Below are 62,126 nucleotides of genomic sequence, written 5' to 3'. Positions count from 1 at the left end.
ATCTTGAAACTCGGACAGCACAGAACTAGCAAATACTTCTTCACAATCTTCTACTACTATATATATGATTCTAATATTGTGTTTTATGTAGTAAGTGACTGAAAATCGGAAGATACCAAAAATGTGATTATGCGTTGTTTTTCTCTACCGAAAAAATCCTGACCAAGCTCCATGGAATCAGTCAGAGATCAAAACATGTCAAGAAATTTAAGTTTTGCCTTATGTTGTCAATGCTCAGAGTTTTAGAATCTTGAATAAACTACCATTGGTCAATTAATAACAACGGTGAGCTACTAATATGAGTTTCTTTCATAAATTTTGTTCTTTTTGTGGTTAGATAATTAGTTGGTGAGATTATAAGATTCATCTACCCAAGCATAAAATTGTAATTTGAAGTAAGGATAAAAAGCTAAAAATACCAAACATAAATTTCATGCCATCATCCATTCATATATGATGATACAAATTTACCTTCCCACCCACATATTACAACGATAATGAACATTTTCAACAAAATAAAAGCTGTACCTTATACCGGAATCAAAATAAAAAAAAACGAAACCAAATGGTTAACCAAGATATAGACAAGTCGGCAAATCCCAAGTGCATGGCTCATTCACACTCACCAACTACCATAGTGTGATTGATATCTCTTTCTCCTACCCACCAACCACCCCACTCCACTTCTGATTTTGACATTTGTCTTTTCTTTGTTGAACTTTCGCCATTTGTATTAATTAATCCTTCTGTAATAATATCAATCAACATGATAATGGGGGCATATTATGATATTAATCATCTGTCTGCTATAACTCATAACGAAGGATATATACACGATCAAGTTGGATTCGAAAGTATATATGACTGCGACATGATAATTGAAGTTTACACATAGAGAACCATAACTAGCTCCAAGCCTAAAATTAATACTAAGAACAAAAACAACACACCATTCTAATGATCTGATCTGATCTATCACAAAAATAAAAGCATGATCCTTATACGGTAAACAGTTTTCGGTCGGTATGTTGAGTTTCGCTTTCCCACCAAACCCTTTTACGTACGGTGAAATGACATAATTATCTTATATCATCGCCATCATATTGGTCCCACAAAAAATATTATTCAATTAACATATAATATGAGTGTTTATGGGTATTATAACATGGGTGTTTATGGAGTATAATCGGCCGCCATGACATGATTCGCATCATCTATATAGCTATCATGGACCCATTAAATGTTCAACTCAGTTCGTGGTCGTCGTCTGACGTTAGCGGGGATGGAATCGTCCGGATCGCTTGGAATCACCAGGCAAATGCGATTCCAAAAAAAGTAGCAAATGGAATCGCAAGGAGAGCGGACGATTCTGTGTTGGAACCGTGATTTTCGTACGTTGGAGGCGATGGAACAAGGGTGCCTTGGTTACTTTTATTTGGGTTTTTATTTCTTGTTCTATTTGTTCGCCAAGAACAACCACAACCTCTCATATATATATATATATATATATATATAATTTATAGAAATGAGTGTTAGAAATTTAGAATATTAAATTATAAGAAGCTCATGCAGATAAAAAAAGCAATCGAAGTTCATATTCTTACGTATATGTTTTAGTGATGACAAAAAAATGAAGTATACAATATAGCCAGCTAACTGACATCTACCTGCAATATAAAATATAGCCAGCTAAGTAGTAATGATTTGTAAATAGTATAGATACATACCCATACCCTCAATTGTAATATCGACCTAATTAGTGACGTAGTGTTATATCATTCAAACAATATTAACACTAATATATACTCCCTCGGTACCGTTTTAATTGGTGTTTAAGCATTTTTATTTTGTTTCATAATAAACGATGTTTTCACATTTCTAAATAAAATTTAATGTCAATTAAAATTTGCAACCAATTACAAAATACTACATGTTTTTCTTATTGGTTAGAGTGATTTTATTTAATGCAATTTTATGTAACCAAGATAAATCGCATAGAAATTTATATTTTCTTAATTTTTGTGTAAAAATCTTAAACACCACTTAAAATGGTACGGATGGAATATATATATACGCCCGACTTCTTGGCAACACTAAGGGAAATTCCTGAAGATAGTTGAGAACTTTATTTTATAGTCAATGAAAATTCATGGAAATTTTTAACTTACAATTTTTTAATGGAAGTTGGTACACTACAAGAAAACAGCGATATTCTGACGGACATTCCGACGGAAAATGAAATCTTCGGAATATACCGAGGAATTTCCGAGGAAATTCCGAGGAAACACAAAATTGGGTTTCCTCGGAATTTCCTTGGAATATACCGACGGAATTCCGAGGAAACTACAGTCCGTCGGAATATTCCGAGGAAATTCCGAGGAAAACTCTGTTCCTCGGAAAAAACCGATGAATTCCGAGGAAATATTATAGCCGTTGGAGAGCCGTTGGGGGATTTTACAAAATTCCGAGGAAATTCCGACGAACTAGTTTTGTCCGTCGGAATTCCGTCGGAATTTCCTCGGTATGTCGGCAGGATTTAAACTATAAATACAAGCACTCCTCTTCCTCTTCATTCACTTCATATCTTCATCCTCTCTCTTACTCTATTTACACACGAATTTGATTCATAAAAAATATGTCTTCTTCAAATTATTTTCGTTCTTGGATCGATCGACCTCATTTGGATCCGAACACGAGATTGCTTACGGAAGAATACCAACGAGGTATAACTGAATTCATGGGGTTAGTTCACCGACAACCGGAAGCAAAAACAGGTATGTTAAGATGTCCTTGCTCTAATTGTAAAAATAGAAAGGTTATTAAAGAGTGGGATGTTTGGACTCATCTATATTTGAGTGGGTTTACACGAAGTTACAAAATTTGGTATCATCATGGGGAAACTGATTATGAACATGGTAGTACTAGTGAACCTCAGCCAGCGGTTAGATTAGAAGAACCAATTAGAACGGATGTAGATTATGGTGTAGGTACTGAGCAGATGGTAAATGATCATTTTAGAGGGGAAGATTTACCCAATGCAGAAGCTAGGAGATTTTATGATATGTTGGATGCTGGAAAGCAACCATTGTACGAAGGTTGCAGAGATGGTCATTCAGCTTTATCATCTGCTACAAGATTGATGGGCATTAAAACAGATTATAATTTGGCTGAAGACTGTGTGGATGCGATTGCTGATTTTGTAAAAGGTATTCTACCCGAGGATAATGTAGCTCCTGGTTCATACTACGAGGTTCAGAAACTCGTAGCTGGTCTTGGTTTATCGTATCAGGTAATAGATGTATGCAGCGACAACTGCATGATTTATTGGAGGGTGGATGAACAGCGGGTTACATGCAAATTTTGTGGAAAGCCTCGTTATAAAGATACAATTGGAAGAGTTCCAGTGCCATATAAAAGGATGTGGTATTTACCTTTGACGGAAAGGTTGCAGAGGTTGTATCTGTCTGAACGCACAGCGCAACCAATGAGATGGCATGCGGAGCACTCAACAGATGGTGAGATCAGACATCCTTCAGATGCAAAAGCGTGGAAGCATTTCCAATCAAAGTATCCCGACTTTGCGTATGAGAGAAGAAATGTCTACCTTGGATTATGTACTGATGGTTTCAGTCCGTTTGGCAAGAGTGGAAGACAGTATTCTCTATGGCCCGTCATTCTTACACCATACAACCTCCCCCCAAACTTGTGCTTGCGACGAGAGTTTTTGTTTCTCTCGATTCTCGTTCCCGGACCAGAGCATCCTAAGAGATCACTTGATGTGTTTCTTCAGCCACTAATATATGAGTTGCAACAACTATGGGCTCAAGGTGCTGAAACATACGATGTTTCGTGTAAAGAAAACTTTCAAATGCGGGCAGTACTAATGTGGACAATAAGTGATTTTCCAGCATATGGTATGTTGTCTGGATGGACAACGCATGGAAGGCTATCATGTCCATATTGTCAAGATAACACTGATGCTTTCCAACTAAAGCACGGAAGGAAAACGTGTTGGTTTGACTGTCACAGGAGATTCCTACCACCTGATCATCCATATCGTAGGAGTAGGAATTTGTTTACGAAGAACAAGAGGGTGTTTGACAGTCCACCTCCGGAAATTTGTGGGAAAGATTTGAAGATACAACTAAGAGATTTTGGTGCAGAAAGGACGCCAGAAGTCGGTGGACATGAGCGTTTTCCGGTAGATGCTGTTGGAGAACTACATAACTGGCACAAAAAAAGTATTTTCTGGGATCTGCCATACTGGGAGGATCATCTGCTAAGGCATAATTTAGATGTCATGCATATTGAGAAGAACTTTTTTGACAATCTCATGAACACGATCCTTAATGTTCAAGGTAAAACAAAGGATAATTTGAAGTCAAGACTGGATTTAGTCGATATATGTGCTCGTTCAGAACTTCATGTTGATGAGAATGGTAGGGCTCCTTTTCCCATATACCGACTTGATGCAGCGGGAAAAGATGCGTTCTTTGATTGGATTTCAAACGATGTGGAATTTCCAGACGGTTACGCATCAAATTTGCGTAACTGTATCGACAGAAAGGAAGGAAAGTTTACTGGCTTGAAAAGCCACGATTGCCATGTAATGATGCAGCGCCTCCTTCCGTTCGCCTTCAAGGAAATATTACCACGAAATGTTCATGAAGCAATTGCAGGGATAAGTGGTTTCTTCCGCGATTTATGCACGAGATCAGTGACTCTTGAAGGTATTGAAAATTTGAAGACTAACATAGCCGTGATTCAGTGCAACCTTGAGAAGATATTTCCTCCCTCATTTTTTGATGTTATGGAGCATCTTGTTATTCACCTGGCAAGAGAATTGGAACTTGGTGGTCCTGTGCAGTATAGATGGATGTATCTGTATGAGCGGTATATGTTCCATTTGAAGAAGATGGTGAAAAATTTAAGTAGGGTGGAAGGTTCTATAGTCGCACAGATGATCAATGAAGAAACTTCAAACTTTGCCGAGTACTACTTTCCAGCAGAAGTTCAGACCAAAAACAGAAGACCTGCTCGGCATGATGATAGAGGCGAACGGGCAACATATCATGTTACGGTTCCAGACATTTTCACAGACGTTGGACGACTTAGCGGAAAACCAAAGGACCGTCGACTTACTGAGCAGGAGCGCAGTCATTTGCAAACATATTTGCTCACCAACTGCGAAGACGTTCTTCAATATGAGAGGTAAATAAATGAGCTTACAAATTTTTATTTTAACAAGTTGAAATTTAAATCTTAATTAATTACATTATTGTCATCATATACAGGATTTTCATGGCAGAAAAGCGGTTCGAGTATAGATACGCCACAGAGGACGAACTAGAAGAAATGAAGCAGAGAGAATTTACTGGATGGATGTTTACTTATGTGAGTGCTTTAAACAAATTAAAATATATTTTATCACATATTTATACTAATTCACATTTATTGATATAATATATATATATGTGCTATTAATAGGTGTCTGCTGGTTTGGCCAGAGGTGAAACATTTGACGATTGGATACGTGAGATGGTCGTTGGACCAAACTTTGTTGTGAAGTCATATCCGAGATTTTGTACTCGAGGATATGCATTCACAACTCAGAAGAGGAGACGTTCGAGTACGACTTATGATGCTGGCGTTTGTTCTGCATCAGGAGATGATGTATACTACGGACACATACATGAGATTTTGGAAATCAAGTATTTGGGCATGGTTGGATTGCGCTGTACTGTTTTCTATTGTGATTGGCACGACAACACCCCAGATCGAGGTGTGAGAACAGATGCATTTGGTGTTACATCAGTAAATTCGAGGCGAAAGCTGCAATATTATGATCCTTTCATTCTTGCTTCCTAGGCCGATCAGGTAATTAAATGTTAATTATTCAGAATGATTCATCATCATGTGTATTAATTTATAATTTTTCTAAATGTTACAGGTTTGTTATATCAAGTACCCCCGGGTAAGGAACAGAGATGATCCATGGGTTACTGTTACAAGACTCAACCCGAGAGGCCGAGTTCAGGGAAGTTCTGAGCTGGAAGACCCACTACAACCAAGCACATCCGGCAACTGTAGTGCAGCAGAAGATTTAGCTGGAGTTGGCCTTGTAGTCGATTTAACCGACTTTGGAGAGGAAGCCGTCGTTCACGTAGAGGATGAACCAGTAATTGGAGAGTTTCACCAAGATCCAGATTCAGATTCATCTGGTGATGATGACTCGGAAACAGACTACCATTGAACTTTTTTTTTTTTTTTAAGAAATACCGAGGAAATTCCGAGGAACACTTGATATAACCTCTTTCCTCGGATAATAGTTATTTGGTTTATCTAGCAAGGCAAAGCTGAATACGAATTAAAAGCTACACAAAACACAACCAAATAAAACAAAGAAACCATGTAAAAGAAATACGAACTCATAATTAAGAAACCTAAAAAAAACTCAGTTCAAAATTAACAGAAAATAAGACCATAAAACGTTAGAATAGAAAAGAAAATAAAATAGCCGGTGATAGCTCCTACTCCTCGTCTCCTGCTCCAGATGTTCCTGCATCGTTGGGTCTCTTGGACCTCTTTCTTACCCTGTGTGTACCACTCGAACCCGAACCAGAGCTGGATGGAGAGTTGTCCCGATGAACTACATCATCCTTTTGGCAACGACACGGCCTGATACGTGAAATGGCAGCCCAGATCTTGTGTAGCATGTCGTTGTTTGTCTTTATGCTCTGATCTCTCCAATGTTGTTGCTGGCGCGAAGTGGCGTTCGGTGGAAGCTCTTGCAGCTTGTACTGGCTGGAGTCTGATGGGAGTAGCTGATGGGGTTGTGAATCATCTGGAATGGCTTGTGCAGCCTCATCTTGTCCTTCTTCATCAACCACGCCCTTGCCTTTGGTCTGATATTTTGGCATGAAGAAGGATGGCTTGTCTACTAGTGCGGTAGCAGGGGGTAGGAACTCAACTGCAGCCTCTGAAAGTAGAGCAGTCAGGCCGATCTGAGGCAGGTGGCAGTAGAGTGTTTTCTTCGCTCGGTCCTGGAATACGTAGACGTAAGGACCATCCCGATCGATCCTCGAGTGGGGACCAGCTATGAACTCCTTACTTACTAGAGAAATGACATCCAGGTAGTTCCAAGCAATGTTGTTCGATCTGTCCAGTGCTACCTGGTGTCTAAGGATCCGAGTAATCACTGCACCAAATCCACATGCATTGCTCTTGGATTTGGTTACTTTCCCCTTGTATCCTGCTAAGTTTGCGGCCAGCACCGCTCCCATGTTGAAGGCAGTAGTAGGTGGGAATGTAGAGTTTCCAAATGCCGGTAGCAAATGCCTCACACCTTGGTACAGGAGGCACAACTCCCATTGCGTGACTGATGCGGCTGTGGTTGTCCCGTATAGCAATGAGCCAATGAGGCGTGTCGCATATCTCAGTACTGGGCTCCGGATAAGTGACTCTTTTGCCTGAGAAGATCTATAAACCCCTGTGCCAATCGTTTCCCAGAAGTTCAACAGCTCTGAAGTCCAATAAAGACCATATGTCCTCTCCCCCGCACTCAATCCAAATAGTCCGCAGAGGTCTGTGAAAGATACCTCATAGTATACTTTCTGCACTACGAATGCCAGAAAACCTTCCTGATGGCTATCATCGGGACGGGTGACGTATGCGGATGCTATGAACTGGCATACCAACTCCGGATAAGTGGGTTCCTTGAGGTTGCATAGTTGGCCTAGACCCATGTTCTGGAACAGTCCTTCAATGTCTGCTTTGATTCCCAATATTATCATCGTCTCAGGACATGCTAGTTGTGTAGCCGGAACGGCTACCTTCTTCATGTTGTTGTAGTGGGTGGTATCAGACTTATCCCACTTCTTTGGCCTTTGCTTCTCCAGCTGTGACGAACCCGCTTCTTGTGTGTTTTTCTTTGCTGATGTTTTTGTGCGCTTCATTCTCTACAAAATAGAATCATTGCTCTCAACATGGTTATAATCAATTAAGAATTGGGCAAAGCTGAACATGAAAATGAAAAGCGAAATCGAGTTGTGATAAAAAAAAAACGAAATTGAAAAAAATTCTCTATCCCTAAATCATCTCAAATCATGTTCCAAACTCGTTGATCACAGACAATTGTGTTCTATTCCATGTTTAAACATCTGTTTCATGCATATTTGATCAAGGAATCAACACGGAAATAAGAAATTCACAAAACCCAAAAAATTGCTCAAGAACACGATTTCAGAATGTGGAGATTCGCGGAGTATACCTGTCTTAGGGTGAAGACGAGTGTAGGAATCAGGTAGAGCTCGAAAAATCAAGTGGAATAGAGCCCAAAATTGTTCAAATCGGATGATTATAGAGAGAGAAAGGGGGGGGGGCGAATTATAGGGGAAATCGGAGGGGATGAGAGTTCTAAGGTTTAGATCCAAAAAAGGTCGGGTTTTGCCTTATAATTTTGTTTTCCGAACACGCATCGATTGATGCGTTTTGTTTCTATAACGCATCGATCGATCACATTCTTACGGCCCAGGCCATCTTGGTAATCGATCGATGCATTTTTGTTCTATAACGCATCGATCGATGCGTTTTTAAAAAAACATACAAGATTTTCCGAGGAAATTCTGAGGAACAATTCAGATTGTCGATCGATCGATGGGATACTCTCATCGATCGATCACAATCTTACGGCCCGGTCCATCCTAGTAATCGATCGATGCGTTTTTGTTCTATAACGCATCGATCGATGCATTTTTAAAAAAACATACAAGATTTTCCGAGGAAATTCCGAGGAACAATTCAGATTGTCGATAGATCGATGGGTTACTCTCATCGATCGATCACAATCTTACGGCCCCATCCATCCTAGTAATCGATCGATGCGTTTTTGTTCTATAACGCATCGATCGATGCATTTTTAAAAAAACATACAAGATTTTCCGATGAAATTCTGAGGAACAATTCAGATTGTCGATAGATCGATGGGTTAATCTCATCGATCGATCACAATCTTACGGCCCAGGCCATCTTAGTAATCGATCGATTTATTTTTGTTCAAAAACGCATCGATCGATGCGTTTTTTTAAAAAAATTACGTTTTGAAACCCCAAACACTAGTTCATCAGAATTTCCTCGGAATATTCCGAGGAAATTTCGAGGAAGAAGAGGGTTTCGTCGGAGTTCCCTCGAAATAATCCGAGGAAATTCCGAGGAAATAGGGTTTTTAAACCGAAAACAACGTTTTGCCGTTTGAATAACACCTATATAACCCTTATTAAGTGTCTTACGTTCATTATGAAGTCAAAAATTTGTTCCTTACCGTATAATTAAAACTTTTCCGATTGTATGAACGAAATCTCGCAACATAAGAGAAACACTTATACCTTTTAACGAACGGTAAAGGGAATACTTTCAATTAGTTTTGAAATTTGTTATTTCATGGTTTATGCTCATGTATACAAAGAATCCTCAATGGTATGCATTACAATTGTATAAGAAATAAAATACGGCAAAAAAAATTGATGTTTTGAAACCCCAAACACTAGTTCCTCGGTATTTCCTCGGAATATTCAGAGGAAATTCCGACGGATATTTTACTATCTGTCGGAATTTCCTCGGAATATTTTCATTTTACCGGGCAAATATTTCGCGAAAATTGAAATTAGAATTCCGACGGATAATGTCCGTCGGACCCTAGGTTTTATAACCACGAGCCCCTTCTTCTTCCCCATTTCTCTCTTCTTCCTCTGCGCGACTCCTCTCTTTCTCTCCGGCGATTTCCCCCTGAAATCCGACGATATCTCCGGCGATCTCCCTCTTCTCTTACACAAATCATGTAAGGACCCTATCCCACTCTCTTAGGTTCTATTTGTTAGGTTTTTGTGTAGTTTTGATAGATTTTTGTTAGGGTGATTGGTTAGGATTGTGATTTGGTTGTATAATAGGTTTAGAATTGTGATTTGGTTGAATAATTTGTTTTGTTGAATTGATTTAGAATTTTTTATAATTTTTTTATTTTTTGTATTTATAAAATCGATTTTTGTATATAAAATCGATTTTTGTATTTTACAAAACGATTTTTCTATATAAATTCGATTTTCTGGATTTTACAAAAAAAAATTCTATATAAATTCGATTTTTTGGATTTTACAAAACATTTTAATTATTAAACAATTTTTATTTATTAAAACTATTTTTTGTTATTAGAACTATTTTTATATATTTATTAAAAAAATTTAATATATATAAATCTTTTTCTGTGATTAAATTATTTGGGATTTTTTTTAATAAAAAAATTAATTTATATATTTCTGTATTTATTAAATATATTTTTTTAATTTACAGGTCTCATGATGATCAGACCCGGCCTCGACAGCGTCGTGGTCGTGGTGGTACGGGGAGCCAGTCTCGGGATTCCAGCCATTTTCAGGATTCCCCTTCGCCCCACAGCTCCAACCATACATCTCCCTCTGCTGCACCCGCTCATGCTCCTCTCGCTCCCGCTGCTGCATCCGCTCCTGTTCCTCCGGGTCCTCCGGGAGTGATGAGGGTTGCGGAGTTGGTTCAACAGCCCGGTCGTGACCATCTTCCGTATCTCACTCCGTATCCACATGGACGGGGTCAAACATGGTAATTAAACATTTTTTTTCTTTAAATTTGGATTCATTATTAACCGTTTGTTCTTTTAATAAGGTTCAACCGATCCGGGAACGGGATCAGCGCATGGATCAACCGTATGATGTACTCGGCCCTCGACAGTGGACATCCGACTTTCACTCACTTCCCAACCGACAAGCAGGTTCTGTGGTTTCGTCAGTTTGCGGTAAGTATTCTAATTTTTTACTTATATTTTTAATCTTTAATATAAATTTTCTACTAATTGTGTTTTTTTTCAGCAAGAGTTCAACTGGAATTCCGATGAGACGCTCTTTATCTATCACCACTTCGTCCATAAAGTAATGGACAACTATGGGAAGCAGATCCACGAGTGGAAGAAGAAGTGGGAAATCAATAAGGTTCGATTTAATTTATTAAACAATTTTTTAATTTATTAAACTATTTTTTAATTTGTTAAACTTTTTCTTTTTTTTTAATTAAAAGGTCCCAAAGTCGATGAACGACACGGTCTGGAAGGAGTTGTGTGCGCATTGGGATAAGGAGGAGACGAAAGAAACTTCTTCCACCAACTCCACCAACCGCAGGAGCGACCGTAAAGGGAAGGGCATCTACAAGCATAACTTGGGTGCTCAATCTATTGCCACTCTCGGAGATCGCATGGTAAGTTCAACCGCTTTTTCTTCAATTATTTGAGTTTCAGAATTTAAATTTATTGTGCATTTCTTCTAATTTCTAATGTTTCTTTAATTTTATGTTTTTTTTCAAGGCGGAAGAAAATGATGGCGAGCCGGTCGATGATCTCGCCCTAATGAGGAGGGCGTATACCAACAAGAAGACCGGCCAGATTGATGACGGTCTTGTGAGGGACGTGGTCGACCTGGTCCAAACTCAGGTGGTAGACGAAGTGTCTCAGCTTCAAACCGAGGATGACGCTTCGACGGCTTCGACCAACTTGTCCCGGTTTCGAATCAACGAAATCGTTGAATCCGTAAGTTCTTTTTTTTAAAAGTTCAATTCATTTATTTCTTGGTTTAAATTTCTAAATTTGGCTTTTTTCTATTCAGTCGGTTCCAAAGAAGAATGGACGTTTGTTCGGTTTGGGTCGTCGCACCCGGTCGGTTCCTCCTTCTTCTGCACCACCGCCCTTTGTTGATCCAAAAGTACTTACGGCTCAGTTGAAGGACAAAGATGATCGAATATCTTTGTTGGAGACCCAGATGGCGGCTCAACAGGCGGGCTATGAGGCACAGAGGAGGCTGAACCAGCAAATGATGGAGATGATGCAGAGGATGTACCCGAACGAGATGTTCCCGGACGTGCCAGACCCGTAGTTTTTTTTTTCCCCAATCTCGGAATGTTTTATTTTTATTTGTGAAACTTTGAATATTAATTAGTATGATTTCAATTTTACTTTTAATTTCATATTTTCGAATTTAAATTTCAGAAATTTTATTTTTTCAAAATTAATAATATTTTTTACATTCCGAGGAAATTAATTATATTTTTCACAAGATCGATCGATGCGTTTTTGAACAAAAACGCATCGATCGATCCGTTTTTTTTTTAAATATAGCGAGGGACATTTCCCTCGGAATTTTCCGAGGGACAACTCCCTCGGAAAATTCCGAGGAACAGATCCCTCGGAATATACCGAGGGAACAGTTCCTCGGAATAAACCGAGGAAAAAGTCCGTCGGTATACTCCTATCGATCGATGTATATATGTCCAAACACGCATCGATCGATGAACTTCCGAGGAATTATCCCGACGAAGTTCTACCTCGGTATATTCCGAGGACTTTTCCGACAAACAAGGGATCCTCGGAATTTCCTCGGAAATTTATTTCCTCGGAATTCCGTCGGAAAATTCCGAGGGATTTCGGAGGAAAAAAGAAATTCCGAGGAATTATTTCCGACGACGTGTTTCGTCGGAATAACGATATTCCGACGAAATTCCGACGATTTTTTCCCTCAGAATCCTTGATGTTTTCTTGTAGTGGTATAGTACACGACCAGATGGAGGTTATACTTTGTTTCAAAGCAAGAAACATCAAAACCAATATTATGTTCACACGTAAATTAGTTTGACATTTGTAAAGTTTAACAACTTGTTTTTAAATCAATTTAATTTAGAATCCTGAAAGCCTTTCTCGTTGTCCTGGTTAGGGCGGGAGCTTTAAAACATGAGCCCTTAAAACATAGCTTCAAAGACGATTGTTAATGATACTGCTAAGTCTTTTCTTAAAAATTCTGTTACGGATTTATTACGAAATTCATTCATTCATAATAATATGATTACGTGTATTGGTAATGATATTTTTAATTTAGAAATATACAAATTAAATATTTTTTAATCTGTGTGTATAAATCTAAAATGACAATTAAAATAAAACGGAGAGAGTACCAATACTCAATGCTGTAGAAAAAGAATACATTTCTCTGAGATTTAATTACTCTTTAAATGTCTACAAATTTCATATACATGAATATTCCCTTTGATTTATTACTCCTCTTTTTATTAAACAAATCATTAATCTGATTCATTTGATTCCACCTGATACCAAACATTAAAATCAATAGAAAATCATCGCATTTTAGTGGACATGATCAGCAGCAGCAACATACAAAATATTTTTGGTTTGGGGATGACGTATCATAGGAGAAATAAAATATATTATCCTCCTACTTTCACATGCAAAACGAGTTCTACATTCTACTTTGGTTTCACGTATCTTATAATTCAACGAATATGATATTTTTTTTATCATAAGTTATTATTATAATTTAGACAAATATACGGTCAGGCGTCTTCGCTAGGTGACGTTGACCATGGCGACATATCCATTGGGTAACTTCCCAGCACCCTGAGGAATGACGTGTACTCCTGCACCTCCGATAGCGCGTTCTGCGCACGCGCCTCCGCCATCGACGCTTCGAAATCAACGTAGAAAGTGTACTCGAACTGCTTCGCTGTTCCGACGCCTCCGTCCCCGACAACTCTCACAGGGCAGTTCTGGTGCGGCCGCGACTCGATCTTCGTCAGGCTGATGTTCCGGAACGCGAACGCGGAGAGCACTTTGAAGAGGACGCTGGTTCCTTCGCGCTCCTGAGCGGCGAAGACGATGCTCGTTTTGAAAGGGCGATCCGTGCGAGGGATGATCGGGTCACGCGCCAGCATCAGGAACCGCGTGACGTTCCCCGCGTCGTCCTGGATCCCGTCGGCGAGGATCTGGAGCCCGTAGAGCTCGGCCGCTCTCGCGCTCGCCACAGCCGCCGTGTCGCGGAGGTTGTTCGACGCGATGTACTCCGCCGCCGCGGCTGTGTCGTGAAACGCCTCGATCGCGGCTTTCGGAGTGAGTTTGTTGAGCGATCCCTCGGTCTGAGCCAGAGCCTGGGGATGCGAGATCACGCGCCTGACGCAATCCGGACGGACTCCGGGGAGAGCGAGGAGGCAGTGGTGGACAGGGATCTGAACCTCTCCGACGATGTGGAGGCGGTGACGGAGGAGGAGATCGTAGTTTCTGTGAATCGAACCGCCGAGAGAGTTCTCAACGGGGAGGACGGCGCGATCCGCGATCCAGAGCTCCACCGCCTGAAACGCGACGTCGAATTGATCACACGGAATGGCTTCAGACTTCGGGTAAGCTTTCCCGGCGGCGGCTTCGGAATACGCGCCGGGAACTCCTTGATACGCTACACGGAGGGTGGATCCGTGAGACGGCGCCGGCGAGAGATCTGTATTCGTTAACGGCTGAATCAATCCAGGCTTGCCGTTCTGAGTGTTGGACGGAACGAGGCTGAGATTAACGGAGTCGTTGCTGTGGCCGTTAACGGCAGCTACTTGACCGGCTAAGGAACCGGTGATGGAGCTGGAGTTTTCAGCGGAAGCCACTTTGCTTGCTAAGATGGCGCATGAGCTCTGCCAATCAGCTCGGCTCGAGCCAACACCATTAGGGAAGCTAAACGACTCAGACTTGTAGCTGCAACGAACAGACACGCGGTTTCTATTTACGTGAGAGTAACGCGCGATTTTAGCCGTTAGATTCGTTTGAATCATGGGTTTGAGATCACACGAGAAGGTAGGCGAAACAGCTTGCATGATTCTGAGTCGAATTTTGTGAGACGGAAAAAAATTAAGAAATATTAAAACGACTGCGTATTTGAAGTACAGTACAAAGCTAAGCTTGGAGTTCTATTGTTGATAGGAGAACTTGCAAGCTGAGAGATAATGGTGGAGGAGGAAGAGATTATATACTGAGAGAGAGAAGTAGTAGATGGATTTTTCCAAAAGAAAGTCTATGAGGGTAATTCCGTCAAATCATTCACCTACCACATTCATTTGATTTTCCTCGCCAATATTTTTGTTTTTATTCTTTTTATATTATATAGTTTTATGAGACAATTAGAAGATGTGTAAATATGTCTTTGATTTTTTGTTAGGAAAAATGGTTAATAACCGGTACGTGTTAAAGATCATTCATAATAAAATAATGCGATTTAGGATATGGATAAACGTACATATGTGTCAGTTTTACGATTGTGTTTCATTTCAAATGCTAATGTTCTTTCGAGATTTTCTTATGTTTTCAAGTTTCTTTTTATAGTTATGATTTTTTTTTATCCTTAACAAAAGTAACTATGAGAATATATTATGGAGGGTCGTGTATTAGTATCAATGTTCTAAAAATCGGTAGGCGTTAACTAGGCGCTTTATAGAGGATTAGCGACTAGGCGGATTATTCGGGGCGTAGGCGAGGTCTAGGCGTTAGCAAATTGTTGATTTATTTTATATATTTTATACATTTGTATAACATATTTTAGTTTTTAAGTTTAATTATAAAATTATTGTGACGAATTATCAAAATTAGATATACAAAACAGAAGAAAATTGATAAATTTGTAGATTTGTAATAATATTATTGCTTTATTTAACATATATAGACAATTTTAGATTGATTTTGACCAATTTTAACTGATTTAGAATAGTTTAAACCAATTTGAATCATATAAATCGGTATAAATCGGATTTAAAAAAAAATCATTTCGGATAGGACCGAGTTGCTGCCTAGGCGGGGGCCTAGGCGCCGCCTAGATCGATTTTTAGAACCCTGATTAGTATCAAGCAAGTGAACAAACATGTGATGGTGTGATCTAGTGGTTTAAAAGATTTTCTTTTCTTCAAGTCTTGAAGAGAACGATCGAGTTTGGTCATATATGTATCCCCAAATAATTTTGTCTTTCTCTATTTGGCCATTGTAGACGATTAGGTACTATTTGATCAGAAAAAAACGATTAGGTACTAAAAGTTATGTGTGTATATGGTGTATGAGTTCTTTCTTTTAGAATAACAATAGTACGAGGAAGCATTTAGCATAATTAGTTATGTTGCCATTCTATACCAAACAAACTATAAATGTTTTTATTAATAATATTACACTAGGTTAAGATCTGCATTTGCGCGGGATTAACATTATATATATATATATATATATATATATATATATATATATATATATATATAACTTTTGTATATTATATATTCTTTTACATATTATGAAATATTAAATATATATTAAACATTAAAAAATTTCAGTAACTATTACATATATTATTAAATTGATGCAAACACATCGATAAATTCTATTAATCCGAACAAACACTTCTTTCAATTTTATATGATCTACAATTAAATTTAAATGAGATTAACATAGATGTATAATATATTTTTAATATTGATATTTATTAAATAATTTTGTCTACTCATATTATTTTTTGATCATTTGTATTTTTTATAACAAAAATTTTAAATCAGTGATAGCAAAAAATTTCATTGTGTGATGTTTAATAGTTTAAGTAATTTATACTTTATAAAAATAATTCAATGCAAAGTTAAAATTTAAATATTATGTTGTCAATATTTTTTCAAAGCTATTATCAAAAAATGTTAAAAGAAAATTTAAATATTAAAATATTTATATATTTTATATGGTATATAGTTTAATCTAAACGATATTAATATATATATATATATATTTTTTTAATCTTAATATTTATTAAATGAGACTTAATACTTATATAATTTTGTAATAATTTGTATCTTGTCATAATAAAAATGTTAAATCATGGTTCATGAATATTTTAATGTGAGACTTTTAATTGTTTTAGTAATTTATAGTCGTTTTCAAAAATTCAAAATATAACATATACGGAAAAATCTAAATTTTTATTATATGGTTAATTTGGTTATTTAATTTATTTTAATAAGTTAAAATTGAAAAAAAATAATAGAGGATATACTAATTTTTATCAAAACTTTATTATTTAAAATTATTAAATGTCATATATACTTTAGCCACATTAGGCAATTCCGTAAATTTTATTTATGGAAAGAATGAAAGACATTAATAATTAATTTAAAGTTAATTTAATAAAAAAGTTATTATATATTTAAATGGAACAACATATTTCTCTAGAGATTCTAAAAATCATTGTGGTGATGACATAAGACTACCTTAAATGTTGTAATGTATCTCTTTTAATATATCGGGGATGATATTTAAAATGATTAGAAGGATACTAATCCAAGAAGAAAAAAAGAAAAACGTAGATTTTCGGATTTTTGGCGCACACAGTATATGGTTTTGACATTATAGAATGAGTGGAAAAAAATGCACAATGACACTTCGCTGTCGATAAACTCTAGCCACATTCTGGATCTGCCACCGTTCTCCAACAAATCTTTGAGATTTTTCAAGTTTAGATACTTTATTATAACTGTAAGACTTTTTCCTCTTTATTTTTAGGTTTCACATAATTAATAGTGGCCTCTAACACAAACACACAATAAGTTAATAGTTAGATGGCTTAACATATGTGGTCAAAAACTGTATAAAAACTTAATTGTTTTCTGAAATTTTTACACCAACAGACACTTTGTGAGTTTCCAATTACATTTGGGGACACATTGCACTTGCCACACACATTATGTGTGTCTAAAGACTTTAATACCTTCAAAATCATTATCTCTCTCGTTACCTTCTTTCTCGTTACTTTTTTCGATAATTAATAAGTAGATTTCTTTTAGAAATAAAATCTCACAAACAACAATCTTCTCATCGACAAAATCCCTAATCTTCTTGTCGATAAAATCCCTAACCCCACCAATGGAACCTCTCTCTCTCTCTCTCTCTCTCTCTCTCTCTCTATCGTCGATGAAGCCAAATCCCTAACCCCATCAATGAAACCGCGGAGGAGCAAGAAGGTCTTGTACCTTGGATCTGCAAATTCTCTGACTTTCGCGGTGATTCCAGCGACTCAGAGATTTCGTGATGCGATGAGAGTGTCTCGGAAGTGAAGCTGTAGAGATAGTGGAGACGATGAGCTGAGGAGAAACACATGATGGATTGTGGATTCTGTTTATTTATTCTTTCCATCGTTAACCTTTCTAAAGGAAAGAGTAAACTCCTTTTATTTTTATTTTTTAAAACAAATAACCTTATCTCTTCAGATTCTCAAATTAAGAAAAATAATTCTAACCCCTTTATCTCTCGACATTTTCTCGATCTAGAAATCAAATTCTGGAAACGAACCGTAATATTCTCGATCCAAAATTCTCCATAACCCCCTTTCTCCCTGCCAACATCTTCTCCATCTCTATTCCCGAGCATACATCTATCAGTCTTCTCTACCGCCCATGGAAGCGATGGTGGCTATGAACAAGGCGGTGGTACCTATGAACGGCGGCGCTTAGTCCCATGGAAGCGGTGGTGGACACCGTGGTTAGATGGCAGTGGATACCATAGTGGAGGTGGTGGTGGTTGTGGAGGAGGCATTGGTGGACGCGGTGGAGACATGGTAGTTATGAAGGTGGCGGTGGCTCTCTTGGTCAATGTGTGCGTGGATATTGTTGATGTGGTCGGAAGAGTTGTGGATGAGGATCGGTGGCTTTCTTGGTCAATGTGTGTGTGGAAATTTTTGATGTGGTCGGAAGAGTTGTGGATGAGGATCTCGTCGTCAGTGGTTGTGTTGATGTGATCGGAAGAGTTGCGGATGGGGATTTCGGTGGTGGATACGAAAGTGGTAATAGAGGGAGAGGAGATACTGGAGGTGGTGATTAATGGAGGTGATGGTAGCTCACTTGGTCAATGTGTGTGTGGATGTTGTTGATGTGGTCAGAAGAATTGTGGACAGGGATCTCATGGTTGTGTGGGGATGTTGTTGATGTGGTCGGAAGAGTTGTGGACGGGGATCTCATGGTCAGTGGTTGTGTTGAAGTTGTTGATGTGTCCGGAAGAGTTGCAGATGGAGCTCTCGGTGGTGGATATGAAAGTGGTAAGAGAGATGGAGAAGATAGTGGAAGTAGTGATTCAAACGGAGGTGGCAATTAAAACGAAGGTGGTAAAGGAGGTGGAGGAGATAGTGGAGGAGGTGGCGATGGCAGATATGAAGATGATGATGGAGGTGGTGATTGAAAGGGGGATAGTGATACTGGAAGTGGAGGAAAGAAACACTAGTTCAGTCCCGTAGAAGAAACTAAAAAATGAAAAAAAAAACAACTCTTTGATCAAAAAAAACTTTTCTAATTGTGTGGTCCAAAATGTTAGATATTTTCCGTTAAATCCTACAACCAAAAACAATTCACATGCTCCCATATACCTACTTTTTTGTTACACACTTTTAACATTAATTGCAACACAAAGCAAACTTAGTTATTCTAGTTACAACTCATTAACCTTATTGTTTTTTCCTTAAAAGGAATAGACTTCTCTTTAGACCAAAAACAAATGCATTTCTGTACAAAAAAAAACAGTTGCATAGAGAATGTGTGCCAACTTGCTATTGTGTCTCTGAATGTTAAACAAAGTCATATTGTGTCTTTCAATATAACTCTCTCTTGTTTTCTTTACAAAGTTATCGAATATTAGCATCTGAAACTAGATCAAACCTTCTGTGCACCTTTCAAGGAAAGCGCATGAGTTAGACGACAATCCAACTCGAGCTACCACAGACACACAAAAAGATTAGCTAGTGAGACATATTTGTAGGTTTATATTTAATTTAGTGTTTTCTCACAAGAAAACGCCTAGACATACAAAAAGTATAGTACTAAGATATGTTTGTGGATATAGATTATCTTAATATATAGTCTATATTTCTAACTCATTAGAATGTGTACTAATCACACATCCTATTTTTAGAATTCGTAGCAATGAAATCTCTCTAATTAACTTTGATCTTCTGATGTTTTATCTTAAGCCCCAAAAAGATATTGGAATTCTCATATATTACTAGGTTTAAGTTAGCACACTTTAATTGATGATATAGATTTTAGGGCTTCATTTTTTATCAATCAATCCATGTTCGATTATGGGTTCTTAGGTTTTGAATTACCTTTTAACCTTAGATGATTGTTAATAACTTAGCAAAACATTCTAAATCAAGGAAAAATAATGTATATATATGAAAATTGCAATGGATTGCAAATATATTGGTATTTAAGACATATTTTACCATAAATGAGTTAAAACTAATGTATACGGATTTATCCCCATGTGATTTTCCTAATTAGTTATATCCCCTATATATTAAAGAAGAAGCACTTAAAAAAGTTTCCTTAATATTCTAATACGACGTGGCTTCATGAGAGGCTTTTATTTACAAAATTGCACACGTGTTGCTTGGAGAACGTTTGTTAAAAAGCGCATGTCTTAAATGCAAACATTACATTCCTTAATTATCTTACATTCACGTAACATCCAAAGTTCTCTTCTCCACCTTATGTTGGTTCTCGAAGCGTACATGATGTGTTGGTGTTCGAAGACCACGTGAGACGAGATGGACCTTAATCATCTAAATTACTTAGACGAGATTGATTACTAGAACCACCTTCACCTTCATCATGTAAATATAATTATAGAGACGAGATGTGTTCGTAGTCAAAGAGTACGTGAGACAATATATAGACATGCTAAGACAAGAAAACAATGATAGTGATAGAGTTTCCAGTACTCACGAACACCGAACATATGCTATTACAGCCGGTACGAGGATCTTTAAGTGATGCTTCGGGTTTCTCGGTTTCTGTTTTTTGGATGTTCTTAGTCGTCTCTTTGAGATGGAGACATACATGTTTTTCTTCTTTGGTTTTTGGATGTTCCTTTATATGTAACATTTTATACTTCCACCTATATGATGGACAAGTCCACTTATTGTCGTTAATTACTTAGAGGATTTTACTGTGGACAAGTCCACTTATTGTCGTGCCCAGATCAGAGCCACTTTCTATCTGAAGTTTGAGAACGAAAAGACTGACCAAGAGATAAGCTTACTTGGAGGAAAACTTTCGCTATAAGCATGACACTTACAAAGTCACTAAGATTATCACCAACCATGATATAATTAGTGAGTTCGAAACAAATGTCAACCGAAAGATAATGTGAATGGCTTTTACGTTGAATTTTATTGTAATAGTTCTCTGTTATTTGTTTAATGTGTGTACTTATAAACTTGCCAGATACCAAGTATAACCTATACGGGCGACAACTCCATCCTCTCCGATGCACCAGAGGTTTGCTTTTGCTTTAATATAAAATTCCCCCGCGCCATGTCTTTTTTTTGCCAAGAATTTGAATTTCATATAAATATGAGAAGAGTTTGTAAGGTTTTACAAAATAGTTAAAGCTAGATGGGGTGCACTTTGGCAAAAAGAATAAAAACAAAGTGTAACCCATAACAAAAGACTTTCTAATCATTCATCAGCCAAGAAAGCATAAGGTTCTTAAAACTCTTCTTGCTGTGCTGTTTCCCCAAGATTGTATCTCTGATATGGCGATCAATGAGCTTATACAAAGTTTGAGGTGTAGACGAAATTCCGTCATGCAGACGTTTGTTCCTTTCCCCCCAGATACTATAGATAGTTGCGTGAGCAACAATTCTTTTAAGTATCAGTGGAGTAGTGGAATCCCTTAGAGATAACCACTCAATAAAAGATGTCCAAGTGATGAAGCATGAGTGAGTATACCCCAATCTACTCAGAATCAAAACCCAAACCTGTTTACTGATATCACAACGCAGGAGCAGATGGTCGCGGGTCTCCGGCGCTGAGTCATAGAGGCAACAGTTTGATGAAACCCCAAGGCCCCAGCTTGCGAGCCTCACTCTAGTTGGCATCCTATCGTTCTGTGCGATCCACATGAAGAAAGCATGTCGAGGAGTTGCCATTTTGAACCATACACTGTTTGACCAAGTGACTGCAGGAGCTCTGTTTCTAATCGCCTCCCATGTTCGAGAGGCAGAGAAGTCATCTATGCTCTCCCCATCAACGAGCCAGTAAAATACATCCTCAGTTTGTGAGGATGACGGCAGATGTATACTCGTGAGATGAATCTGGAGGGTCTCTGCAGCAGGCGAGCGCGCACCTCTCAGTCTCCAACCATTTTCATCACAGCTATCAGCAACTGAAGCAAATAAAGGAATTGAGAGCTCACGAGGACGCCGAATACGTTGATTAAGCGACCTAAAGGGGTCCAGATATCCCACCAAAAGCGTGTGGTTTCACCATTTCCAACCTCTGCTCTCAAGAAGTTTGTAGCTAAAGATCGCAGGTTTAAGAGGGATCTCCATGTCCCTGAACCCGCATTTTTAGCTTCGAGACTCCATAAACTCTCATTCCCGCGCCATGTCTAGAAGCTATCTTTATATGAAATGTCATAATAATTTGGTTTTTCTTACAGGGTTCCCTGATGCTATCTGTTGATTCATCTCAAGAATGTGAACCAACTGATCTCACTCCAGCAAAACGCAGAGGAACGGTCATTGATAACTTGGATGAAACATTTGATCAGAATTCTGTTTCAAGGACTCTATGTAGTACTCGAATCAAGAAGGAAAAAACTGATAAAAGTGGCTAGATGAGTTGTAGCAGGAAGAGATGTTTTTAGAGGCTTTGTTTTTCAGATTTCCTGCTTTTATGTTTCAGTTTTGGATTTTACGTGCTATCTTTTTATTTTGGGTTTTTTTTTTCTGTTGTGTTTTTGAATATTTAATTTAATACAAAGCCTCTATTTTAAGTTCATCATACTTATATCACTGGATTCCATTCAATTTTTTTTAATTACAAATACCCGTTAACATATTCACTTTTCTTCTAAATCCCCTACTATAATCTAAATTAAGTTATAAGTAGCTCTAGCAAAATTACGTAACAGTCTCTCTATACTATAATATACCTTTGTATTATTCATATTACATGTATTTTTCAGGGGATTTTTTTTTCGACGATGATATGCATTGTCTGAGAGGGTTTATTCTTCATCTCCGTTTACAAACCAAATTACAGTAGGAGGCCTCTCTCAATTTTGGAATTCATGGTTTTAGAATTACTTTTTGATGCATGTATTTCGTCTGAACAGCATGTTACAGTCCTTTCATTATGCTAGGGACCGAGTCGCAGTTGTATAAAAAAACAGAAATAGTTCGTAAGAAACAATTATTTAAAAATTAATGAGATGTATTTTTTACGCTATAATAAACTTTTAAAATGTACGATAATAAATTTTTTAACAAAATTTATCCAAATAAAAACATTTTATTCTATATAATATTGGATCTCACATTAATATTAAGTATATATGCCTAAAATAATGACATTTGGTTATTTAAAAATTGAAATATTATATTTTATTATTAGTTAATCAGATTAAATTAATATAGGTATGATTTAATTTAATTTAAAATAAATTAAAACAATAATTTTAAAAGATATGTAAACTATGATTAGTTTTAATTAAAAACATTTGGTTGAATGAGTTAGTGTTTGATAAAATAGTGTGATGATGAGAGATAACTTAAGGAAGAATCTGTTTGCTTAACCCATTTAAGTTTTATGTTAAACACTAAATTAAAAGAAAATGAGTGAGAATGTGTGATTTGAAACAAATTATGAGAAAAGTAGCTTAAACTATCATTTTCCTAATATATGTTTTTATGTTTACCTTAACCAAATTTATCCTTAGTTTTAAAGAGATAAATCATACTATATATTAACTAAGAAGCCACCTAATTGACTTTTGATTATGTGTCTTTAATATGTTAAGTTTTAAAAAATAGTTATAATTTGATTGGTTGTTAACATTTATTAGTTATTATTTTAATCAGATCTAAAAATAAAAAAGACAACTCTAGAATTAATTAATACAAATTACCAAATAACACAAATGAGATTACAAATAATGATTTATGGTAATTAATTATAGAATTAGAGAAAGAATATATATGTTTTATCAATTTCATTATTTTTATGTATATTGCCACTTCTGTACAATTAATAATCAGTTTCTTTATTTTTATCAGTTAGTTATATATATTTTGAAAATTCGTTGAAGATCACAAGTTAATGTATATTGCCACTTCTGTACTATTCAAGATATACACAATATATATTTTTTTATTTTCAGGATCCATTCCGCGCATTTTGATTGAACTTCACGAGAGTTGAAGAATTTAATATATTATCTTATGAAAGCTTTATGTTATTTTGGGATTTTTTTATTACAAACTTATTATTTGTTTTGAGGATTGAATAACCTTCGATTGCTTTTATGCTTCTATGTTGTTTTCTTTATTTCGAAAACTATATTTTATCCAGTAATGATTTTGCTTTTTACTTTCACTAATCTACCGAAAGAAACAAATTTCGAGTGTTTTGACCTATCTTTTCGAAGTTTATTTACATCAAGAAGAGTTGTAGTCTTCGGTTTATCAAAAAAACATGTATAAGCATAGAGGTTGTCAAATAATTAATATGTATATCAACATCATGTCACAATAAACTCGAGTCATAGACTCTCTTGGTTATACAAATTAATCACGTATAATATCACAGTCGATAACATTTGAATTTAATTGAATTATAGCTTTAGTTTTTACGCATAGTTTTAGTTAAAGTACACCTTTTTTTTTGTAACACAGTTAAAGTACACCTTATTATACATAATTATAATATATACAAACAAAAATCAAATAGACATCTAATTCCGCGCAAAACGCGGATTACTACCTAGTTTTTTAAGTATATGTGAACTTCCAAACTATCAAACAGATTTATGTTTCCCACATAAGCGGTTGATCTATTATCAGTTTACTCGTTATTTATAGTTACAATCATTTACATGAATATAAAAATGTTAAGTTTTATGTCTAATTCAGTTCACCTACCGCATTCATTTGATTTTCCTCCCCAATATTTTTGTTTTTATTCTTTTTATATTATATAGTTTTATGAGACAATTAGAAGATGTGTAAATATGAAACAATTTGATTTTCCTATTGCTCATACTACCACTAATGCTGCTCTAATACATGTTAATGTAAGAAATTATTAGAGTGGGGAAAATAAAAGAATCACTAACAGCTCCAATATGCCATGATTATGTAAGACTTCTGTCATATATTTGTTTCTTCTCTTAATATAAGTTACGTATGTATACCCAGGACCTCGTAGTCTAGTGGTACTACTTCCTTGAGGAGGAGAGGTCGGCTGTTTGACTCGCGGGGAGGGGAAGGCGTGTCCAGAGCCCGTAAAAAGGTACAGACAAAGACAGGCGCCGGACCTAGTTGGTGGGCCGCAAGGTCAACCCCTGGTTAAACAAAAAAAATTACATATTTGTGTAAAATGTGATGTGACCTCGTGTTCTAAAAGCGACGCCTGGCTTCTATAAGTTCCTATTCATTTCTTTTTTGTCAACTATTCATTTTTTCTTAAGCAAGAAAACATATATATTCATGATGAAAACTAATAAAAAATAATTAAAACATTTTGGCCGTAAAAGTAAATCGGTGGGGTTGTTGAAACCTTGTTTGTTCATATATTTGTGAAGGTTTGATATGGCAAAGTTGGTGAAAACCCAAGTGGGACTAAATTAACATTGTACCTAAGCATGTTGAATTGATTCTTTCTACATTTCTTTCATCTCTGTAGAGTCTTGATTAACGTCTAGAAAACTTTATTACGTTTGTTCTCAATCATGATTGGTGACTCTTTTACCTTTTTTTAAATAGGATCCATCTCACACCAATTAAATTTCCTTTTCCTGCCATATCAAAAAGAGAACGGAAAGTTTGTCTGAATCCACCAATCATATCTATTTATTATTTATCTAAACCTTATTTACGTATATTTTCTAACACTATAGCATATCAATTAGTATGACCTGAGAGAACAAAAAGAGATGTTGGGAATTCAATCAGCTTGAATAACAAATAAAAATGTTCAGTTTAACAGATTTTTCTTTTTGAACTTTAATTTAACAGAACTAATACAAATTAGTGTGTGTTTCAGCATATAACTTATTGTTTGCATATGCATATGCAAATCTTGAATATGGAAGAACTATATACAGGCTATATTTTGATCGAACCCTGAATCCAAGCGAAACGATTCACTTTTCTGAAGGCTTTGATTTCAATAATGCTATTCTCAAATCAACAGGTTTAGGTTCGCTTCGGTTTCAAAATTCAAAACGAAGAATAACAACATCTTTCTCTGAACTATCTATTTAGAATCATCTCAATAATATATGGAGTTTTAGATGTAAAAAAAAACATCCATTTTTGTTAAGAGTATATTGTAGGCATGGGCGTTCGGGTCTTCGGGTCGGGTTCGGACCGGTTCTTTTCGGGTCCGGGTCTTTCGGATCCTAAATATTTAGACCCAATAGGTACTTATAAATTTTCGGTTCGGATTCGGATCGGTTCTTCTGGGGTCCGGGTCGGTTCAGATCTATAATTAAAATACCTATAAAATACCTATAACTTTTCGGGTCCATATCGGGTCCGGGTCGGATTCGGATATTAGAATTTGAAAAAGACATGACATACCCAACTCCATCGAATTTAGTTGATATTTGGCATATATATCTAAAATTTTACAAAATAACTTAAATGAAACTATTAATAATTAAAATAAAACATTCTAAACTCTAAATTTTACATTTTAAAGCTTCATATTACTTAAAAAATATTACAAAATAATAGCAAATATTGTTAACAAAAGATATTTCAACTAAATCATAAAATAATATATATAAAAGAGAACACAAAAACATCATAGTTTTAGATATACATGTTTTTAAGTCGGATACAAATCGGTTCTTATCGGGTCGGATCTATTCGTGTCGGTTCTTTTCGGATCCGGGTCTATTCGGATCGGTTCCTTTCGGTTCCGGATCTATTCGGGTAAAAAAAATTTAGACCAAAAAAATACTTGTAAACTTTTGGTGCGGGTCCGGGTCAGATATTTTTAGATCGGTTTCGGTTCGGGTTTTCGGATCCAGGTTAAAAATGCCGAGGCCTAGTATATTGTATTCACCGCACGCTAAACCAAACAGAACCAAAGTCAAACCACCAGTCCCATTTGGTATATTTTATCCTCACCTAAACAAAATATGTGTACTTTTGACCCCCTTTGTTTTGTTGACAAAATTGACTTCACATAAAAAGTTAAAAACAGAAGATGCACGTGGTACATGTTCACGTTAGAATCTGAAGATTCTACGTCTTTGCATAATCAAGAAAGTAACAAACAAGTACCACCCCAGTAAGACGGCTCCTGATGACGCGTTTTATTTTCAACCATTTCGTATGTTTTTCTTTTGGTGTTTCTTCTTTCCTTGCATCTTCTTAGTTAAGCTTAGATGGTAAAGCTTTGTTTTATCACATATCATGTATAAATAACAGGAAAATTATGCTCCGTATGTTTTAGTTCTTTTTTATCCGTACTACAGACGACCACTTTATTGCTTCCGATTAGCCGATGTTATAGTCTCACAAGCTAAAACCAAAATATACAAACACCTGACATTGTTAGGTCAACCAGCTGCATATCCAAATGGTAAAATACTACAGGTTTGAATTGGAATAAACGCGACACAAAGAGCATTGACATATCCAATCTAACATGTTATGTTCTTTAATTTAAGGTCATAATCAATGGTTTAGAAACTCCTTAACTTCTCAACAATCACAATACTAAAAGGCCAATATGCTGAGTCTCTAGACTGTCACGTCATCAAAAATAATCAACCAATCACAACATTTTATTTTTGGATTTGGGCTTAAGATGTGTTTAAAGTGGATTAAGTGTGTGGGGTTCATTTGTTTAGGTTTGGGCTTCTTTTTTTATTGAACTAAACCTAGAAACCTAAATTACGACACAGAGATGCCTGAGGCTCTTCTTCTCCTCTGCCACTTCGTCTTCTCCCCGTAAAACAATTTCGACTGAGTTCTAATCCATCCATCAATACTCTACAATCAATTTCTTTTTTATGGTTTCGTTACATCTCCTTCTTTTCCTCCTCCTTACTTCAGTGGTCTGAAACTCAGAGCAGGAACCATCAACACAGCCAATATCAAAGCTTGAGTTTGATTTTGAGAGAAATAAGTCGAACAAAGATGATGTCAGAGAATTAATCTACCGAGAGGTAACTAAAAAAAAAGATTTTGACCCTGTCTTATTGTTCTCTGGTTCTCTTCATTGATCTAACTATTGCTTATCTCTGGAAAAAACACTAGATATTGGAGTATCATCCTCAGATGCTGGAGGAATACAAGCGCGGTGGTGATCAGCTTAGCTTCATGTACCCTAGGTTAGCTAATTAAACAACTCATGAACTATTATTCCCTGAAACAGAATGAAACCGAGAAATCTTCTGTTGTTTATGCAGTGGGGTTGATCAATTCAAGAGGCAATTTGCTCACCTTGAAGAGAATCAAGGTAAACCAGGGGCAGGAGCAGGAGGAGGAAGAAGTACTGCAATGCATAGACACCATGCTTCCTTGCCAAGGTAATCTCTTTTCACAGAATCTCTTGCTTTGCTCTCTCCTTCTCTGAAAGCATTGGGCTTCTCTGTGATTGTGTGTTGCAGAGAGAGAGTGGTGAGACTGCAGAAAAAAGCAGTGATGTTGAGAGAAGAGCAGCAGCTGCTGTGGCTTCAATTACAGTGCTCGTAGCCTCATGAAGAGTTCGAGCATCAGCGGTTCTAAATGCATTGGTGTCCAATCTAAAACCGACAAAGAGGTTAGTTGGTAAAAAAAACAGAGGATCTTCAAAGGAACATGAAGATGGAGTTTACTTACTGTTGTTTATGTTCTGTGTGTTGCAGGACACCATAGCTGAGGAAGGAGATGGTGAATCAGTGGCGGAGCTTACTGAAAGAGTTGCTTCTCTTCGTGATTCTTAAAACGTTTTTACTTTTTTTTTTGGCGTTTGGTGAAAACACCCATCGTGTTACTGGTCACGGCCTTTACCGCAAAGACTCTCGGAGGTACAGTTTTCTTTCTTTAATATAGGTTTACTACAGTTATGTATCTTCATTTTGTGTTTTTTAATGGGTTTTTCTTGATACAATATGTACTCTGCTTTTAGGATTACTCTGCTTAGTTAATTATTTAGAAATCTATGATAATTACGATGATATAGTTTGAGGAACATATATGACAGGTAAGGATTACATCCGCATAGTGTAAATTAATATTGTGATCAACAAGTAATCTTTTTCATATTTTTACGTGATTGTCAATGCATGAATTCGAAAGATTGTCATATTTTTCATATGCATAGAAAGATACTTTCATTGAGGCTTCCGTTTTTAATATTCAGAGTATCTAATTCAATAAATAGGAAATATTCCTCCTAAAGCGTTTATGGTAAGAGTATCATTGAGGCTTCCGTTTTTCTTCTAGGATTTACATGTTTGTTTTCAATAATTTACATTTACGATTCCGTTTTTGACGTAGAACCCCAACGAAAAAGAAACCCAACTTTCTATTTCCCATTTCCAAAATCAATACAGAAACCACCATAGGAACTGTCTACCAAGCTCTAACCAACGCCCACAAAATACAAGCCAACCAAGCTCTACGAAAGTGTAAGAAATTCTTTTACAAGCCAACAAAATACAAATCATAATCCACCTCTGAAATTGACAATCGCGTTTCTTCTAGGTTCGAGATACAAAAAAGAATGGAGAACCCACCTCAATCGCTCCCTTCGGGAACTGCATGTACAAAAATACTTTACTGTAGAAAGTAATGTTTTTTTTTAAAGCAGTTGAAAATAGTTCATATATTTTAAGTGACCATACTTAACTCCATCGACACAACACTTATAATACCAATGGCTGTCACCCAATTTTTTTTTGTTTTTGAGCAACAAATTTGTCAACATTGATCAGCTTGACAAAAAAATTTTTAGAAAAATTCATGTCTTCTAAATTGTTAAAAAACTATAAAGAGTTTTGGAGAATTTGGGGAGTATTGTTAAATGGTTCTACTAAAACCATATAAATGATGCAAATATTTTTAAAATTCAAAACTCATATATGGTTTTACTAAACTAATAAAATGGAATTCAATTATATTGTAGTAACTACAAAATTGAGAATTGCATTATAGATGGGATGACACTGGTCTCCACAAATCTAATAAAACTAAAGAAGGTTTGTAATCAATTATTAAAAAATCATAAATTATTTTCGTGTAATTATTTGTATACTATAGAAATAACTGTATTTTAGTATCTTTTTATTAACTACATCTAATATAATCTGGATTTCTCATATATTATTATTTTAATTTTTATAAGAGTTAGTGTTAATACGGAAAAACATGCATATGGTTTGATAAACATAAGATAATTCTCTTTTTAATAGGAACGTGGTAAGATAATTTAGAATATCTATCTATATAGTAAAAGAACTAAAATTCATACTCCCTACGTTTCTAAATAGATGATGTTTTAAGTAGTTTTTGATGTTTCAAAATAGATGATGTTTTCATATATCAATGCAATTTTTAACTTTATCAAAACTGTGTAACTAATGATGTTTTGCGGTATGTTTTGTGATTGGTTAAATAACTTTTAATTTATATTTTAATGATATTGTAAAGATAAATTAATTTTCTTAATAGTTGTGCACAGTTCTAAAACTTCATGTATTTTAAAACAGAGGGAATATTAAAAAAGTTAACTAATTCTGCTATTAGGAGTTTTGTAGGTAACACAACTGTAATACCATATGAATTTCTTCTTATTTGTTTGAATGATAAGTCTTTTCCCCACATTTGGGGGCTTAATAATTTTAGAGAAAACAGTATATAGATATATTATCAATTCAGAAACTATTAGAATAATTTTATTTTTTATTACATTTTTAATAATAAACGAAATATTAATTTTAATATATGATAAACTTTTTAAAATAATATCCTGCACTAATTATTACAGTATTAAATATTATTATAAAAACTCACATAATATGAATACATTATTTAATAACCGTCTATAAATAGTTTTACTAGATTAAAATTTAACAATAAGAATTTTTGTATTTAAAAAAAATACTTTATGGATATTATTAAACATCTTTATAGAACAAAAATATCACTTTCATTACTATAAGTTAGTTCTTTCAGAACACCAGTTTGTTGATTTTTACAATCTCTTAGTTATTGGCACTTTTTCAAACCTTTATGTACCTACAAGAAAAAGTGTTAAAAGTGGATTATGGTGTCGATTTTAAATAAATAATTTTACAGAAAATAGTATATAGATATATTATCAATTCAGAAACCATTAGAATAATTTTATTTTTAATGATATATTTAATAATTAACTAAATATTAATTTTAATATATGATGAACTTTTTAAAATAATATTCTGCACTATTTATTACTGTATTAAATTTTATAAGAACTCACATAATATGAATACATTATTTAATAACCGTCTACGAGTATTTTTACTAGATTAAAATTTAACAATAAGAATTTTCTTATTTTTTAAAAGTTTGACAAATCAAACAAATAACAGCTAAAACATCATCACATATGCGTTTGAGATTACAATAATATAAGCTAACTCCAAATTATCGTAGATTATCATCTAAAAAAAGTGTAAAAGCATTTTCCGTGCGTAAAAAATCTCAAACCACACATCAAAATATACAAATTATAAAGATGGGTAATACAACATAATTCTCATTCTCATTTGTGCAGGACATGCGACCGAAGATCACAACTACCAAAGCGACCACCTCAGACCACAACCAATAATCGTTAGGATCATTAGGGTGTGGCCCATCACAAACCACAAAAACAAAAATGCTTTCATAGGAACAACTTTCAAGTATCTTGACATCCAGGTTTGTCTAAAAATACTATGTTTATATCACTTTAACTACATTTAAAATGATTGCTTTTAACCACTAAACATGAACAACAAATGGAAGGGAGGGTGCCTATTTCTACGTCTGACAAAATGTACCAACGGTTCAAAGAAGGAAATTTTTATCACATTAGATATTTTAATTTTCTTTCCAATAACCAACGGTACAAGCTTACCGTTCATCCATACATAATCAATATCAATGAAACAACAACTATTACACAATTCCTTCATACATATTTCATCCCCAACACTAAACCTAGTTGATCAACTTAGCCAGTGCAACCAACTTCCTCTCAGGTAAAAAAAAAACCATTACCTATCTCACATACCAATAAATTCTATTTTATTGTTACTAAAAAAATTATTCCCACAGATGTTGTTAGTCGAATATGCCTCATCCAAGGAAGTGATATATATAACCACAACAACGATACAAAGATCATCATTGGATTGTGTTTAGACATGTACTAACATTTTATTAAATAAGATTTGTTTTTCACCAAAAAATATAATACAATAATTTTTTGTAGATCCAAATTGGTACGTCTAACTATATGGGACAACGAAGTGGCTAATTTCAGAGAGCTAAATCGCATATCTACCAGAAAAAACCAAATTGTAATCATCACAAGTATAATTCCACAGTTACATGAAGGTAATAAACTAAACCTAAAGTTTATGTCAAACTAAATGCTTACAAATATTCCGCTTTTAGAGGGAAACTATCACTCACAACCACACCAGGATCGCGCTTTTACTTTGACAACGACATTGATATCATAAAACGCTTCGAAAAGAGGAATAAACTGCTATCCTAAACCTGATGGCATAACTCCACATGAGATCGAACAACAAGACAGTAAACGAAACCAATCAACTGTTTTAAAATTTACATTACTGCTTCCTACGTCAATTAAAATGATTATTGTATCAATAATTACCAATAGCCATCAATAATACTTTTTCTTTATTTATTTAACATTCAATGATTATTTTAATCCAAACACTATTTTACATTAAACATAATTTAGACAAAATTATATTAATCTACTATGATATTCTACTTTAACATTTTCATAGAAAATAATCCGGGCGTAGCCCGGGAATAGCCCTAGTTTTTTTTTAATATTTTAAAATAAGGACCATTCAAAGATTGATAAATATTAGTAGACTTTCTCAAATTCTTATGAAAGGCCTGAAAGAAATATATTCTCCTATTTCTCTTCGTTTTTTTTTCTATTGTTTTTTAACAAAAAAAAAAGGAACTATTTGAGAAACTCATGTTATAAATTATTTTTGACCCCCCCTCCTCCCCCCCCAACCAAATTTTTTTTTTTTGGTAAGAGTAAACAAAAATATGAAAACATAGTATTTATGGGGTTTTTACTCTGTATTTCATGGAGTTTCAGTCTTCGACCAACCCTTTACAGACAAATTTTTGTATAGAATATGTTATGTAGGGTATTGGTTTTTACATTTGCGGTCTGAGATAACCATAATCAAACTGGTACCCATTTATCTGATAAAAATCGAACAGCCGGGGTATAGAATGTCTGCTTCTTATTTCTTATTCTCAAAAAGAAAAAAAAAGAAGAAAAAATGGTATCTCTACCACATATTACGGCGATTTCACCCAACCGGTCTCTCCTCCGCTCATTTAACCGGCCGGTTTACACTCGCCGCCATGACCAACGCAAAGAGAGGACGACGATGTCTTTATCATCGTCCCTGACGACGGCGAAGCGAGTGGTTCTGGTGAGGCACGGGCAGAGCACGTGGAACGAAGAAGGTAGGATCCAAGGGAGCTCCGACTTCTCCGTCTTGACGAACAAAGGCGAGTCTCAAGCCGACATTTCTCGCCAGATGCTCATCAACGACTCCTTCGATGTCTGCTTCACCAGGTTCTTGGATTTAAGAATCACGTTCTTGGATCGATTAAAGAATCTAAAAGTTTTTGAACTTTTCGTTTGTTTTAGTCCATTGAAGAGATCAAAGAAAACAGCTGAGATCATATGGGGAAGTCGTGAAGCTGAGATGATATTCAATTACGATCTCAGAGAAATCGATCTTTACTCTTTTCAAGTAAGTATAACTTTTTTTTTTTTTTTTTTTTTTGAATATCATGAGGTTCAGTACTTGCTTCGGTCCGCAGCCCTTAATCCCCACGTAATATTAGTTTCGTCCCAGCGGTCATTGGAACTAGATTCATTGCTTATATTTTCAACTCTTGTGTTCTGTCTGGTTATTAACGCTAGGGTCTACTTAAGAAAGAAGGTAAATCAAAGTTTGGTGAAGCCTTTAGGCAATGGCAAGAAGATCCTGCGAACTTCGTAATCGATGGACATTATCCTGTAAGAGAGTTGTGGTCACGTGCTCGAAGCTGCTGGAACGGTGTTCTTGCTCATGAGAGCAACTCTGTTCTTGTTGTTGCTCATAATGCTGTTAACCAGGCTCTTGTGTCTACAGCCATTGGTGATTCCTCGTCTTCCTTAGAGTAACTATATATATATATATATATAAATATATATATATATATATATTTTTTTTGTTTAAAGGTTTTGGTCTTTGGTTATATGTCAGGTCTTGGAACAGAGTATTTTAGGAGGCTGTTGCAGAGCAATTGCGGTGTAAGTGTACTGGATTTTACACCAAGAGCTGACGGTGGATCTCCTCATGTGTGTCTTAATCGGCTAAATCAGGCAAGCTAACGCTAATGTTCTTTCTTTCTTTCGTTAAAACATATGTTTGGCTTCGACATTCAGGGCCGGTCCTGAAATTTTGGGGGCTATAGACCATTTAGTAGAAATTTATATAATTTTCTATTACAAATTTGGGAGCTTATATATATATGTAATTTTTCTTTAAAATTTTGGGGTCATATGCCAATGCTTTATTAGCCTATGCTCAGGACATTGACTTATAATCATCATAGTTAGTTGAAGTTATGCTTACTTTATCTGTAGTACAAATGCAGACACCTAGTTCGCCTTTAGCTGGTGGAAGTTCTGGTGGGAAGAAAGCTAGTAAGCAGATCATACTTGTCTGTCATGGTCAGAGTGATAATGAGGTAAAAAGTTGTATTGCTTAAGCTTAAAAAAGTTGGAGGCTTTGGATCAGAGTTTTATGTAGTTATTAACCAACCAGTCACTTTGACTAGCAGGCTAGTACTAATGATCAGCCAATGAACATGCTTGGTGTGATACAGGTAACAAAACAACATATGAATTTGTGAAAGGCTAGTACTAATGATTAGTCGATGAACATGCTCTTCCATTTAGTTACTCTCTGATCATATGTACTTCTTGACTACTGCAGTCGCAGAAAACCGCAGAGCTTCTTCTTGATCTAAGGGTTACTTCAATAGTATGTAGTTCCACAACAGCCTCCATTGAGACTGCTGGAGTTATATCCCGGGTAAGTTATAGATCCCTCTCTTATCTATGTAACTTCAAGTTCTTAACAAACTTAAAACTTTTAGAAAATGTATTTTGTGGATTCTCTTAACAGTTTAAAGGGTGAACAGGTGCAAGAAGCTGCGGGTTACTTAGGTGTAGATAGTGTACCTCGCTATGTAAACACGAAACAAATGAATGAGCTTGATGTTGAGGACGTAATTCTCAAATCCAATAAGGCAAGTTGTTTATCACTTTGAGATGATGTAAAAGTGAACACTGGTTTGGTCTTTTCTGATCCACAAATTATGCAGGACACCCAACGTGGTTGGCTAAGTCAGTTGGACGAAGAAACGGTTTCAACTCTATGGAACAGATCCAAGAAAGCCTGGAAATCACTCTTAGACAAACTATCGAACGAGGACACAGGAGATGCGATGGTGGTGGTTGGTTCCTCAGTGGCTCACATATCACTCATAGCACAATGCCTTAACCTGGAGAAAAAATGTCCCGGGTTGTTCCACCTAGACGCAGGCAGCATTAGCGTCATAGATTTTCCGGATGGTCCTATCCAAAGAGGAGTGATCCGTTGCACAAACTACACTGCTCATCTTGGAAGATGGTCTGTCCCCATCACAAGACCTGTCTGAAGAGTGAACAGTTTCTTTGTATCTCACAAGTTTTAGTCACTTATTATTACATAAAAACAGTTTGTAAAATCCGACAACACCGTCCCTTACAAGTCCTTTTTTTGATAAAATTAAAAAGGCTGCTGGGAACCCAATCAATATAATTAGTACTTCCAAACAAAAATTGAATCCGAATAATAGAGTGCCTAGTAAATACTCATTTGTAGTGGTCCATAAACTTCGATTTGGCACGTGCTAGATCGCCACGACAACTCAAGGAGGTCCTTTAAGACATTATAGAAGAACATAACCTCTCCAACGCAAAACAAGTTTCTTGAGGAACACAGAGTTTTCTGCAAAGTACTTTGCTAGTTTCATTCCAACAAGCTCTGCCTTGCAACAACATTTTATCTCTACAAACTCAAGCGATGACAACAAACACTGAGGCACGTCCCATGCTGTTATTTGTTCTGTAACGACCGTAGGACGAGTTAACTCCTACATAATACATAAACATGAAATGAATAATTTAATTTTAAAAACTGTATTTAGTGTTGGTGCAAGTTATTACCAAGATGATGGAGTTTAGATTCATGCAGCTCTCAAGAAGCGTTGGCAGCATATCCACATCTACTAAACAAACTTTTGCTTCCAAACAAGACAGGTCTTGAAACTGTGGCAACGGTTCAACTTTCATGCAGAAAATGATTAACTGCTTACATAAAACAAAAGAAGAGAAGACTATGAGTCGAGCATGTTATGAATGAACACGAATCAACGCAAAGAAAGCAAAAACGAATGTTTAGGATTTGTATATTAAGTATATGAATGAATGAGTTTACAATCTCTTAGATATTTACTGGTGCACGGAAATTTAAGACACTTCCAGAATGAACAGAGCAAAATGCCGTTAAGTAGCACCATATAAACATACCTTCATAATAGTCTCAGAGATGACCAAATCCTTAACACTCGAGATACAACTGAAAAAACTGCTAGCCACTTGTTGATTTGAGAAGACAACTCCACCAGAATAGTATGACATATAACGAACGCCACCAAGATTAACCTTAACTGATGGACTGATGAAACTGCTCAGAATATGACACTTGGATACATCATCATTGATGTTCAGATACTTGAGTCTAGGTGAATCAATGCAAATCCCCAAGATCTCTCTATCAAAATAGTGATACAGCATGTGGCCGTCACCAGGTTCGAATCCTATAGTAAGACTGGTCACTGTCTGAGAATGAACTCGTAGAACTTTTACATTATCACCATCCTTTCTAACGATGCTCAAATCTTCAAGAACAGGGCAGGAAGATATAAAGAACTGAAGAAACGCCTCATGAGGATATACGTTTTGTTCTAAACGCATAGTCTTGAGACGAGGTAAGGAGACAGACTCTGAACCAACTAACAATACTCGATGGAGTCTTAAGTAAAGGAGACTCTCACAGAGATAGAGGCTTAAGGGCACCACTTCTAAGAACTCACGCTTCACAAGAACACACTCAACGTCAAGATGCTTAACTTTATGCCTAGCTACATAATCTACCCAGCGAGTGACACAACACTGATCATCATCATAGTCTTTTCGTATAACAAGCTCGAGGTTGTGTAAGCATGAGTTTTCTTCCCTATACAGATCTAAAGACTTGTCTACAAAACTTATAAAGGAATTGTAATCTGGAAAGTCGTGAGAGGCTAAACGCAAACGCGGAACCAAAAGCCAGAGAGTTTTCCACCTAGTGGACAGAACACTAGTTCTGACAGCTTCTTTTGTCGGAAGACATGAGAGCATCTGAGATATCAAAGAGTCTGGTAAGTTGCTTATCATATCCCTTCTTGAAGGCAATTCTTGGCATGCTTCTTTCTCTTTCTCTTTACTTTCCTCCATGGAACACGCTCACAAATGTTTTATTGGAGATAACGTCAGACAACAGATCATTCAATCTTGATTAATCAAATGATATGAAGTCTCAGAAAGAGTTTTAAGGCATAGAAGGAGAGGGAAGAAGTTGATATCACTTGATGGGTTTTAGGGGTCGTGGTTTGGGAGATCATGTGGCCAGAGAGAGAGATGAAGTCTACGCGGAGACTTCCCTCAGTGTCATTTAAATGAAACATGTTGTTGACCAGTTGACTATAATAAATAACCATATAGTTAAATGATACCTTCAAATTTATTGCTACAAGTTTCAAACTTCCAACAAAACCATGTTCTTGTTATGACCAAAGCTCACAAAGACCTTCATAGTTCAACAAAAATCAAACAACAAGTACAATCCCTAGGAATGCTACACTGCAATACTTTTTAGCGGTCCACAAACTTCGATTTGACATATGCTATATCGCCACTGCAATGCAAGGAGGTTCCTTACGCCGGAATCTTCTTCTAGCTTAGAACGTTTCCAACTCACAACGAGTTTCTTTAGGATTACAGAGATTTCTGCAAAGTACCTTGCTAGTTCCATCAAAACAAACTCTGCCTCATATCTGCTTTTTATCTCTACAAACTCGAGCGATGACAACAAACACTTAGGAGGCACGGACGAGAGTGCTATTGGAAGCGTTTCGACCTTTGAATGAGTTATATCCTACAAAAAAATTACATAAAGATGAATGAATACACAAATGGAGTTAAAAATCATGTTCTGCCTTAAGACTGGTTATTGTCTGAGAGTGCACTCGTAAAACTCTCACATTATCATCTAGCCTTCTAACAATACTCAAATCTTCGAGACGAGATAAGTGACTCTAGAAACGTATCAGTAGCATATATGTTTTTCTCCAAAAGCATAGTCTTGAGACATGGCAAAGAAACAGAGTCGAAACTACCCACAACCAATACAAGACTGAGTCTTAAGTAAAGGAGCGTCTCGCAGACAAAGAGGCTTATGGGCATCACTTCCAAACGCTTACGAGAGACGTAAAGATACTCGACATCAAGATGTTTTAGTTTACGCCTAGCCACAAAGTTTACCCACCACGTGACGCAAGACTTATCGTTCTTACGTTTCATAATCTTTAGCTTGAGCTTGTGCAAGCAAGACTTCTCTAGGAACCTATCCCCGAAACCCGCAAATGCATTGTAGTCTGGAAACTCGGAAGAGTTCAAGTCCAACTCGGAGACCAGAAGCCAGAGAGTTTCCCACCTATGGGACAAAACACTAGTCTTAACAGCTTCTTTTGTCGGAAGATAAAAGAGTATCTGAGATATCAGAGGGTCGGGTAATTTGCTTATCATATCTTCTCTTGCAGGACGTTCGTAGCACATTATCTTAGCTTTACTCTCCTCCATGAGAGAACCCGCTGGTGATCTTTGGTTTCCCCGATGGAGAAGAATCGGTGCTCATTGTTTTGTTTTAGTTAGTTGGGCCAAAAGGCCCATTAACGCTTTTTTAGAAAACATTATACAGTTACTAATTATTAACACACACATAAAAAACAATTTGTTCAGATTAATAATCATCAATTATGGAAGGAAAAAATCTTTAGTTAAATGATTAAATGTCTTGTCTTTGTAATTTTTGTCACCAGAGTTCGACTCTAATAAATCATCTGTTTCAACCTTTAGTTTAAAGTTTGTATTTTTTTCAAATAAATCCCGTATTAATAACTATTCTTATTATTACGAACCGGAAATAAAGGAATCAAACCAAAACGTACTTAACCAACCGAAACAGCTTAATTACAAAACACGATTCAATTTTAAAAAGAGATTAATACAGTAACTAACAAGTACTAACAAGATCATGAGATTCACGGTGCTACAACAACGGGAGATTTGACGGCGGCGACGGTGAAGTCAAGAATCACGATCTTTTCGATGACGGCGGTGAAAGCGGCTGAGAACTCAACGTGAAGAGGATGTTTTGTGAAAGAAACGTAAGCATCTTTGTTCTCAAAAGTCATCGAGAATGCTGTTGGAGCAAATGGGAGCACGAGAATAAAGGAGATAAGAGTCGGATGGTGTTGTTATCGTTTGGTGTTAACCGGTTTTTTAGATAAAGTTTGGTTTTGGTGTTATCTCTTTAAGTTGGTGTTTATCTTATAGATTAGCTTAAGTTTCGGAGTTATCTTTTACATAGATATCTATTGGGTTGTAGGCTATATATAGCCATTGTTATTCATGAATAAAGATCACGGTTTTCAGATCAAGTTACAGAGCATTATACTTTACAAAGTGGTATCAGAGCTCTATTTCAAGAAGCAAATCGTGAGAGATGGGAGATGATAAGATGAAGTTGCCACAGTTTGATGGTCATTGGGATCATTGGAGCGAAGTAATGGAAAACTTCTTCCGAGCCAAGGGACTATGGAGCGTGATTGAAACCGGTTACAAAGAACCGACTGGCATAACAGCCTTGACAACAGAGCAGAGAGAGCTGCTCGATAGCGCCAAGACTAGTGATCACAAAGTCAAACACTACCTATATCAATCCATTGACAGGGTAATGTTTGAACAGATTTTGGATAGGAGAACATCCAAAATTATTTGGCAATCAATGAAAAAGAAGTTTGGTGGAAACGATCGTGTGAAGAGGTCGTTACTACAAAAGTTCAGAAGAGACTTTGAGTTATTGGAGATGAAAGATGCTGAGAAGGTGGATGAGTACTTCACTAGAGTTCTGGCCATCACAAATCAGATGAGAAGTAATGGAGAAGAGATGCCAGACGTGAAGGTAGTGGAGAAAATTCTCAGAACCTTAAGCGAGAGATTCATGTATGTGGTGGTCTCCATAGAAGAGTCTAAGGAGATTGAAAACATAACATTGGAAGAACTGCAGAGCTCGTTAGTGGTGCATGAACAGAAGTTCAGGAAGCCAGAAAAGGAGGATGACAAGCTGTTGATTGTGACCCAAGGAAGAGGAATGGGAAACAGAGGAAGAGGCTCCTATGGAAGAGGTAGAGGAAGAGAACGTGGTCGGAGCACCACAAACAGGAGTACTGTCGAATGCTATAAGTGCCATAAACTTGGACACTTTCAATTTGAGTGTCCAAAGTGGGAGGAAGAAGCAAATTATGCAGAGGAGAACGAAGACATACTACTGATGGCCTATATCGATGAAGAAAATGATGATGAAACCATCACTGACTTAGTATTGATGACTCACTCAGATGAACGAGAGGTTGCAAGGAAGAAGTCTTGGTTTCTTGACTCAGGATGCTCTAATCATATGAGTGGGAATTGAGAGCTGTTCTCAACAATGGATGAAGAGTTCAAGCACTCAGTAAAATTGGGAAACAACAAAAGAATGGAGGTTGTTGGCAAAGGAAACGTGAAGATAATACTAAGCGACACAGCGTACACCATCAGTAATGTCTTCTACATACCGGAGCTGAAGAACAACCTACTGAGCCTGGGACAGTTACAAGTGAAGAACATTGCCATCATCATTCAGAAGGGAAGATGCAAGATCTATCATAATGAAAGAGGTCTACTTGCCAAAAGTAGAATGAGTGCAAACAGAATGTTTATTTTGATAGATCAGACTAGTGACGATGAAAGAGCAAAGCAGCGTTGCTTCCAGACAGTGGAAGATGATGTATTGATACTGTGGCATGAGCGATATGGTCATCTTAGCCACCGGGGAATGAAAGTATTGCAGAGCAAAGGAATGGTGCGTGGACTTCCTAAGTTTGATGCTCAGAGCTTCACATGCTCAGACTATCTAGTGGGGAAACAACCAAGGAATCCTATTCCTAAGAAAAGCACATGGAGGGCTAAAGAGATACTGGAGTTGCTGCATTCAGATATTTGTGGACCCATCAATCCTATATCACTGAGTGGGAAGAGATACATTATCTGCTTCATTGATGACTTCAGTCGAAAGGCTTGGGCATACTTCTTGAGTGAAAAATCAGAAGCTTTCAGTCAGTTCAAGATGCTTAAGAAGAAGGTGGAAACAGAAACTGGCAAGAGTATAAAATATCTACGAACTGACAGAGGAGGAGAATTCACATCACATGAGTTTACTGATTTCTGTAAGAAGAATGGGATTCGGAGACAATTAACTACAGCCTACACGCCGCAACAGAATGGTATTGCAGAGAGAAAGAACATAACAGTAATGAATATGGTGAGATCATTACTTACAGCCAAGAAAGTGCCAAGATACTTCTGGTTTGAAGCTGCAAACTGGACGTTTTATGTCCTAAACCGATGCCCTACTGTTGCAGTAAAGAACTCTACACCTCAAGAAGCTTGGAGTGGGATCAAACCGAGTGTAGAGCACTTTCGCGTGTGGGGAAGCATTGGACATGTCCACATAGCTGATGTGAAATGAAGCAAGCTTGACGATAAGAGTATGGCATGTGTTCTGGTTGGCTTCTCTGAAGAGTCAAAAGCATACAGGCTCTACAACCCAACGACAAAGAAAATTATAACAAGTAGAGATGTTGTGTTTGAGGAAAAGAAAGGATGGAACTGAGAAGAAGAATCTGATCATCAATCTGAGACTGTTCTTACTTGGAATGATGATGATACAAGCTGGGAAGAAAGTGAAGAAGAGAGTAGTGATGATGAAACTCCAGCGGCTGCTCCTGAACAAAACGAAGAGGTAGTGCAACCTGCGGAGGAAGAAGAAGAAGCTCCACACGTGCAGGAAATGCAGCCACAGATGAGGAAGATGAAGCACACATGGTTAACATGGTGGAGATCAACTCTACGGATCCATCTACTTTTGAAGAAGCAGAAAAAAACTTGAAGTGGAGAGAAGCTATGGATGCAGAGATGAACTCTATAATAAGGAACGAGACTTGGGAACTTGCAAGCTTACCAGATGAAGCTAAATGTATTGGCGTGAAGTGGCTATACAAAACTAAGCTCAATGAGAATGGAGAAGTAAGCAAGTATAAGGCACGTTTGGTGGCAAAAGGGTATTCTCAGGAGCATGGAATAAACTACACAGAAGTGTATGCACCTGTTGCCAGGATGGATACAATTAGAACCATACTAGCAATGGCTGCACAGAGAGCTTGGGAGGTGCATCAGTTAGATGTAAAATCGGCTTTTCTTCATGGAGTACTAACAGAGGAGGTTTACGTACAACAGCCAAAAGGTTATGAAGTAGAAGGGTATGAGGACAAGGTTTATAAACTGCACAAGGCGCTGTACGGCTTGAAGCAAGCACCAAGGACGTGGTTCAGTCGCATTGAAGAGTACTTTGTCAAAGATGGGTTCATGAAGTCACAGAATGAAGAAACTCTGTTTCTGAAAACAGAGCACAATGATGCCTTGATAGTGAGTGTTTACGTGGATGATTCTATTTGCACAGGAAACAATCTCAAGATGATGGAAGAGTTTAAGAAGTCAATGCAGAAGGAGTTTGACATGACTGATCTAGGCAAGATGAGGTACTTCCTGGGATTTGAGGTTTTGCAAACATCGCATGGGATTCATATTTGTCAGTCAAAGTATGCTCTTGAAATTCTGAGACGTTTTAATATGGAGAACTGCAACTCAGTGTGTAATCCGATGGTGCCTGGAAGTAGGATTGACATAGATGAAGAAGGAGAACGTGTGGATGAGACATACTATAAGCAGATCATCGGAAGCTTGATGTACATCACAAATACACGACCTGACTTACAGTTCTCATTCAGTCTTTTGAGTCGCTACATGTCCAAGCCGACACAACTTCATGTTCTAGCAGCAAAGAGAGTTTTGAGGTATTTAAAAGGAACCTTAGACTTCTGTATTTGGTACAAGAGAGGAGGAGAGGGTGAACTACAAGTCTTTACCGACATTGATTTTGCTGGAGACGTTGAAAGCAGAAAGAGTACTTCAGGGTATGTCTTTCTATTTGATGATGCGGCTGTTACTTGGTTATCTAAGAAGCAACCAATTGTCACCTTATCAACTACGGAAGCTGAATATGTTGCTGCATCAGTCTGTGCGTGTCAGGCAGTTTGGTACAAACGGATTTTGGAAGAGTTGGGACATCACAAAGGAGAAGGAACGGTGATATGGTGTGGTAATACTTCGACAATCAAGTTGTCTAAAAACCCAGTGTTTCATGGGAGATGTAAACATATTGGAGTGCGGTTCCATTTCCTAAGAGAGTTGGTCAACGATGGAGTAATAGCTTTGGAGCATTGTGGTTCACAGGAACAGATTGCAGATATCATGACAAAGCCACTACGACGAGAAGTGTTCGAGAATCTGAGAAGAAGACTTGGAATTTGCTCTGTTGCAAGTAAGCTAAGCCTTGGAGACCAAACTTAGTTTAGGGAGGGTTTGTTGGAGCAAATGGGAGCACGAGAATAAAGGAGATAAGAGTCGGATGGTGTTGTTATCGTTTGATGTTAACCGGTTCTTTAGATAAAGTTTGGTTTTGGTGTTATCTCTTTAAGTTGGTGTTTATCTTATAGATTAGCTTAAGTTTCGGAGTTATCTTTTACATAGATATCTATAGGGTTGTAGGCTATATATAGCCATTGTTATTCATGAATAAAGATCACGGTTTTCAGATCAAGTTACAGAGCATTATACTTTACAAATGCATGAGTGAATCCTTGTCTAAGCATCTCGTGACTCTCCTTATCTTCTCCCCTATATTATCATCAAATACCGTAGGGTTCATTAATTGGATATCTCAAAAAGTTATATTTTCTTGATTCAAAAAATAAAATAAAATAAACAACGAACCATTCAAAAGATTTGACAGAATCAATTTGAGAAACAAGATTCTCTGAGCCCGTCAAGATCTCATCAACCTTAGCATCTTCCTTAAACTTCACAACCACCAAGTGCTTAAACTCTGAATTCACTCTTCGTGGAAGGAGCTTATTATGTAGAGGTGGATATTATAGTATAGACACGTATGAAAGCGTACGTGTGTATGTGTGTGAACAATAATGCTTTCTCATTGTACAAACTTCTGACATAACCTATGTGACTATTTGTTTCTGAAATAATTTTTTTTTTGTTGGTTTTCATTTGTATTTTTCAAATTGGTATTCGACAACTTGCATGTTTTGTCACTTTACAATTTGTATTTCAAACATCTCGTTTTTGTGAAAAAAAACATCTCGTACGAATTTGTATGGCATGAATAGTTTTTTTAATGCTAATTGCCTAATTGTATTTGGTCCAATGTATGTGTTCTTATTCACAATAAAAGTTAATATTAGAGTATGTATAGTTGGTTTGGTTAGTTAGAACCGTTTGTGCCGGATGGTTTAGTTTTTTGTATAAACTCTCTGTACATCGTCATTTACAATTAACAGAAACAATTATAATTTCCACATTCTCTTGTGTTCATCTTCCTCACGAGAGCTTGTTCCACATCAAACTTCAATTCCTCTAATAGTTAACTTGTTTAGCTGTTACGTATAGTTAGCAGGGCCGGCCCTGCGCTAAAGCCCATAAAGCTATGGCTTTAGGCGCCAAAATATGTATAATAGTTAGAGGCGCCAAATAATACCAGTCAGTTATCTTCGGTCGGATGGTTTGAAATTTTATACTTATATTTCAAGGACGCAGGTTCGAATCTCTAGTTTTTTTTTTTTTTTTACAATAAATGAAAGAATCTGATTCAGTTTTAGTGTACGTTGTATGTTTCAATGATAGTTAAATAAATAAAACAAATCAACTTAAAAACAAAACAAAATTCTAGTTTCCTTTTCTAATCAGTGTCGTTTACTCCGCTCCCAATTATTTTGTCTGTATTTTGTAAACCTACGAACAGATATGAAATTTATTGTTTTTTAAAGCCTATGAAATTTACTAGATAAGAAACAAATTGGTGTAGTATGAACCAAAGATATTCTCTGTACTCTGGTAACTTGTAAAATAAAGAAACACTTTTAAAATTACTATTTTATCAATATAATAGATCAATCTATTTGGTTTTTAACAAAATTTTAGCATCGTACAAAGAATAATTTTGGTTTTTGTTTAGTTTAGAAAAATGTAAATAAAATTTTTCTTTATTAAAGGGCATCATTTTTGTAATTCCGGACCAGCATTGATAGCTAGGTACTAGGTAGGGCGATCATTCTCATTGAAATATGCCCTACAATATGCTTACTCACAAGAACTGAAAATAACCACACATTTTTGTTTGTGTATAATTTTCTCCATATCCATAATACATGCATGTATTCGATCAACTTTCTACAGGTTTGGGTTTAGAAATATGAATAATAAGAACATTAGTGAGTTTTTCTTTTTGAGAACAAGAACATGAGTGTGTTTGTTTTAATTTCCCACCAAAACCGATATATATCAAACCAAAAGAATGCTTGTTCGATTTTGGATATTGCAAAAAAAAAGCAAAATGAACCAAACCGAAGTCATACCAAAGCGGATTCAGCTGGCTTGGTAATCTCTTCCATTTCAACTTGGATTTGAATACGTTTATCAATTATCACTCAAACCTAATAAAAGGTTAGCCGATCGATATCTTTCATTCGTTTGGAACAAGATCTGAAAGAAATCGAAAATCCAATCGAAAGAGAAACATGGTGCACGGATTAGTGTCAGCTCAATGTCTTTTATTTATGAACCACTTTAATAAAAAGTTTGATTCAGCCAGACCATTTTTCCATAGTTTCTTAAGCTTTTTTTTTTCATCTTCTTCTCAAGTCACATGAAACCTGGACCAACCCATCAATGTATTTTCTTCATTATTTCTACAAAATACTTAATTAAAGCATCACGTGGCTTTGTTTCAAAAAAAAAAAAAAAAAAAAAAAGCAGCATGTGGCCATGCTCTTAAATCAATTCCCACCGAAAATGACATCCAATCGACCCCTTGCCTAACATTATTGGTACTATTTAAAGAGAAACAAAACGTGGAGGAGATTGCAAATGGAATGTCGAGCTCAAAATTTATTATTCTTAATAACATTTTTATGTTTAACATGGGTTCTTAAAAAAAGGCAAAAAAATAAATGAAAAAAGGGAAATTAGACAGAACAGCTGTCTAAATTAGGAGTTTTAGAACAGCTAAAACCCCATACGTGGCAGTTTGATATAGGCTAATCTTTAGGCAAAAGGAGAAAAAAATCAGGGTTTTCTTTCTCGATCTCTCTTTCACGATCGAATTTTTTGTGTTGATTTTAAGCAAAAACGTTCGCGGGATCTTTGGAGGTGTGACCTGAGATCACGAAACAAACAATCTCTACTCGACTCATTCATCACACACCATGTGGAGAAGAATCGTATCCTCTCATCTCAAAGTCCGATGTCGCCGCTGCTTCTCCTCGCCGATCCATAGCCACCACCACCGCGAGACCCGTTGGCTTCCATCGCGCAGCCAATCCCGCTTCGTCTTCTTCCGTCATCCATCGCTGTTTCAGCTCTGAATCAGGTGGTATATCGTTGCTATAGTGTCTACGTTTTCAGATCTCGCCTTTGTGATTATGTTTATGCTGGATTAGATGCAATTATCGCCGTATTATCTTATCAATCGTTTCACCACTGTTCTTGCTTACGCCGTTGTTACTGCAAGTTTCTGTTATTCTATCGATTTTGTTGTTCTCTTTTACCATTGAATCTGTGCAAGAGTTATTACCCTTTTACTTTGCAGTGGAGACAATAGCGAAGAAGAAGGTGGAGGATGTTATGCCCATTGCAACTGGACACGAGAAGGAGGAGCTTGAAGCTGAACTTGAGGTGATTCCTTGTGTTTTTTTCTCTGTATGAGTATGACAATGTGATACAAATAAGCTTGTGTTTGTTTCTTAATGAGGTATGTGTATTCTGTCTTTGCAGTGAATATCTGTTCATAGCAAAAGGCAATCCTTTATGAGTTTTAATATTTTCTTAATGATGTATGTGTATTCTGTCTTTGTAGTGACTATCTGTTCAAGCTTTCGCTTATTGGTGACTCTGGTGTTAGAAAATCCTGCTTGCACGTGTGGTGATGTAGGTCATTTCGCAACAGGGCAAACGGCGGCGGATACGTCGGAGGTGGAGGTGGAGGTGGCGGTGGAAACACTTGCTATACCTGTGGCGGAGTTGGACACATGGCTAGAGTTTGCACAAGCAAGAGACAGTCTGGTGGTGGTGGTGGTGGTGCTTGTTATGAGTGTGGAGGCATTGGTCATTTGGCACGTGACTGTGATCGTAGAGGAAGAGTAGGCGGTGGTGGAAAGTGTTTCACATGCGGCGAGGAAGGTCACTTTGCGAGGGACTGCTATTCGCTTGCTTAACAAAGAAAAAGAAGAGTGATGTTCATAAACTTCTTTGTTTTCTATTGGTTTTCTGATGTTTACTATTTAAATGGTGACTATAATGTGATAGCTAGAGTTGTTTCTGTTGATGTTTTGGAATGTTTATTGAGAGTTTATGATCTCTATATTGCTCGTATATGACAGGTTCTTGCATACCTATTGACTGTTTTTGTTGATGCCATAACCCATATGTGTGTGAACTTGAATGATAGTGTGTGATTGGATAAGTTTAAGTTTCTTTTTCGTTCTTTACAATTGGTGTGATGTAATGTGATAGTCACTCCCGTATGCAAAGATTGAAACATGCTATTAACTTGTTATTCATATCCACCATCTGACTAGAGATCTGTCCCCGATGCTTTCTCGATTCCTTTTTGTTTTTTGAGAGCTTGTTCTTGGGAAGCTCTGACATGGTTTTGCTTCAAAAAGGTTACCATATTGATGTTTCTATACTCTTCGATAAAATGAATATTAGCTTAAGTACAATCTAGCCGGTGAAAGGAGGGATTAGTAAACGCTATGCTTATACTTTTGGTAAACGTTTTAGAAATAACATTCTTGATCGATCACCAGTTTTTGATGATATATTACAATCTGATTTGGTTGAAAATATATATGGCAAAAATTTGGAATCGAATTCGTGATAAAATAATACATCAACAATTGAAAGCTGATTTGGTTGAGAATATATGACAAAATTTTGGATCAAATCAATATATCAACTAATCGGCTTTTTCTCGTTCACGATTTGTATTTGTATTTTTAATATGCTTTTATGTCATTTTTATTTAAGTCTTTATGTATCATTTTCTTTCAAATTATTCAACTTAAAAAAAAAAAAAAATTAATCTCCCATTGGAGGATGCGAAAATTAATTAGACTAACAAGGGTTCTTAACTTTTCAAATCACAAAATTAACTACTAATTTATTCATTAGAACCCATTAGCTCCCTAACCAATGGACTTGCTCTAATATGCTTAAGATTTGTATGTTTTACCTCATGGGTAGAGCTAGGGGTGTTCAATCCGGATATCGGTTTCGGTTCGGTTTTTTCGGTATTTCGGTTAGCAAAATATAACTATCATTCTAAATCCATATTTACTTCAGTTCGGTTCGGTTTATATACCGTCGTTTTTCGGTTTATTTAGTTTTATACCAAAACATAATTATTTAGTTTAGGATCATATTATATAAATTTTAGAGTCATATTATCATAGTCCTTTATTAAAAAAAATATTATATTTTCAAATAAAAGAAAAAAAAAATAAAAACGCTTAAACCTTCAGATGAAATAATCAAGTTTAGAACTAAAATCATAGCTCGAAATTTTGAAAATAAAAATAAAAAACAAAAGAGAAGTATGAAAGAAAAGTTTTTCCACTCTTCCATATTTGGTGTTTATCAAAGTCATGCTTCTTCGAGTGAAACTCTGTTCGTTTATAAATAAGAAAAAAGTTGTGAAGAATTTTTTCTAGTTATTATCCATCAAATTTATAACCTTAACTTCAATTTAATCAACGCTAAAAGAAATATTTAATTATATTTTAAGTGTTTTTCAAATTAGGATTCTTTATTACTATAAAAAATATGGTAATAATTATTAACAAAAGAATAACTTATATAACATGTAGATTTTCATGTCACATTATAAAATATGTACATATTTACATGTTTCTACTTTTGATCGGTTTTGTTCGGTTTATTCGGTTTAATCGGTTATAAACCAAACCATATCTAAATCCTATGGTTTTTATAAAATCATATCCATTTGGTTTATATGGTATATACCAAAACCACACCATATTATCTATTTCGGTTCGGTTTGGTTTGGTACGATTCGGTTTTACCATATTGGACATGCCTAGGTAGAGCTTAGGTGAGCATGTGAAGTTTCTATAGTGGATTTGAGAAAGTATTTTCTTTAAATCTGGTCATATTTGAACATCTAAAAATCTCTGTATTATTTAGGTTATGCATTGTCAAAAAAAAAAAGTTATGCTAATTAATACTACCTCTGATTCATAATAAATAATGTTTTAGAAGATGTTTGTTGTTTCAAAATAGATGAAGTTTTGATATAGTTATATTATTTTTAACTTAGTTATTTTTATAATTGGTTGAATGATTTTTAAATTATATTTTTAAAGTTACTTTGTAGAAAAAGATAGATTTCTTAATCTTTGTGTAAAGAGTCAAAACATTATTATGAAACAGAGGGAGTAACATATTATTATGATTTACTAATTTAGTTTAGCTGTTTTTTACATGGTTAACTATATCACAAAAACTTCCGAAGCGTACTCCTTCAAACACTAATTGACTATGTGGTTAATAGGAACTAGGTGATTTTTTCGTGCTCATGCACAAATATAAAAAATTATAAAATAAATTTCTTATAAAAATTTATTAATATTTATTGTTTAAATAATTTATAATTTATATTATAGTTGATATGTATGATTTATTTTAAATAGTATGATGTTATTTAATTATATGTATGATTTATTTTAAATAGTATTATGTTATTTAAATATACGTATGATGCTGAATATATAATATCTCATCTATTTGGTTCTTATTCGGATGTATTGGATAACATCAACTTTTCTAATTCAGTCACAGTATTTTTGTTCTACATTTTATAATTTTGATTAATTTTGTTATTTCATTTATTTAATTATTATCTTAGATTTGTAAATATGTTTTATTAAAATTATGGGAAATTACAAAAAATACTATTTTCAAAGTACCACTTTTCATGTTTACACTAACCACTTTTACCTTCATCTTCAATGAAGGGTAAAAGACATTTATAACCTTTTGATTAACTTTGACAAAAAAAAAACATAAGGTTAACTAATCTAAACTTAAAACATCAACTCTAAATCCTAAATCAGCAACTCTAAACCCTAAACCATGAAACATCAACTCTAAACCCTAAACCCTGAAACATCAACTCTAAACCCTAAACCCTAAACCGTCAAATCTAAACCCTAAAACATCAACTCTAAACCCTAAACGTAAACCCTAAACCCTAAATCTAAACTTAAAACATCAACTTTAAACCCTAGATCAACAACTCTAAACCCTTAACCATGAAACACCAACACTAAACCCTAAACCCCGAAACATCAACTCTAAACCCTAAAACTTCAAATCTAAAACCTAAAACATCAGCTCTAAACCCTAAACGTAAACCCTAAACCCTAAACCCCAATGTTCTAAAAATCGCTAGGCGGTAACTAGGCGCTTTATAGAGGACTAGCGACTAGGCGGATTATTCGGGGCCTACGCGTTAGCAAATTGTTGATTTATTTTATATATTCTATACATTTGTATAACATATTTTAGTTTTTAAGTTTAATTATAAAATTATTGTGATGAATTATCAAAATTAGATATACAAAACAGAAGAAAGTAGACAAATTTGTAGATTTGTAATAATATTATTGCTTTATTTAACATATATATACAATTTTAGATTGATTTTAACCAATTTTAACCGATTTAGAACAGTTTAAACCAATTTGAATCATATAAATCGGTATAAATCGGATTTTAAGAAAATCATTTCGGATAGGACCGAGTTGCTGCCTAGGCGGGGGCCTAGGCGCCGCCTAGACCGATTTTTAGAACCCTGCTAAACCCTATATTTTTCTCAAATTCGAACCCTAAACCCTAAAACCCTAAACCTTCAAATCTAAACCCTAAAACATCAACTCTAAATCTTAAACGTAAACCCTAAACCCTAAACATAAACCCTAAACCCTAAAACTCTAAACCTTCAAATCTAAACCCTAAAACATCAACTCTAGTTTTAGGGTTTAGGATTTAGGGTTTAGGGTCTAGAATTTTAGGGTTTAGAGTTGAAGGTTTAGGGTTTAGGGTTAATGTTTTAGGGTTTAGGGTTTAGAGTTTACTTTTTAGGGTTTAGGATTTAGTTTTGATTGTTTAGGGTTCAGTGTTGATGGTTTAGGGTTTAGAGTCGAAGTTTAGGGTTTAGGGTTTAGAGTTGATGTCTTAGGGTTTAGAGTTGAAGGTTTTGGGTTTAGGGTTTAGAGTTGATGTTTCGTGGTTAGGGTTTAAAGTTGATGTTTTAGGGTTTAAGGTTGCGTATTTAAAAAAAAAAAGGTTTATGATTGATGGTGTAGGGTTTAGAGTTGAGTTTTAGGGTTTAGGATTTAAATTTTGAAATAATATAATTCGAAAAAAAATTAAAAAAATTATTATTATTTTTTTAAATTTTTTATTTATTTAAATATTTATTTATTATACATACAAAGAACAAAATGATAATAGTCTTTTGCCACTTAACAAAGAAGGTATTTTTAAAAATGTTTCTTTAGTGGTGGTAAAAATAAAAAGTGGTAGCATGAAAGTGGTAAACACGTAATTTCTCTTAAAATTATCTGTAATTTAATACAAGTTGTTTTGAAAATAAAATACTAAAAGTTAACTATTAATTGATTCAAAGTTACATCAATGAACATGGCAACAATAGTCTTTTCAAACCTTATGCGTATATATAAATTATGCAAAAAAATAATTGAAATAGTTGGTTAATATATATATATATATAATATTATTGGGAATTTCATATCGATTTATCTATGATCAGCTATTCTATAATTTATATGTATTAAAAATAAAAAAAAATATAAATACAAATATATTACTTTTTGCTAAATTTTAATTTTAGTTTAAAAAAGTTGGATTGGTCCAATTACTTATTGTGTGGATATATTGTATTACATATAATTTTTCAAATTAAAGTACAACTATTTTTAATCAAATTCAACCAAATTGAATCAATTGTATTCAATGTATTAGTCTGCCTCTTCATTGTAGATGTGTAAATAAACTTTAGATTTTTAAAACAATTTGGTATATGTTAATTTGAAAAATTAAAATTAGAAAAAAATGATGATCGGTACAAAGTACCATAAAAACATAACTTATAAATTTTAAAAGAGAAAATTATTTTTTTTACTTTAATGCCAAGATTTGTTCGTATTTTTATGAAATTAAATTATATATAAATATATTTTAATTTTAAAATTTATTAATATATTTTTGTATAAAAATTATTTCAAAAATATAAAAATGAAATTTAAGTAAACATAAAAAGAATAATATTGATTATTTATTAACTATATTATTTTTTTTTATTTAAACTATTTTTGCTAATAATTATAAAAATAAATTGGTTTAAAATAAAATGCTTATTACTTTAAAATATATTATTTTTCAAGCTTATCTTTTTAATGGAAGATTATTTCTTTACTTTGAAATAAAATATTATTTCGTAAATTTTTCATTTTTTTGAATTATATTATATTTAAATTATATTTCGTCTTAAAATATTATAAATATTCTTTACTTTATAAAGAAAAGGAAAAATAAATAAAAAGGAAAAATAAAATATTTTTAACTAAGCAATTAGATATATTTAATATTTTATTCATTAAGGGTATCATTGTAATCAACCATTGTGAGAGTTAACGTAAAAACGACACGTAGAAAACTGAATTCTCAAATAATAGTATAAATAAATAAATATATATATATATACTAGGTGTCTTCCTGCACCATGTGCAGTAAAAAAATTTAAAATATTTTTTAACAGATAAATATAAATAATATTTAAAATAAAATTTCATTAATATTGTAAATTTTCTTTTTCGTATCAATATTTTAATATAAATTTGATTTAATTAAACATAAAAATTATATTTAAGAATATTCATGTATATATTTGAAATTATAATCTTAGATAGATTTTCTATCTATTTATTTTAATTAAATATATTAAATAAATTTGTAAAAGTTGCTTAATTACCAAAAATTAAAATTAAACAATATTTATAAAATTTGTAGATTTATAAGAAAATAATGATTTTACGATTAAATTTTTATAATTTTCTAAAAAATTGTATACATTTTTGAAAATTTTAGTAATAAAATTGTATAATTTAAAAATATATAATTATATTATATTTCGAAATTTATAATGACGTATTTGAATATATTTATTTTAATGATGATTTATGAGTTATTCCCATATTCTAAAAAACTTTCCAAAAATATAAATTGACATTAAATGTAATATATGAGTTATTACCATATTTTAAATAGTTTATCAAAAATATAAATTAACATTAAATGCAATTGTCCATGTCATGTTAAGGTATAAAACATGTCATCAATTTTAGTAGCCATGTCATATTTGTTTTGTGAAATCGATTGTAGAAATGACATGTGGCAAAATCACTTCGCAAATATAGTTCAGGGGATATAGCTTCAAGTTTTGGAAAGAGACAACCGTGGCTAGCATCGAACCTCCCACAAATTTGGTTCTGGTAATAGCTGAATAATACACCATCACCTATGCACGTATCCCCAACTTAATTTTGGCGATACTGACGATCCTAAACAAACTTTCGATATTCGTTTGATGAGATTGAAGTGTCTAGGCCTCTTCTGTTACATGCAAACTATATATATAATTCCCTCATCCATATTAGTAGGCGGTCAGACCTTTTCTTGATTTGACATGTTCAAGCTTTTCATTCCTTAGTGATTAAAAAAAAATAACCGTTCAGATGAGAGTTCTTGAATATCGGTGGTTCTCGATGAATGTTGCTAACAAGGAAGATGAACTTAATAACCCTGGGATTTGGCTCACTAATATAAAATCCAACTTCAGATTACCATTCAAGAGTCATAAATAAGAAGTTTGTAAACGAAAATCTCAATGTAAGAAAATAAACGTAAGAACCTAAAAGCCCCAAATTATATGAAATCCATAAAGCCCAAACAAAACATATTATATGAAATCCACTCCGACCATGGTTTCCGACGCCGGCAGCTCCGTAGCTGCCGGCGTCAATCGTCTCTCCCTTCTTTTGTGTTCCTTTGTCTCTCTTTCGTTTTGTTTAACTTTTTTTTCTCCAGAAATTTCTTGTCCTTTTGGGCTTCATGAGTTCTTCCGCCGTCGTTCTGTCCGTAAGATGTTGCAGCTGCCGTCTCCGTATCCTCTGGGTCCTGCTTCTCATTTGTAGCTCTCCTCCATCTCTTATGACTGCACTGACATCAGATCTGGCTCAGATTCGTTCTTCACATAAACTCCATTGGCCAGATCTGAAGATTCTGTGACGAGCACCACCTTCATTGTCTTTTTGGGCGATGACCTTTCTCCCTTTAGGGATGATCTATTCTAACTGGATTTGGTGTGAGCGAGAGCTCCATACAGTTACTCTTCATCTACCGCTCGACAGATATGTGAAGCTCTACGACTCAGAACACCACTTCCTTTTCAATCCGGTGAGGAGCCCCCCGCTAGAACATACACTTACCAGTCTCTGCTCACCGCAAACATTGTTCACATATGCCATTCCTGGTATTCACTCTCTCATGTCCAGCTTGTTAGATTTTGATGACCCGGGTCTGTTTGGGTTCCATGACAACTCTCTGGATCCGACGCGGTAACGTTGGAGTCCGATGTTTCTGTTTGAACCCAACTCCTGGTTACTCAGCAAATCTAGCCAAGCTCATATTTCAGGAGTTTGTTATAAGGGCTAACAGATCTTCATTGCTGGATTTAACACATTGGTGTTTACCCGTCACTGCCGTATGCGCCCAGAAACCATCATATCTCGTAGACTCATCTTTCTTGTGCTCTTCATGGTCAAGAACAAATATGTATTCAAAGATGGTAGTCCCATCAATGGAGCCTTGCAAATTGGGATTAGAACTACATAGTTATGTCTCTGGTGCAATCGTTGGTGTTAACCCACAGAGTTTAAGCCAAAGTCATCATCAATCATTACCTCCAACACGTGCAAATGTCTTTACAAGATTAATTCTAAAGTGGAGTTTACCAAAGCTTGAAGATTGCAGCCCTTTAGGCTTTTGTTTACATAAAAGCCTAACCAAATTTCCTCATGTCCAGGGCCATGAGAGATCCTTTCCCCATGTCCTCCTCCTTGTAGAAGAGAAATTTTACCATCAAAACTCCTCTCCATGAGAGGTACTTTTCTCTGGGCTTAAAAACCTTAGAGTATTATCGTTTTCTTAACCGTTTAGTATCTTGTGTAATGGTCCGCATGGGATCGGAAAATACAACGGGACTCATGTCAATGAGAACCAAGGTTTTAGAGCGTCCAAAGTCACAATATACAGTGACCATTCTCAAGTTAGAAGAGTTAGAAGAGCGATATATCTTTCTATGGATATTACTCGCGTGCACCTTCGAAATCACTTCCAACGCCTTGTCAACCTTTCTTAAGTTTGTGTATCTATCTTTATGTTGCTTTGTTTGGTTTGCTCTTCAAATTTCAAGACGGTTTGCACATCATATGTCAGATGTTGCATTAACATTTGTAATTGTTTAAGATTATCAATGAAAATCATGTTGCGAACAAAAAAAAAGAATTATATGAAATCTATAAAGTCCAAACAAAACATAAACAATGTGGTCATGACTCATGAGGAACACCGGAAGCTAGATTGAGTAAAGATGCGCTGCATCACTTTTGGGTTCTGCTAGTGGTTCACTATTAAAGCATGACCATTAGTAGTATTAGTATCTAATTGGGTTTCTCAACTAATAAAAGAAATATAAATTAAGAAAAAGTACAAAAACGACAAACTATGGGTTCTCCAAGGAGAACTTCTCAGAACCTCTTAAAAACAATAAAGACAAGTGTCTTTCTCTAATTAAACACCTTTTATTAAAACTTTAAATTTAAATAAAAAACCAAATTAAATAAAAATACTCATCAAATAATAAAGCTAGTTTTTTTTATCATAAAAGTTTTTATTTGAGATATTTCATGGTCGGAAATGCTCTAAGAGTTAGTAATTTCTTTACTGTATTGTTTTAAGACTATGTACTTAACCCTTGATCCAAAATATTTTTAAACCTTTTTTTCCTGTTTTAACTGCATGTAATTTCTCCTTTTTTCTGTTAGTTTTTTTTGGTTTAAGGAAAACAAATTCAACGTATGGATCACTTTTGAGTGGCAGTTGTTCTCTCTAAATTTTCTACCGTTCATTTGTAGGGAGAGGTGTTGTCACTCAGAGCCCTTACCGGATCCGGTAGCAGTTTCCCCCTTCATTGCATCTTCGAGCAACGAAACGGAGTGTTTGGATCTGTCATTCCAGGGAGGTACCCTTTTCATTTTACGGTGAATCGGGTTGGTCTAGATGCATTTGACCACCACCAGAAGACAGTAGCTAGCTCTGGTGGTTCAATGGAAGTACGACAATGCTCCCTGTTAGAGGACTACGGGGTATGCCTGAAACCACTAGCAGTCACCGGGGCTTGGGCTTCGTCTCTGATTAATGAGGTAGGTTTTGGGGTCGGCGGTTCTTTCTCGGGAAATGGCAGTTCTCTTGGTCTGGAACCTTCCTCTGTCTCCGCCTTGAAGTACAAAGAAGTACGCTGAGTCTCGGACTTCTGAAGCAGCGGGGTGACGCGGATTACATCAGCTAGGGTTTGAAATCAGTTTTGAGCCGGCGTGTTGTAAACGTGGGTGGGACGCCTTCGAGGATGGTTTGACGGGTTTCTGGTGTCGGATCTAACGGCGGGCATGGACACCCCGGAAAACGGATCTGAAAGCCACTGTGTTCACCGGAGGAGTAACTCGTTTCTATGTCTTATATACTGTTGTTAAATATGTTGTTCTTGCTTTTCTGCTGTTTTCACATGTAACCTATCTCAGATGTTTCTCTCGGTCACCAAAACTATAGCACTCCGATTAGCCTTTTTGGGATGAAAAATTAATATATATATTTTCATAACTAGAACATGGAATTTTTTCTAGACTTTTAATAGTTGGTTTAAGAATCCTTTTAAATTTTATAATGAAACTTAATATTCAAGAAAACATGTTTTACTAATTTTCTTGAAACATGAATGACTACTACTTCATAAATCTATCTCCGATGATAACGAAAAATCAAGCATATCTTTCCATAACTAAAAAGACAAAAAAGTGAACTCTACTCTAATTTGATTCATTTGACCATATTTAAGATTAAAAAAACGCACCGTTTTGAGAGAGCGATAAAAAAGGCGATTGGCGACTAGGTTTCTGGAGATGGATTCGGCGGCGCCGCCGATCTTATCGTGGCCTGCCGGGGGCTCCGGCGAGGGTCAGGAGGTTCGAGCAGAGGAGTTTGTGCAGAGTGAAGATGGTTCAAGAAAGGATTTGGAAAGAAAAGCAAGGGTTGCTCCGAAGGTCGCATCGTGGGTTAATATGGCTAAGGAGAAGAAGGTTATGAAGAAATACGATTTGGATATCATGAATTTGGGGGGGAAATTTGTTGTGGAAATTCCTGACGAGGTAGTGAAGAACGCGAAACACCTTTGGGATGATTTTTTGATTGGAAGGTTCCTGGACATAGCACCTCACATTGCTAGAGTCCACTCTATTGTGAACAAAATCTGGTCTCAAGGGGGAAAAATAGAAGTCTACGAGGTTGACGCCACAACGATGAAGTTTCGAGTTTCAGACTCAAATATGAGAGCTAGGATTCTGAGGAGGGGGATGTGGAACATCAGGAACATACCTTTAGTGGTAACCAAGTGGATTCCGAAGGAGTTGGAAGAGAAACCTGAGGTGAAATCAATTTCACTCTGGGTTCACTTGAAAAATGTACCGATGCACATGTTTTCTTGGGAAGGACTGAGCTTCATCACCAGCGCAGTGGGGTTCCCGGTTAGACTACACCCAGAAATGGCATCATGCTCCAACTTCAAGGTAGCAAAAGTCTTTGTAAATGCTGATCTTTCAAAGGACTTCCCAAAAGAGATCAACTTCACAAAAGAAGGGAAATCGTTTCTGGTGGAGTTCGGCTACCCTCGTTTTCCGCTTCGGTGTCATACATGTGAGAAATGGGGCCATATAGAGAAGGTTTGTGTTCTAAATAAGAAGGATGGGGCTGGAAAATCCGTAAAAGAGATAATAGCAGAGGGTTACAAAGGAAACACAGAGGTCCCAAAGAAAGCAGTGGAGGTTCCAAAGCAAACAGCGGAGGTATCAACACAAGATATGGAGGTTTCAAATCAAATAGTGGAGGTTCTAGAGCAAGTAGAGGAGACTCAACAAACAATTGAAGTTCCAAAAGAAGCAGTGGAGATATCAAAACAAACATTGGAGGTCTCAGTGCCTGCAATGGTGGAATCACAAATTGAGAAAGACATGTAAGAGGAGAACACTATGATATCAATAACAGAGAAGGAAAGGGAGTTCAGAGAAGATGAGATAGAGGAGGGTGAATTGGTTTCAGATTTGGCTAACGTAACACCGGGGAAAGCCAGCCGAAGTCCGAAAACAAATCTTAAATATGGCCAGGTGAGAATTGCGACACCTTCGCGATACTCAGCACTGAACGATATAGATGATAATAGAGACTTACTGAACTTGGAGGAGACAAGTGTAGTAGTCAGGGTGATGGAGGCTCAGGAAACAGAGAAAAATATAGAGGTTGTGTCTCTGGTGGAGGTTGAGACCACTGCAAATAGAGTTGAAGGAAAAGAGGAAGAAGTGAATGTCAAGCGGGGTGAAGAGACTACTGCAGTAGGAGGGAGCTCTGTGCAGGGGACTACTCTTCGTCCTTCTTTACCAAGAGTTTCAAAAACAAATCACCGGGTCATTCCTGAGATCTCAGGCAAGGATTCAGAACCTCCTAGTCATCTAGGAAAGCGGAGTACTCGCAAATCTTCTCAATGACTGGATTCTTCTGGAACATCAGGGGATTCAACAAACCTTCTATGCACACTTTAAATTTGGGTGTCTGATTGAAACACGAGTAAAGGAGAGCAAGGCGGCACAAATAGTGTCTTCTGTCTTTCCAGGATGGTCTTTTATGAATAATTACGACTTTGGTAGAAGAGGACGGCTTTGGGTAGTATGGAGTCCGCAGGTCAGGCTGACTCCAGTAATGAAAACTGATTAGATCATCAATGTATATGTTCAAATCGAAGGGGAAGCGGAGGAGTTCTTTTGCTCCTTCATTTATGATGATAACACCGCTGAAAGAAGAAAGGAATTGTGGAGAGACATCAAAGCTCACCAAAACTCTCCTACACTACAAGAAAATACATGCTTAACGACGAAAATTAACGAGGAAAAACAATCCTCGTAAATTTGCGTCGAGTTTACGACGAATTTACGTGAAAAACTAAAGTCATCGTTATTTCCTCGTAACGTAACGACAAAACTGTTTCGTCGTAAAGTGGATGTAATTTTACGAGTATTTTACGAGGAAAAATTATTTCCTCGTAAATACGACGTAAACTTTGCGTGGTATTTACGAGGGAATAGTTTACGTGTATTTAGCGAGGAAATTTTTGAATCCACCAACTTTATAGGTGTTACACGTGTTTTTTGCCCACCTAATTAATTTTCGTCGTAAATTCATAGCAAAATTACAACTACCAGATTCGAATTTTCCTATAAATATGGATGTTTGAACATCATTTTAAACACACCAACAACAAAAAACGTGAAAGAAAAAAAATGGCTGGCTCCGGGACTATTTACGAGTTGCGGAAGTGGATGTATATGCATAGAGATGCTAACGGGAGAGTGACGAAAGAATACCTTGCGGGTCTGGAGACATTTATGCATCAAGCAGATTCAACACCGCTCGCCCAAGAAAGTGGTAAGATGTTATGTCCTTGTCGGAAATGCAACAATTCGAAACTGGCAAATCGTGAAAATGTTTGGAAGCATTTAATAAATAGAGGTTTCACGGTAAATTACTATATCTGGTTTCAACATGGAGAAGGTTTTAATTATGATCAGAATGAAGCTAGTAGTAGTAATAGCAATTTTCAGGAAAAAGAACCGGTTGATTATCATTTGCATAATGAACATAGTTACCATCGGGAGGAGATGGTAGATTATGATAGGGTTCATGATATGGTAGCTGATGCATTCGTAGCTCATGATGAAGATGAAGAACCTAATATAGATGCAAAAAAGTTTTACGAAATGTTAAACGCGGCGAATCAACCACTTTACAGTGGTTGTAGAGAAGGTCTCTCTAAATTGTCGTTAGCTGCTAGAATGATGAATATTAAAACTGATCACAATCTACCTGAAAATTGCATGAACGAATGGGCGGACTTGTTTAAAGAGTACTTGCCGGAAGACAATGTGTCTGCTGATTCTTATTATGAGATTCAGAAACTGGTTTATAGTCTTGGGTTGCCTTCGGAGATGATAGATGTTTGCATCGACAACTGCATGATCTATTGGGGAGATGATGAGAAGCTAGAAGAATGTCGATTCTGCAAGAAGCCACGATTCAAGCCGCAAGGACGGGGACGTAATAGGGTACCGTACCAAAGGATGTGGTACCTACCAATTACAGACAGATTGAAAAGATTGTATCAATCAGAGCAGGCTGCTGGAAAGATGAGATGGCATGCCGAGCATACTCAGACGGATGGTGAGATGACTCATCCATCAGATGCAAGAGCCTGGAAACATTTCAACAAAGTACATCCAGATTTCGCTAGCAATATCCGAAATGTGTATCTCGGATTATGCACATATGGATTTAGTCCGTTCGGAATGTCAGAGAGACAATATTCATTGTGGCCAGTCTTTCTTACTCCATACAACCTGCCACCGGAGATGTGCATGCAACGGGAGTTACTATTCTTGACCATATTAATACCTGGTCCGAACCATCCAAAAAGGTCCCTGGATGTTTTCCTACAACCACTAATAAAAGAGTTGAAGGATTTGTGGTCAACAGGGGTGAGGACGTATGACTGTTCAACGAAGACGAATTTTACGATGCGAGCGATGCTTTTGTGGACCATAAGTGATTTTCCTGCCTATGGGATGTTGTCTGGATGGACTACACATGGGAGATTAGCTTGTCCATATTGTAATGGAACGACATATGCGTTTCAACTGAAGAATGGTAGGAAGACAAGTTGGTTTGATTGTCACCGTCGATTTCTTCCCATTGGCCATCCTTACCGAAGAAACAAGAATTTGTTTAGGCACAAAAGGGTTGTGAGAGACACTCCTCCTCCATATCTAACT

General features: G+C 35.9%; 5 protein-coding genes, 1 long non-coding RNA gene and 1 pseudogene across 11 annotated transcripts; 3 read left to right on the top strand and 4 right to left on the bottom strand.

Moving 5' to 3' along the window:
* Positions 1-13,183: 13,183 nt before the first annotated feature.
* Positions 13,184-15,212, bottom strand: LOC106436926 (arogenate dehydratase 5, chloroplastic-like). The gene has a single exon (XM_013877876.3). The coding sequence runs from the start codon at positions 14,713-14,715 to the stop codon at positions 13,417-13,419; it is 1,299 nt and encodes a 432-aa protein (XP_013733330.2). The 5' UTR covers positions 14,716-15,212; the 3' UTR covers positions 13,184-13,416.
* A 6,147-nt stretch (positions 15,213-21,359) lies between these two features.
* Positions 21,360-22,238, bottom strand: LOC125581781. Its single transcript, XM_048747763.1, has 2 exons — positions 22,184-22,238; positions 21,360-22,072 (listed from the first exon to the last, which is right to left on the bottom strand). The coding sequence occupies exons 1-2, from the start codon at positions 22,236-22,238 to the stop codon at positions 21,360-21,362; spliced, it is 768 nt and encodes a 255-aa protein (XP_048603720.1).
* Positions 22,239-27,199: 4,961 nt separating this feature from the next.
* Positions 27,200-29,175, top strand: LOC111213287. The gene is made up of 4 exons (XR_002663304.2): positions 27,200-28,093; positions 28,185-28,258; positions 28,337-28,689; positions 28,775-29,175. It is a non-coding gene; the product is annotated as an uncharacterized LOC111213287 (long non-coding RNA).
* Positions 29,176-33,376: 4,201 nt separating this feature from the next.
* On the top strand, positions 33,377-36,045 carry LOC106436934 (probable 2-carboxy-D-arabinitol-1-phosphatase). 2 transcript variants are annotated; one of them, XM_013877894.2, is made up of 9 exons: positions 33,377-33,741; positions 33,817-33,922; positions 34,096-34,312; positions 34,421-34,539; positions 34,815-34,907; positions 35,001-35,045; positions 35,156-35,254; positions 35,364-35,471; positions 35,547-36,045. In XM_013877894.2, exons 1-9 carry the CDS (start codon positions 33,440-33,442, stop codon positions 35,880-35,882), a joined length of 1,425 nt encoding a protein of 474 aa, XP_013733348.2. In that variant the 5' UTR covers positions 33,377-33,439; the 3' UTR covers positions 35,883-36,045. The 2 variants fall into 2 exon arrangements, with proteins under 2 accessions (XP_013733348.2, XP_013733342.2); XM_013877888.3 differs by having other exon boundaries at positions 33,396-33,741; positions 34,998-35,045.
* On the bottom strand, positions 35,902-37,965 carry LOC111213289 (FBD-associated F-box protein At5g44490-like). Its single transcript, XM_022715010.2, has 3 exons — positions 36,796-37,965; positions 36,433-36,573; positions 35,902-36,359 (listed from the first exon to the last, which is right to left on the bottom strand). The coding sequence occupies exons 1-3, from the start codon at positions 37,762-37,764 to the stop codon at positions 36,156-36,158; spliced, it is 1,314 nt and encodes a 437-aa protein (XP_022570731.2). The 5' UTR covers positions 37,765-37,965; the 3' UTR covers positions 35,902-36,155.
* A 146-nt stretch (positions 37,966-38,111) lies between these two features.
* On the bottom strand, positions 38,112-39,782 carry LOC106441604 (annotated as a pseudogene).
* A 6,661-nt stretch (positions 39,783-46,443) lies between these two features.
* On the top strand, positions 46,444-48,212 carry LOC106433489 (cold shock domain-containing protein 3). Of its 5 annotated transcripts, XR_007318991.1 has the most exons (4): positions 46,784-47,188; positions 47,408-47,493; positions 47,593-47,651; positions 47,750-48,212. XR_007318991.1 is itself a non-coding variant. In XM_013874313.3 (3 exons), exons 2-3 carry the CDS (start codon positions 47,438-47,440, stop codon positions 48,030-48,032), a joined length of 339 nt encoding a protein of 112 aa, XP_013729767.2. In that variant the 5' UTR covers positions 46,853-47,188; positions 47,408-47,437; the 3' UTR covers positions 48,033-48,212. The 5 variants fall into 5 exon arrangements, 1 of the variants encoding a protein (XP_013729767.2); XR_002662278.2 differs by lacking the exon at positions 47,593-47,651 and having other exon boundaries at positions 46,786-47,188; positions 47,675-48,212; XR_007318990.1 differs by having other exon boundaries at positions 46,792-47,493.
* Positions 48,213-62,126: the final 13,914 nt, after the last annotated feature.

The sequence above is a fragment of the Brassica napus genome, chromosome C2, assembly GCF_020379485.1.
Source record: "Brassica napus cultivar Da-Ae chromosome C2, Da-Ae, whole genome shotgun sequence".
In the NCBI taxonomy this organism is placed as follows: Eukaryota; Viridiplantae; Streptophyta; class Magnoliopsida; order Brassicales; family Brassicaceae; genus Brassica; species Brassica napus.
Note: the sequence above shows the minus strand (reverse complement) of the source record. Positions and strands in the feature narration are given on the sequence as shown.

Bases quoted from the DNA above. Each gene is read 5' to 3' on its own strand.
- LOC106436926 (XM_013877876.3), bottom strand. From the start codon at position 14,715: ATGCAAGCTGTTTCGCCTACCTTCTCGTGTGATCTCAAACCCATGATT.
- LOC125581781 (XM_048747763.1), bottom strand. From the start codon at position 22,238: ATGGAGATCCCTCTTAAACCTGCGATCTTTAGCTACAAACTTCTTGAG. The intron at 22,073-22,183 runs GTTGGAAATGGT...TATTTGCTTCAG, and splicing joins CAAACTTCTTGAGAGCAGAG to TTGCTGATAGCTGTGATGAA.
- LOC106436934 (XM_013877888.3), top strand. From the start codon at position 33,440: ATGGTATCTCTACCACATATTACGGCGATTTCACCCAACCGGTCTCTC. The intron at 33,742-33,816 runs GTTCTTGGATTT...CGTTTGTTTTAG, and splicing joins TTCGATGTCTGCTTCACCAG to TCCATTGAAGAGATCAAAGA. The intron at 34,540-34,814 runs GCAAGCTAACGC...GTACAAATGCAG, and splicing joins GTCTTAATCGGCTAAATCAG to ACACCTAGTTCGCCTTTAGC.
- LOC111213289 (XM_022715010.2), bottom strand. From the start codon at position 37,764: ATGGAGGAAAGTAAAGAGAAAGAGAAAGAAGCATGCCAAGAATTGCCT. The intron at 36,574-36,795 runs GTATGTTTATAT...TTATGTAAGCAG, and splicing joins TCTCTGAGACTATTATGAAG to TTAATCATTTTCTGCATGAA. The intron at 36,360-36,432 runs GTAATAACTTGC...TGTATTATGTAG, and splicing joins ATCTAAACTCCATCATCTTG to GAGTTAACTCGTCCTACGGT.
- LOC106433489 (XM_013874313.3), top strand. From the start codon at position 47,438: ATGTTATGCCCATTGCAACTGGACACGAGAAGGAGGAGCTTGAAGCTG. The intron at 47,494-47,749 runs GTGATTCCTTGT...GTGGTGATGTAG, and splicing joins AGCTTGAAGCTGAACTTGAG to GTCATTTCGCAACAGGGCAA.